This window comes from Doryrhamphus excisus, linkage group LG3 (genome assembly GCF_037039965.1).
Source record: "Doryrhamphus excisus strain RoL-2023G ecotype Guam linkage group LG3, RoL_Dexc_Guam_v1.1, whole genome shotgun sequence".
NCBI classification, from domain to species: Eukaryota; Metazoa; Chordata; class Actinopteri; order Syngnathiformes; family Syngnathidae; genus Doryrhamphus; species Doryrhamphus excisus.
The window spans coordinates 22602265-22674353 of record NC_136359.1 but is presented as its reverse complement, the minus strand read 5'-3'; the positions used below and the strand labels follow the sequence as shown (position 1 = coordinate 22674353).

General features: G+C 39.2%; 2 protein-coding genes across 2 annotated transcripts in view; both read right to left on the bottom strand.

Moving 5' to 3' along the window:
- Positions 1–10697, bottom strand: part of cdca2 (cell division cycle associated 2) — a 14030-nt gene extending 3333 nt beyond the window's left edge. Inside the window, exons 1-12 of the mRNA XM_058070054.2 lie at positions 10467–10697; positions 10168–10354; positions 9959–10095; positions 8569–8734; positions 6423–6577; positions 6107–6250; positions 4812–4941; positions 4320–4651; positions 3103–3154; positions 2928–3002; positions 2451–2554; positions 2280–2342 (exon numbers count right to left, since the gene is read on the bottom strand). Of these exons, the coding sequence (XP_057926037.2) occupies positions 2280–2342; positions 2451–2554; positions 2928–3002; positions 3103–3154; positions 4320–4651; positions 4812–4941; positions 6107–6250; positions 6423–6577; positions 8569–8734; positions 9959–10095; positions 10168–10354 (1545 nt within the window). The 5' untranslated portion in view covers positions 10467–10697. The remainder of the gene's footprint in view (positions 1–2279; positions 2343–2450; positions 2555–2927; positions 3003–3102; positions 3155–4319; positions 4652–4811; positions 4942–6106; positions 6251–6422; positions 6578–8568; positions 8735–9958; positions 10096–10167; positions 10355–10466) is intronic.
- A 9941-nt stretch (positions 10698–20638) lies between these two features.
- sema4c (sema domain, immunoglobulin domain (Ig), transmembrane domain (TM) and short cytoplasmic domain, (semaphorin) 4C) lies at positions 20639–70850 on the bottom strand. Its single transcript, XM_078789189.1, has 14 exons — positions 70130–70850; positions 49300–49454; positions 46060–46122; positions 43077–43175; positions 40175–40271; positions 39561–39680; positions 36378–36529; positions 32942–33117; positions 30192–30336; positions 29639–29852; positions 26013–26128; positions 24053–24210; positions 22630–22721; positions 20639–22443 (listed from the first exon to the last, which is right to left on the bottom strand). Exons 1-14 carry the CDS (start codon positions 70251–70253, stop codon positions 21533–21535), a joined length of 2622 nt encoding a protein of 873 aa, XP_078645315.1. The 5' UTR covers positions 70254–70850; the 3' UTR covers positions 20639–21532.
- Between the last annotated feature and the right edge of the window lie 1239 nt (positions 70851–72089).

Genomic DNA, 72089 nt, shown 5'->3' with positions numbered 1-72089 from the left:
GCTCCGTCCTCTCTCATGCAGACATAATGCTTTCATACTTTTTGTCCGGGTTGAGTGTGTGATGTATATATCTGCCGAAATGCTAAAGGGTTGTTTTCCCCCCCCGAGAGTGAGCTGTTTCGCCATCAACTTTTGATGAGTGAATAGTGATACGTCCATAAAAATGTATAATTTTTGCACATGGCTGGTTCCCAATACATCCAATACTTACTACACTTATATGCTAGGACTACTTTAAAAAGCCATAGCCATGGAATCAAACTATGGAATGGATTGAGTAAGGACCTCAAACAGTTGATGTTTGCTAAATACAAGGATGAAGAGTCTTGAACCAGTCATTGTACATGTACCCATTATGTTATTGTATGGTCATATCACCTTGTACTTTGGTACGTGACAAAAAAATTAAATAAAAGTAAAATAAAGTAAAAAAAAAAAAAACAAACTTAAATTATATTAAGAAAGCAGGAAGTGAACAAATGTAACAGTTACTGATTGTAAAAGTAACAGATGGAGGGGTAGGATTTAATAAGCTTTGCTTCTTCCTACTCCTTTTGGACATGTGGAACTGTGAACTGATTATGGGATGCACTCAATTGAAAAAAAAAAATTAAACTATGTTAGGAAAGCAGGAAGTGAACAAATGTAACAGTTACTGATTGTAAAAGTAACAGATGGAGGGGTAGGATTTAATAAGCTTTGCTTCTTCCTACTCCTTTTGGACATGTGGAACTGTGAACTGATTATGGGATGCACTCAATTGTAATCTGATGCATGTTCAAATGAAATAAAACCATTACTTCCAAACCCTCCTCCCACTTTGAAGCTTTCCTCCTATTTCAGATCAACATGTGAAAGTGACTTGTCATAATTAGATAAGTTTTATCTTCAGAATACCCCTCCAACAATATGTCTTACACAGATGCATTTTCAAGGATAAAATGTATAGGTACTCAGCACTAATGAATGATAATGGAAGATGATGGATGAACAGATGCAGTCGGAGTCACTTGTAGAAGTTATGGTAAATGGTCTTTCACTTGTATGCAGCTTTTTCACCTCCAAAGCACTCAAAACACGCTTTGCAGGGTCAGCACATTTACCGACTGGGGGGGGGGGGTTCAGTATCTTCCCCAAGGACACGGCGACATGATAATGGGAGGACGGGGATTTCTATGCATCCGTGAGCGTACATAAATGGTAAGTGAATTGGATATGCTTACAGCAAAAGTTGCTTTTGCACTAAAAGTGTTATGTTATTTCTGCATGCGCCCAAGTGAAACCACATATTTTGCACACATTTCTGCATGTAGACGGCACTCGCTCACGTGCACACACAGCAGGTGGTTGTGACCCGTGCTTGCTACGGCACGCCTGCACAGATTGAGGTATCTTGTACCCGCTCAAAACGGAAAGTTGTCAGACTGCGTTCTTCTTCTTCTTCTGTTGTTTATTGGCGGTTGGCAAGCAGCTTTGGTGTGCATTAGCGCCATCTGTGGAACAGAATCTAAACCCTTCTATACGCCATTCACAAGTCCACTTTTATTCAAAATGAAAATACATATCTATATAAAACATGTGCCGAGCTTAATTATAAAATATTAGCAAGATTGAACTTTATCTTTTCCTGTTCCCGGGTGCGTTCTTTCAGCGAATGCTGAGATATGACGTAACACGCAGCTCCAGATGTTCTTCCATTAAAAAAAAAATGGAGGCGAGCAATCGGCACTGGACTGCTAAGGAAAGTTTGTTTTTGATTCAAACTAAATTCCAAGACCGGACGAAGGAAAAACTGGCAATACGGAGTTATTCCAACAAGTGAAAGAAAAAGTCCAGGAAGTCGGTATCACGTGATGTTGGTGTTTACGCTTTACTGGGCATGCCCCATTGGCTATTCTGGTTGATTATAGCGCCGCATGTAGACACGCCATTGGAATATTCCTTTCCATGTATACCATTGCTTTCGGAAAGGTCATTCTGAAAGAGAAAAACTCCTCATGTAAACGTGGCTTTTGTGATTGCCATTGAAAAGGCATTTATCGGCCAACCACGTGCTTTTCATGGAAATCGGCTGATACTGATCGGGCTTTGATCAATCAGCGCGTCCCTAATTATGGCCCCAAAAATCTGTACATTCGCAGGGCTGTGAATGTGCGGAGATTCCCTCAAATTATATTAAGATTTTACTGGTCCGACCCACATGACATCCAATTGTACGTGGCCCCCGAACTAAAATGAACAAATGGAAGATGTTATGACACAGTCAGCAGTTACAATACCTTTCTCTTCCGACTCCTGCGACCAGCGGGAAGTTCAATCGTGGATTCAGGATTCGCCATTTCCTGCGAAGGGAGATGAAGAAAAAAAATTGCTCTCATCCGCAGATTGCCCATAATCTAAGAATGTTACGGTAGATTATAACATTAACAACGTGATGAACATGGTCAGACCTTTTTCTTGTAGTTCCTCAATGTGACTGGGCCTTTTGTGACTTCTGCAGGTTGTTCTTCCTCGGACAAGGACATCAGTTCATTCAGCATACTAACCCGAGTGGCTGCATCAGTCCCAAGTTTTAAGAGGAAAAAAGATAACTTATATAAGTGATCTAATATGGATGCTCTTCAACACCAAGACATTCATTCATTTTTAATTTAAAAATGATACGTACATATGTTTAAAAACAGTTGATAAAATTATTCTAATGACGAATAAAATATTTGTCCAGAGGTCCCATAGAGTATATTCATAATTTAAAAACAGACCCCTTGAATTATTCAGGTTATTATAAATTCTTTTTTCCCCCTCACCAGCCCTCACTTGGTATGCATGAACGACAAAAAGCAGAATTTTACTTTTTTTGTAGTTGCTGAAAATGTATTAAAGTGAAAATAAACATGTGAAAGTGAATCAATACAAGTTCATTATACCTGTTATCGCCACTGGAGAAATAACTTCATCTTGGAATGCATTATTTAAATTCAGCTGGGGATTACTTTTCCATTCTGTAAAAAAAAAAAAAAAGTATTAAAAAAAAAAAAGTATGCATTCTGGATTTGACTGCAAACTGTAAGCATTGCCTGTCACTCCAATGCAATAACTTACCTGATTCACTTACAACTGTGGAGTCACTGTCTTCTATGGTAGGGAAAATGATCTAGAAGCAGACATACAAATGTGCAATATCAATAACCTAAACCAAATAGTGATGGACACAATTGTGCAAGGACAATGCATGCCTTTGATAAACCTTGCTGCCATAATGTACACACTATATCAGGGGTGACCAAACTAAATCCACCGAGGGCCACATACTGAAAAATGAAAGGATGCAAGGGCTATTTGGATACTTTAAACCAGGGGTCTCAAACATTGCGGCCCGCGAGCACTACTTTGAGGCCCCCGCCTTGATATGAAAGTTTAATGTTAGTGCGGCCCGCGCAAATTTGATATGGATGCTGTATGGTATCATGTACCCAGAAAAAATTATTACGTTTGATTCATGTTCATGTTAAAGGTTAAATAACTGTTAATAGTTATCCTCCCTATCCGTGTGGAAGTGGTAAGTTTTTTTGAAGGCTAATAACTTGAAGGCTACCGTTTAGGTCGCTAGCTCTCTAGTTTGCGAGTTAGCATGTGTCTCAAGACCCTGCAGTTGCGCAATATGTTGTAAATAAAAAGAGTATAAATGTGACTATAGTCGTGTTTTGTCATGTCTACAGGGCTCTAATAATGCTTTGTTCATTTTAATCTGAAAAAAATAATTTGTCTACCCACCAACTATATGTGGTTTCTTAAGTTTTTATTATTTGCCGATTTATTATTATTATTATTATATTTATTTATTACTGATTGATTTTCTTTATTCTTGATTTGTTCATTTATTTTTCATCTTATTTTGTGTAGAAAAATAAAAATTAAGATATTTGAGAACAGTGGAATGTTTTATCAGAGCTTTTATTGTAGAAAATCGGAACCAAAGCACTGAAAAAGTTTGTATATTTTTCTGTTTTTAATAAATGCGTTTTTTTTGGGGGGGGAAACCTGATGCGGCCCAGCCTTGCCCAGACCCTAGCTCCAGTGGCCCCCAGGTAAATTGAGTTTGAGACCCCTGCTCACATGTAGATTTTATATACATCATTATTATTATTATATAGTATTATTATTTCTGCTGTTTTTTTCATTTTCCAAATATTTCATAACCCAACATTAGTCGACCACACCCCCTGATATTCATTGTGTAAGATTTCCACAACGACCGTTTGCACTGTAACAGCTTCACCATATCATTTTCCAATGTTAACAAATGAGAGGTATCATACCTTTTTATTCTCTTCCACTCCATCTTCCTCTACAGACGTCATGCTGCATTTGCGAGGCATTGCAAGAACCGGGGAGGCGCCGAACCCAGTGTGACTGTCGAGGTCAGGCTGGTCTTGTGGGGAAGGGGTCTCATTCCTTTGAGGTGTTTTTAACGCAGAGCGCAACTTGAAGATGCCACTTGGTGTGGGGGCTCGACCTGGTGTACCCCCCTTCTGCAATGGGGTGCTGGGAGGTAGGTGCTTATCAAAAAACTCAGGGGACAGAGGACCTCCAAAATGCACCCGCCTCTTTTTCATTTTTGAAGCAGGCGTTACAGAAGAATCTTCCTCTCCTGTTCCGACAAGGAAAAAAAAAAGTCATTAACTGTACATTTCAATACTATACAAGTACAGTATTATGGTCTTCATAATGCATTCTCTCTGGACCTGAGTCTAAACTCAAATGAAAGATTTACTCTTGCATGACTAATTTGAGAGCAGCGGGTGTTTTACCTGCTGGCGTCCTCGCCAGTACAGATGGAGGGGATAAGATTTGCAAAGCAGAGGAAGTGTCATCCGGTGAGGCTGGAGTCAGGTCGTTTGGACATGCTTGGCTGGAGCCTTCAGGTCCAAAGACATTGTCCTAGTGACAGAGAATATGAATGTGAATATTGTCAAACTTTTTCCAAACGTTTAAGATTGGCGAAATTAAATTAGCATTAGGCCGAAAATGGCTCTCGAACCACCCATGAAAACACCAATTTTATTTGTACCTCAATTAAGCACATTATAATGGGACTGTCTGGACGCAGCTTTGAGAATAACACAGCATACCGGTTTAAATCCTTCTAATGATTATATCATCACACCGTGATACATTCCAAAAATATCATGTTACATGCTAAGGTCCATAACGCCCATCCCTAATTTAGACGCCCTTTTGATGTACTTTGTCAAACAAGCTTTGTCTGGTGTTATTCTGGGATTTTGGAGACTGACATAAAAAGCACGTATTGCACTTCTCAACACTGCTGTGGGCCCCTACCAACATCTAAAAGTAGGGATCGACCGATATGGTTTTTTGGGGGCCGATGCCGATTTTGCTTGGGCCGATATTTGTGGCCGATACTGCTTTTGATCCCTCAATTTACATGAAAAAAAATGACCATGATAACAAATATTACAGGTCTCATTTTTTAAACAAATATTAATTGAAATGTAAACACTGAACACAGTAGGATTCAGCTTTCTTAAACACACATTTAAACGGCATTATCAACTTTAAAAGGAATAAATATTCAATCATGTGCAAAACATTTCTGTCGTAGTTTAAATTTATCGAGCATCGATGTGATGACTGCTCTTCCGCAGCGTGACGAGCATCACCCCCCCCCCCCCGCCGCCGCCTCCACACACACACACAAACACAATTTAGTACGATATATAAAACATTTCTCTCATCATTAAAGTAGTTTGTGTTGTACACGATAAAGACCTCTCATAAGCAGACAATTCCTTCTGTGTGTGCATGCGTGCATGCTCGGAGAGAGCGCACACACATAACACGACATGCAATACAAGGAAAAAAACGCAAATATCGGCTCGATATATCGGTCGATCCTTAGCACCGCTTTGTTTCTGATAGGGCAAAGAAAATGAAGCAATTTTGCGTATTTCCACACATACAGTATTTTGTCAATTACATAATCATGCTTCATGGCCAATTAAGCAAATTAGACGACTACATCATTTTAGACCCCCCATCCCCAAATAAGACTGCAGCATTGTGATAAAACACATTTGCCAACCTGTCGCCGTGGCTCCAAGGACGTGCGTGGGTCATCTTCATCATGCAGGGGAAGGGAAAGCACAGGATGGGCCTCTTCACTCGCACTTGATGGCAGTCTCTCTTTGGTAACAATATCACTGCTTTCTTTCACTGCTTTATCCTTCTGCACAGGACAATAGGAAATATTTTCAATGCTTTCGATTCGATAATTGAATGGCACTAGCAGGAAATCAGTGAAAGGAATAGTACACAGTATCTTCCACTGACATGCAGTGTGTGACCAAGAAGGAGACACTGAGGGCAGTCAAGAATGTCTACGGTCAGAGTGATAGTACCTCCTTGTCGCAGTCGTTGGAGTGGAGGAGTGGAGCATGCTCTTCTCTAATCTTCACTTGACAGCCTTCCAGGGGGGCCACACGCCGCCTCTTATTGGGGGCAGGGGGCGTCACTGGAGGGTGGTTCTCTTTCCCTTCTTCCTGGCTTTTCTCGTCTGAGATTAAAAAAAAAAAAAATACATACATCAAACTGTATCGTCACAAAAAACACAACACATGAATATGTTGTAAATTAAATTACATTAAATAAAATTGATGTATGAATATAAGCACAAGTGGATAATGGCTGGCACTTTTGTTTCAACTTAAAAATGTAATAATTACGAAGAAAGACGGAAGTTTGTCAATTAGAAATACAAACATCTTATTTCTGTCAAACTCCTTACAATAAATAACCCCGCCTTATTCAAATATATTGGCCGATGCATCGGTCATCGGCTTACTTTCAGCCCTAATAACGGTTTCCCCCCCACTTACTATAGATAAAAACGTGTTTGTATCTGCGATTTTCTTGGTTAATTATACTTTTATAATTAATTATTATAAATTAATTATTAATTATAAAAATAAATAAAAAAATAATTATTATAGTTATAATTATTATAATAATTATTATAAATTAATTTTATAAAAAATTATACTTGGACTTATGTGCAATAAGATTCTTTCATCCAAGAGCAATACTACATTTTGTTAACTGAAATTCCACATTTTGTTACTGCAATTCTACATCTTGTTACTGTATAGGTTATTGTTTTTGACTGCAATTCTATATTTTGTTACTGCATATGCTATTGTTTTTGATGTACATCTATTTACACTTATTTTGTGTAATTATTTACGCTTTTATATGTTGTTATTCCTTGCTTTATTTTTATCCTTTTCCTTATTCTTATTTTTACCTTCTACAAAATGCACCGTGGAGTTGCACTCAAATTTCGTTGTATGCAATACAATGACAATAAAGGCGATTCTGATTCAGCGTTAACTGTGGACAAATGTGATTAATCACAATCAAATATTTTAATATATTACAGTAAAGTCTCGTTATATCGATATTCTCGGGAGTCGGAAAAAATACCGATATAACCGGACTATCCATATATCCGAACCTGCACCGAACTGCATTAAAAGTGGGCGGATCTTTGATATGGCATGTAATTTTCTCCTTGAGTTCATGGATTGCGTATCTAGCATGCTTTTGTACTACAATAAATTTTGTACTACAGTAAATAAAAATAAACTTACACTGTAGTGATTACCGGTTACCGGGACATAATTCACCCCGGAACTATCGATAGGGAAGGTGTTGCCACCCGGAGGGGTAGGCGCGAGGGACGGGTGTTTTCCGCTGTGTGTGCTGCACTCTGGTGGTGGAAGTGTGAAAAATAAAGTTGACTGGAAGCAGCCGTTCGCCGTGTTCTTTTTTTGGTATTGAAATCCTTAAGCAAAGATTGATTTAAGCTGCTTTTGTATCGATATAAGCAGACCAAATTGGCTGGCGGGAGATGAAAAGGGCATCCTAGTAACCGGATTATCATAATAACCGTGTATCGTACTAACGGAGCTAATTATATCATAAAAGACTAGAAATTTGCTGGGAAATGAAAATAGTATCGTAATAAGTAGTAATTAGTTTTAACCGATATCGATATAACGAGACTTTACTGTATATATATTTTATATGCATTATATATATTATATATATTTTAAATATTTTAATATTTTAGTATAAATACATCTCTGGTAGCTTTGTGGGCAACAACACGGTACGTAATAATTACAATGAAACCAAAGGCACATCATGTACGGAAATTAATACAATAAGAGGCCAAATGGACACATTAGCACATATTGCAAGATATTACGCATCAAGCAAAAATGCAAATAGAATATTTTAGAATGGCCCTGTATAGCAGATCATACTCATCTTTAATTGAACAAAACAAAAATAACCAAGTTCCCTTTCAGCACTGCATTGCTGGTGGGACAATGGAAAGACCCCATTAGATGTTGTCAGAGTTACTCTTGTTGTCACTGATTATTAATGCACCCTTTTTGAGTGTGGGGCTCCAGGCAGATGGAAACTCTCCTGAACGACCCTTGTTGACAAATGAAAATTTTAATCTTGTAGCAAGGTACTCACCAGACAGATAACCTCTTGTCTCTGAGCATCCTCCAGTGCTGTCGTCCTGCCTTGACATGGGTTCACAGACGTCATTCTCCTCCATGTTCATAAGGCTCTGGAAGGCAGCCATTTTCTGCTTCAGGTTGGATGCTCGCCGTGGAAGGAAGGGACTGCTTCTGATATTCTGGGAGTTCATAACACAACTACTTAATGTACGATATGTAAATGTTTGTTTTTTTCATTTTATCTTAATATTATCTGATCACGCAACATGATATTTAAAAGATATTTCATTTCTCATTTCAAAGCAAGTTAATTTTAAAAAATAAAAATATAATCATCAAATGCATTGGCAATTGCATAATATCATTAGGTTATACAGTTGTTCCTCGCCACATCATAGTTTGAACATCAACCCCTCGCGTTATTGCGTTTTTTTTAAATTCATGAATGAATACATAAAATGATGGCTGTCATTACGTGCTGTTATTAATCCAAAAATATGCATATTTAAGAAAATAGTAGGATTTTTTTCCGCCAAAATTTCCCATGACATCTGTTGCTATTTGTGAATGATGGGCAGAATTCCCCAAAAAGTGCAGTTCCCCTTTAAGACCACCTTTCAACATGTGAAACAGGCTTTTATATTCCAAGTTATTATAGTCGCTCCTCACTTTATTGCGTTTTGAACATGGCTCCCCAAACTTTATCACTGTTTTGTTTGAAGTAATTAATAAATTAATAGTTTTATAGTTGACTATGGGCTATATTATTAGTCAAAAAATAGTGAGAGAAAGTTCTCCCATTCTATGTGAAAGTGCTAAGTTCGTGGCTTATTTGTCTTTCCTCCCACTCTGTTTGAAACCCTTTCTTAAGTTTGGAATAAACAAATTGAAGGCTAACTAGTTAGCATGGTGTTTAAAGCGGCGACTGTAACTTGTGTCCCTGCAGGGCTGTGAAATATTTGTTTTTGTCCAAAAGGAGTAGGAAGAAGCAAAGCTTATTAAATCCTACCCCTCCATCTGGTACTTTTACAATCAGTAACTGTTACATTTGTTCACTTCCTGCTTTCTTAATATAGTTTAAGATTTTTTTTTTTGAAAATGCATTATTTTAGCTGTTTGAAGAGTAACTATATCAGCAAGTTTAAGTATTTGTGATTTTATAAACTGAATTAGGTCAAAAAAAAACAAATGCATACCCACGCGACCCTAGTTAGGATAAGTGTCACCCTCCTAAAATGAAATTAATTCACTTTTAATTCAGTATACGATTAGGTATTGCATTAATTTCCTTTGTCGCCTATAAAACAAAGCTAAGATGAATGTGTTCAAACGTTGGTTTGTGAGTTGAGTGTAACATTCCATCACAAACTGAAAATGTCTCTCAGCTGTGATTGGTTTCTTACCTGTGAAGATTGCCGGTTTATTGAATTCTTCATTTTCTGTTGTGCAATGAAGCGGATGAGTGAGTTTGTTTCCGGAGATCCTCTCACACCAACACTGGACTTTCGTCTTGCCTTGAGTTGTGCCAAACGTGACTTTTCTGGTTCAAGAGGGCAAATGGTGGTCAAAGTTGGATACGTCTAATATGATACAACTGAACCATGAAGCTCACCTTTGCGGTCTGATGGAGTTGGGGTGAAACTTTGGACAGAAATACCAAACTGTGAAGGTGTGAGAAAATTAGGATGGGTTGAATTCTGCCTTAAATCAGGAGCAGAACCCTCTTGTGATGAATGCAACAACATTTTCTCCTTCTGGTCTGTCTCCTTGGCATCAGTTGACGTCTGCTCAGTCGCCATCTGCATAAAACAATAACATAAAACAATTGGAAAATTTTGATGGGCATGCCACCCGTGCCGTAAACATGCTAGCATGAAGTTAAGAGGTGACTAAAACGTAGTAAATACTTACCTCCCAAATGTAAAAGACGGTTCGTGTCGGTAACAGTGGGTCGAGTTTGGATCCTGCTGCGATGTCTGCCTCAGAATATGACAACACTCCAAAAAAATCGCCTCATTTTGATATAAAATGTAAATACGTTTAGCAAAAATACAGAAAACGCGTATTTAAAAAATCACTAAAACTGGAAAATGTGTCCAATTCAGTAACACAAACTTAAACGTTTGTCAGCTTGAACAGGAAGTAGCGTAATATGAATAGTCCAATAACAACGCGACAATACACCGCGTGACCAGCAAACCCCGCCGCGGTTCCGGTTTTCTTAAAGGGAAACTGCACTTTTTTCATCCACAATCCTGATGTGAGTCATGAACACATACCGATTAAAACCCAGTTGAAAAAAATGGTAGAAAATGCATTTTGCACATTTGGGCCTTGATGAGGTTTTAAGTAGAGCTAAAATATACAAAAACAAGAATGGAGAGTCAGACAAAAAGCATTTATAACTTGAATAAATAAATAAATAAATAAATAAATAAATAAATAAATAAATAAATAAATAAATAAATAAATAAATAAATAAATAAATAAATAAATAAATAAATAAATAAATAAATAAATAAATAAATGCCGATAAAGCCAGGCCTTCAACATAAAATACACACAGGTTAAACAAAAATCTACATTAAAATACATTAATTAATTATACAAAAACACAACAACAAACTACAACAAAAGAAGTGTAAAGAAAATAAGCTAAAATGTTGACACTAATATCTAATAATAACATACACCTCCACACGGCCATCTTTAATATGAGACTAACCGTTCACGCTTGCTCATAAATACACACCTAATGATTATCTGCATGCTTCAGTTTTTTTGTTTTGTCTTGTTTTATGGAATAATTTATGGAATTTAATGAATTCAACGTTATTTTATGTTTTCATGCAATGGTTGTATGATGTGAGCTTCTTTTCTGTAAAGCACTTTGAATTACCTTGTGCACATATGGTGCTCTATAAATAAACTTGCTTTGTTTAATAAATAAAACCTTGCAGGAGGGAATCAGTGTTTCCAACTTAGCGATTTTGTTGCTATATTTAGTGAGTATTCAGACCCCTAGTGAAAAATCTAGTGACTTTTTTCGGTCTTATTAGTCCTTTTTAGAGAACCCCCCCTTTTAAAATCACACATAGGAAGCTCTGTCTTGTTTGTGACATTAAAAAACAGCAAACACAATAAAGTTCTTATATTTCTAAATATATTTGTTTTGCTTTTCATGTTTTTGCTTACTTTTTGTTTCCCACAAGGTCAATAAAAATTCTTTACTAATTACAGCAATTGGACCACAAATAGACTGCAGTCTTTTGGGATCAACTGTTATATCATCTCATGAAGTATATTATGCAAATAAGCGTAGTCAGTGTACAGCTTGGAAAGCAGTACAGATTCACAATCCTGTGAAAATAACCTGATCGCCGTGGAGAAAAAATTTGTTCAGATTGTGTCCCAAGTGTCAATATTTAGTGTGAGTACCATTTTTTTTTTTAGCACTGCCTTAATCCTCTTGGGCATGGAATTCACCAGCTGCACAAATAGTGACTGAAATCCACTCACACAGGAAAATGAGTGAGTAGACAAGCAATAATTCACACTCATATTATATTCACACCTATGGACGATTTTGCTCCGCCAATTAACCAACCAAATAGCCGCCAATTGGAAGGAAAAAAACAGAGATGCCCAAGTGGGGAATCGAACCCGGGTTGCAGCTGTGTGGGCTGCGGGCTAAAATGCTAAAGCTACTTACCATTGAGAAACTTCGGACTGTCCAGTCTCATGTGAAACATGAACATATATTTTTTTCCCTTTTCCATGCATTTGAACACAAGTTAATTTCAGCTAGCTCACAATGCTGTACTTAGGATACACATATTACATATTATATTACACAACTTTTTAGCCGCTTCTTCTTCGCTGGTGTGAAAGTACCTCCTTGTCACTCCTAATCAAGCGGAGAAATGGAGTATGCTCTTCTCTAATCTTCTCATGACAGCCTTCCAGAGGGCCCACATGGCACCGCTTGCTGGGTGTAGGTGGCATTGCTGTAGGGTGGTTCTCTTCCCGGTTGCTCTCATCTGAGACAACAAATGAAGAGCTTGCAACCAAAAGGCGCTAAATCCATTTTGACTGATTTCGAGAAAATCAATGATTTTTAATTACGCACATATCAATCTATTTGGTCATCAAGTCTATATTGCAAATGAAAGAGCTATCAATATAGGTCATAAAAATGCATGCTATAAAAATCCTGCACACACCATGTATTTTATATATTTTTTTTAATTAATTTTTTTTTTCGGATTTAGCGCCTTTTGGCTGAAATTATGGATTTAGCGCCGTTTGGCTGAAATAAATTTGAAGTCACCTTTAACTTCTTCAATGGCATTGTTGTCAAAGAATATAAGGTGCTTTAATGTGATATGCTAATAAAATAATTACAACACAGAAGCCATTCTCAACATACAATACAAAATCATTATTATTAATTAAATTAATAAAAATTTTATTAAAAGCAGTGCTCATATTTGACTGCACCATGAAGGTGACAGTGACAAAAATCATCTCATTACAAACTCTTTACATTGTATGTTTTTTAGTACAAGTAAAATAATGTTTCTCATGAAAGTTGGAGGTGTCAAGGTAGAGACATGCCTTTTATGGCGTAAATAAAACTTCCATGTTACAGAATACTGTAAAAACACAATTTGTGTTCTCCTGAATTGCATAAGATACTGTAACTATCATACGTGTACTTAATGTACACAAACAAAACAGGATGCGCACTGATACTGGCTTTCTGTATGTGCAGTGCCAATTGTATTCTTCTCTCTGATTGGTCAGATTATCAATAGATGGGAAACTTGGGCCAATCATAATAAAGAATAAAGAAAGGGATTTAGCTCCTTTTGGTTGAAATCTGAAATGGAAATAGCGCCTTTTGGTTGAAAGCATAAATTTCATATCACGTTTTTCCATATTTTTTAAAATGATTTCAAGACCAAAATATGTGATTTGGATACACATGACAGAGGTCTATTAAACTCGTGAAAAACATGCAACTTAGTGAAAATTGGATTTAGCGCCTTTTGGTTGCAAGCGCTTCAAATACATCCTTCAAAAAGGCACGTTATATATTGGCACTACATAGACTTTGCTTTGGTGCCACAGCACACTAATGTTTGTATTTTCTTTCACAACTTAAGTGATGCAGTAATCATGCATTAACAAGTACATTGCTGATGACATGTAATACTAACAGTACAGTATATTACTGTATTTAGATTTCTGAAAACATTCCCGAAATGTCTTTTCTTGCATTGATTTCACACAGTCTTGGAGCTTATGCTACTTCGGTCAACAACAGCAGAATGGATACAGTGATACCACTTACAATGCCTGCTCTCCTTGGGATGGCTGTGTCTTCCAGCACATGACGTGTCCTCCAGTCCTCAGGTAAAAAATGCTGATAACAAACAACATTTGGACGAGGGTGAGCGAGGAGGAAGTAATGGCTGTCATGAGTGCAGCATGAGTGTTTATTTACAAATTGGATGTTAGTGCAAACTGAGGTGAACAGCACTATGGTAATGGTAATGGTTTTATTTCATTTGAACATGCATCAGATTACAATTGAATGCATCACATAATCAGTTCACAGTTCCACATGTCCAAAAGGAGTAGGAAGAAGCAAAGCTTATTAAATCCTACCCCTCCATCTGGCACTTTTACAATCAGTAACTGTTACATTTGTTCACTTCCTGCTTTCCTAATATAATTTAAGTTGTTTTTTTTTTTACTTTATTTTACTTTTATTTAGCTGAAAGCAAAAAGTAAAGATAGTGTTCTATTGACTTACCCTCGGGCTGCATGGTGGTGGAGTGTTTTTCATATTTCTCCTCTCTTGTAGAGAAGTATTGGATGACATTTTTAATTGGTTATTTTTAGCCTTATGCATTATTTTAGCTGTTTGAAGATGAACTATATCAGCAAGTTGAAGTATTTGTGATTTTAGAAATAAGGAGTTAGTATGTTCTCTGTAGGCGGCATTATGAATTATCCTTACTGACCTTTTTTGCAGTACATTCAGCAAGTGAAGCCCATATTTCCACACAATAAGTAAGATATAGAGCAATAAAGAGTGTGCACTATGAACTGACTTTCACACTTTTATCCAGTTTTTAACCCAAAATGTGACACAGCAGCCTAATGAGACAATGGAAAGACCCCCATTAGATGATGTCAAAAAGACGTTGACACTTAATTCGTCAACTTTTTGTGTGGCGTTCCAAACTAACGGAAAGCCTACCGACTTACACGTGTTGACAAATGAAACTTTTCATCTCTAGCCAGCGATTTACCCCTACAAATAATCCATTGTTGTCCTCCCTTGGCATCGGATCACAGACTCATTCTCCTCCACATCCATCAGACTCTTGAAGAGCAGAGGAAGGAAAGTTCAGATTGAAAAAAAACAAACAAATATTCTCAGTGCTGCAACTGAATAAAAACTAAACTACTTTTTAAATGACTGAAGTGGCATTTCGGGAAAGGAAACAAGTCACACAAGCCCACACGTGATATACTTTACCATGAAATTACTCTTCATTTCTCACAAATAAAAAAACATTTGGCATGGGTGAGGCTGTTTACAAGCAAACCATCTGGATATCGTAGCTCTTTACATGAAACTCTCAGCTACAAATCTGTGAAACCCACCATCGTGTTTACACGGATCTTATCAATGTTGGCAATGGGCTGCCCAAGTTGTGGGAATTATCACAATCTGGTGTTTTGATCATAACAATGTTGTTTTGCTAGGTGGCTTTTAAAGACATAAAATCACTACCTGGATCATTTGCTTGCTCTGAATATGTTACATCACATTTATTACCTGGTTGGTTTTTAATCGACGTCTTCAGAATAAAGGCTGGACACAAAGTTAACAGTCAATGTTGGGAAAAAAACAAGGTTAGGAAAAAAAAATGTGGTGCATGATAAAGTTTCTGATCAGCTTGCCTAAAACCGGCGCTGATAAAGATTATAACAGAGAAATAATCACAGGTAAATCCTTGTAAATCCTTAAGACTTACATTTATTCAACAAGCGTCTGTTTTTCTTTTTCTCTCTTTTTTCCCTTTGAATGATATTCATGAGATAAGATAAGCCGATGAGAATACTTTGTATCGCATGCCAAAGCTGCTTACATTAAATAGTGGTTGCTGTGATTGTTTACTGCATTGAAATGTGCCTGACACTCTGAAAACCCTACCATTTTTTTCTCTCTTTTTTCCCTTTGAATGATATTCATGAGATAAGATAAGCCAATGAGAATACATATGTGCTTTGTATCGCATGCCACAGCTGCTTACATTAAATATTGGTTGCTGCGATTGTTTACTGCATCGAAATGTGCCTGACACTCTGAAAAACCTACCTTTCTTTTTCTCTCTTTTTTCCCTTTGAATGATATTCATAAGATAAGACAAGCCGATGAGAATACGTATGTGCTTTGTATCGCATGCCACAGCTGTTTGTGGTTGGCTGAGAGATGTTAAGTCGTTAGTTAGCATCATACTTTAAGCTACCGTCAGGTTGAGTTTCCATTATGTGTGACGTCTTTCATCTGACATTAGACATGATGGGACAATTAATACAAAAATGTACATGTTGGTTCAGACGCTTACATTAAATAGTGGTTGCTGTGATTGTTTACTGCATTGAAATGTGCCTGACACTCTGAAAAACCTACCATTTTTTTCTCTCTTTTTTCCCTTTAAATTATATTCATAAGATAAGCCGATGAGAATACGTATGTGTTTTGTATCGCATGCCACAGCTGCTTACATTAAATAGTGGTTGCTGCGATTGTTTACTGCATTGAAATGTGCCTGACACTCTGAAAAACCGACCTTTCTTTTTCTCTTTTTTCCCTTTGAATGATATTCATAAGATAAGATAAGCCGATGAGAATACGTATGTGCTTTGTATCGCATGCCACAGCTGTTTGTGGTTGGCTGAGAAATGTTAAGTCATTAGTTAGCATCATACTCTAAGCTACCGTCAGGTTGAGTTTCCATTATGTGTGACGTCTTTCATCTGACATTAGACGTGATGGGACAATTAATACAAAAATGTAACTGCTGGTTCAGACGCTTACATTAAATAGTGGTTGCTGTGATTGTTTACTGCATTGAAATGTGCCTGACACTCAGAAAAACCTACCTTTCTTTTTCGCTCTTTTTTCCCTTTGAATGATATTCATAAGATAAGCCGATGAGAATACGCATGTGCTTTGTATCGCATGCCACAGCTGTTTGTGGTTGGCTGAGAGATGTTAAGTCGTTAGTTAGCATCATACTCTAAGCTACCGTCAGGTTGAGTTTCCATTATGTGTGACGTCTTTCATCTGACATTAGACGTGATGGGACAATTAATACAAAAATGTACAGTGAAGAAAATAAGTATTTGAACACCCTGCTATTTTGCTATTTCTCCCACTTAGAAATCATGGAGGGGTCTGAAATTTTCATCGTAGGTGCATGTCCACTGTGAGAGAGATAAACTAAAAAGAAAAATCCAGAAATCACAATGCATGATTTTTTAACAATTTATTTGTGTGATACAGCTGCAAATAAGTATTTGAACACCTGTGTATCATCTAGAATTCTGACCCTGAAAGACCTGTTAGTCTGCCCATTAGAAGTCCACCTGCACTCCATGTATCATCCTGAATCAGATGCACCTGTTTGAGGTCGTTAGCTGCATAAAGACACCTGTCCACCCCATACAATCAGTAAGACTTTAACTTGTAACATGGCGAAGACCAAAGAGCTGTCCAAAGACACCAGAGACAAAATTGTACACCTCCACAAGGCTGGAAAGGGCTACGGAGCAATTACCAAGCAGCTTGGTGAAAAAAGGTCCACTGTTGGAGCTATCATTAGAAAATGGAAGAAGCTAAACATGACGGTCAATCTCAATCGGAGTGGAGCCCCATGCAAGATATCACCTCGTGGGGTCTCAATGATTCTAAGAAAGGTGAGGAATCAGCCCAGAACTACACGACAGGACTTGGTCAATGACCTGAAAAGAGCTGGGACCACCGTTTCCAAGGTTACTGTAGGTAATACACTAAGACGTCATGATGTGAAATCATGCATGGCACGAAAGGTTCCCCTGCTTAAACCAGCACATGTCAAGGCCCGTCTTAAGTTTGCATATGACCATTTGGATGATACAGAGGAGTCATGGGAGAAAGTTTTATGGTCAGATGAGACCAAAATAGAACTTTTTGGTCATAATTCCAATAAGCGTGTTTGGAGGAAGAAGAATGAAGAGTACAATCCGAAGAACACCATCCCTACTGTGAAGCATGGGGGTGGTAGCATCATGCTTTGGGGGTGTTTTTCTGCACATGGGACAGGACGAGTGCACTGCATTAAAGAGAGGATGACTGGGGCCGTGTATTGTGAGATTTTGGGGAACAACCTCCTTCCCTCTGTCAGAGCATTGAAGATGGGTCGTGGCTGGGTCTTCCAACACGACAACGACCCGAAGCACACAGCCAGGAAAACCAAGGAGTGGCTCCGTAAGAAGCATATCAAGGTTCTAGCATGGCCCAGCCAGTCTCCAGACCTGAACCCAATCGAAAATCTTTGGAGGGAGCTCAAACTCCGTGTTTCTCAGCGACAGCCCAGAAACCTGACTGATCTAGAGAAGATCTGTGTGGAGGAGTGGGCCAAGATCCCTCCTGCAGTGTGTGCAAACCTGGTGAAAAACTACAGGAAACGTTTGACCTCTGTAATAGCAAACAAAGGCTACTGTACCAAATATTAACATTCATTTTCTCAGGTGTTCAAATACTTATTTGCAGCTGTATCACACAAATAAATTGTTAAAAAATCATGCATTGTGATTTCTGGATTTTTCTTTTTAGTTTATCTCTCTCACAGTGGACATGCACCTACGATGAAAATTTCAGACCCCTCCATGATTTCTAAGTGGGAGAAATAGCAAAATAGCAGGGTGTTCAAATACTTATTTTCTTCACTGTACATGCTGGTTCAGACGCTTACATTAAATAGTGGTTGCTGTGATTGTTTACTGCATTGAAATGTGCCTGGCACTCTGAAAAACCTACCTGTTCCTTTTCTTTAGGGGGGCTGTTTTGTCACGAAATTTTCACTACGCCAAACTGAAAATGTGGACACCTCCCTTGGTGCCCATCTGAACGCAGTCCAGTCTACCAAATTGGCGCTGGGCGGTATGATCACTGCCCAAATTAGAGCCCATTATAACCATTCCATTATCATCAGCCACTAATTCATTCATTTTGTATTTCCTCACTAAGGTTGAAGGGCTAAGCAGGAGCCTATCCCAGCTAACTTTGAGCGAGAGGCGGGGTACACCCTAGACTTGCCGTGACCAATCGCAGGGCACATATACAGTAATACATATACAGACAACCATTCACACTCACACCTCAAGAGTTGCCAATTAACGTAACATGGAGAAAACCCACTCACAAATGCAAACTCGACAACACACAGAAATGACCAACCAAGATTCGATTCCACATGATCCAGATCTCCTCCTAGCTGGTCTCCTAGCTGTGAGGTCTAAGCGCTAACCACTCGATCACCGTGCAGCCCTGACAACATTATCATTTGCATTATTTTAGAGGTGCAACCAGTAGCATAGTCCTAATTTACAACAACAACCAAAGAAAACCCCACACACTGCTCAAGTAGATCATTTTTATTTGTGTATATATGTATATACACACATATAAAAAATAAGGGCCTATGTACAGTGATAATAAATATCAACATGTTTGTACAAGAAATAAGTTACTTAACATTACTTTAAGAACAAACATAAAAGATCAATAAGATATTCAAAACCGATGTCAACACAAAATGAAAAAAAAAGCTCGATAAAACAGCACAATTTAAAGCCTTGAACGATGGAGGTTGTGACCAACAAATGTGAAAGCATCAAATCATTGCACAGAAGTTACATCACACATGCATTTCGCCCCAAACATAGGACCTACAGTTCTTTTGTTAGCTGTATTTTTTATTTTTTTTTGCAAACTGCTGAGAAAGTAAAGCCTTATAATGGAAGAAAAAACTAAAAAAAAAAAAAAAAAGACATGACCAAGTACCAGTGTATTAATGTGTATTAATGTGTTTTACCTTCATTGTCAGGATAATTATAATCCTATGAAGTGCACACATATTTTCCACTGAATTACTTTATAGAACAAATGACACTGAATAGTTTTGGTACATCAATCTTGAAGATTGAAGAAATTAAATTAAGGAGATCACTGACATGTAAACAGGACACAAGAACTCCATTACTCACTTTTTTTTTTTTTTTTTTGCTGTAGATAAAATATGCACAAAGTGGACGGACAGCTGAGTTTTTAATATTTATCTGAATCAGAAAAAAAAAAATTGTCAAATTAAATAATAACTTCTGCAGTCTATTTTGGCTTATCCAAAAAGTAAACATTGAACGCAGCCATGATATGAAATCCTGTACAACTTCATATTTAAAATTCCAAAAATGCTCAATCAAAAAGTATGTATTTGTACAATGATAATGAAATATGTACTGTTGGTCATGCAACATTAGAGTGTTGGAAGTACCTCATTAACGATATACTCCAAACATTTTCTAAGCCACAGTGGGTTATTAACACATTTTTTTTCTCTTTTGTTTTCTTCTTGTGTTGCTCTCCGGAGTCCATTCCCACACATCCCGAAAATAAAAACCACCCTGTTTGGATGAAACGTAGAGAGAAAAAACGACCAAACAAAGCATCCAATACAATCCATTTAACACGACGTGAAACGCCACCTTTTTTCATCTGCACCCTGTCAGCATGGGAGCGAGACCCAGTCAGTTGGCGCAGTCCTTCACGTATTCCTTCGTATTCCATGTCGGCAAAACACAATATAAGCGAGGACTCATGAAAGTCCTGTCACAAAAAAACTAGTCCGGGATTGTTGACATTCAAAGCATTAAGCGTGGCAGTTTTCCCTCTTTGCGGTGCAAGGTCATCAAACATAAGACATAAAGTCTTATTTTAAAAAAAAAAAAAACAAAAAAACATCTAAAGCAGTCTCAACAGCGAGGGTTCAACTACATTCTCCATGCTTGTTGTCTTTGCTGTCAAATTCCACTTCGGAATGAAATGAAAGCGTGCATCTTTTGTCTTATTGCTCAATGCAATTCCGAGGAAAATATACAAAAGAGTTCAAAAAAAAAAAAAAAAAAAAAAAGTGTGTGGCGTCTCATGCACAGTCGAAGGTGCTTTCGAAGGTCACCGTGCAGGGTGCAGTTCGGAATGTAAGGATTTCAGTCACTTGACAAGAATACGAACGCTGAAGTGGTGCTCGAGAAATAATACCAAACAATATCGAGAAATGACTTTTTTCGGAAAAAAAAAAAAAAACGCTCATCATCACAACAAACTCGGGATTCTCACAGAAGAGTTGGAATAAAAAAAGCACGGCATTCTTTTTTCCACGTATGAGCTCCTCCTACAAAAGTATGATTGTTGTCTTGCTTCAGCATTAATTCGTCTTCTCTTGGCTCGCTTAATACAAAAAAAAAAGGAAGACGCGCTTCCTGTTTTAAGTGCAGTAAAATCGGGAAAAAAGTCTCATTTTGTTATTGGAATTTGTCATGTGGTTATCATGCCTACGGTGCATTCAATCACAGTTTGGACAAATGGCCATCGCACAGTGGAAGCAGAGAAATTCCAAGGCTTATATTTATCGGAGTGCATGTTAGCGAACAACGGGTGTCGGAGTCTATATTTAACATGCTATAAAAGTCTACAGTGAAGCCAGACAGGCAATCGGCAGGGCGAGCGAAAGAGCGCGCGGCGGGGAGTGGGTGACAACGTGTCACTCGAAAGACAGAGCAGGCATCCTCCAAAGGAGCGAGGTAGTTTGGTTGTTTTTGTTTTTCTCCACCTCAAAAGAAAACAACAAAGCCTACACCGATGACTCCTCTGGATTCGCATCGGGGAGAACGCTCCTCTGCTGCAGGGTGCGCCTCAGCTCCTCCTTGAAGGGGCTTGAATAGTCGTTCCCGCTCATGCCGAGGCCGCTCAGCCCGCCGCCGCCGCCGCCGCCGCCACCAGCGCAAGCCCCGCTAGCCCTCTCCTCCCCGGCTGTGCTCAGGTTCAGCCGGATGTAGCCGTTGCTACCGGAACCCCGGATGTTGGTGAGACTGAGACGGCTGGGGGAGTGGATGGGCTGGCCCGGAATGGCGCTGGGTGACGCCGTGCTGCCGACGCTATTGGGCCCGAGAGCGTGACCAGGGACAATTTTAAGCGAGCCGTCTGAGTAGTAATAATTTGCGCCCGTTTCCCAGAAACGGTCCTCGTCGGTGGGCATTTTGCTGGGCACAAAAGTAGGCGGTTCCTTCGGTAAAGTGATCGGATAGACCAGGGTACTTTCAAGGGGTTTCATATCAGCCCCCTTTCCAAGAGCTAGTTTCAGTCTCCTGCGTAAATAAAGCGCTGCCACCAGGAGCAGCAAACACGCCGCGCCGAGCGTGATGACCAGCACCCAGAAAAGCCCCATACGACTATCCGGAGCCCGGGCCTCCATAAAAACGGGTGCGCTTGCAACTACAGCCACCTGGTAGCGCTCCGTTTGAAACTTCACACCCTGCTCCTCGGAATAGCAGATATAACGCCCGGCTTGGATCTGACCAGCTTCCGGCACGACAAGAGCTTTAAGCGTCTGGTCGAATCGTGGCCCTCCGGCTTCGGGGTCACCCAGAAGGAGCTCACGGTCATTGACGACCCAGAAGGGCTGAGCGAGGTTGGAGATCAGCTGGCAGGGAAGCACCATATCCGACCCCACCACCACTGTGATGTTCCGAAGGCGAGAGTGCTCTACAGAGACACGGGAAAGTCAGGAGAGAAGGTTTTAATTTCATCCATAATTATTCAAATTCATATTCTACACCAGGAAGCTCTCATCCACTTAAATCAATGTATTCAGCTACAAGTACAGTACATGCATGCACTGACATTCAACTACCACATGGGGTCGCTGCTGAGGCATACTCCTTCACTCACCGGGGCTCGGGATGGAGACGGGCTTATCAAACTTGGCTTTTCCTCGGCTGAACCTTTCCAGCATGAGGTCTTGTGACAGGGAGGATGTGGACCTGGAGCAAAAACAGTTCCCATTGCTAAAGTGCACTATAGACAACGTAGGATCAGTTATGTGTATGGGGAATCACATGCATACTGTATATACTACATTTATAGATATTAGAACCACATCTTTACTATGATATGCAGTATTATTTATTGCTGTTTATTGCTATAATGTCAATTCATAAATAAAACTCTTTTATTCAGCATTAGGTTGATATAGGGGTGTCCAAAGTGTGGCCCGCCTGGGTGCCTTTTGCACTCTGTTTTTTTTTTTTTTTTAAAAGAATACAATAATTAAACAGGAAAAAAGTCCCAACAAAAAATTGAAGAAAAGAGTGGTAATTGTATGGAAAAAAATTGTAATATTAACAGAAATATTAATTACATTTTTTTTGAGAGAAAATAATAATTTCTCAACAATAAAGACATAATATTTTGAGAATAAATTAACAATAAAACAAAAAAATAAATTAAAATATCACAAGAAAAAAAACAAAGTTATTGCTATAATGTCAATTCATAAATACAATTCTTTTATTCAGCATTAGTTTGATACATGGGTGTCCAAAGTGTGGCCCGCCCAGGTGCCATTTGCACTCTGAGGTTTTTTTTTTTTGTTTTTTTTTAAAAGAATACAATACTTAAACAGGAAAAAAATCTTAACAAAAAATTGATGAAAAAAGTGGTAATTGTATGGAAAAAAAGTTGTAATGTTAACAGAATTATTCATTAAATTTTTTTTTGAGAGAAAGTAATAATTTCTCAACAATAAAGCCATAATATTTTCAGAATAAATTAACAATAAAACAAAAAAAAAGTTAAAATATCACGAGGAAAAAAAAAGTTATTACTATAATGTCAATTCATAAATAAAACCCAGGTGCCATTTGCACTTTGTGGTTGTTTTTTTTTTTTTTTTTTTTTTTTTTTTAAAGAATACAATACTTAAACAGGAAAAAAAATCCAAACAAAAAATTTAAGAAAAGAGTGGTAATTGTATGGAAAAAAAGTTGTAATATTAACAGAAATATTAATTTAAAAAATTGTTTGAGAGAAAATAATAATTTCTCAACAATAAAGCCATAATATAAATGAACAATAATAGAATAAATAAACAATAAAATAAAAAAATAATAAATAATAAATTAACAATAAAACAACAAAAAAAGTTAAAATATCATGAGAAAAAAAAAAGAATAAAGTTAGGAAAAAGTAATATTGCCAGAATATAATTCAAATATTTTGGTATAGTAGTGGAGTCATTATGTCACCTATAACCAAAAATTCAGGCTACGTTTGCTGATAAGTATGCTGTAAAAAAGTGCCTTAATATTCGTACCCTCGATGGAGGTCAATGCGCACACAGGCTCGGCCCTCACTGTCCCAAGCACAGTAGGGGTCTCGGGCGAGCAGACAGTCTGGCTGAGACTGATAGCGGCTGCAGTTGGCTAAAGGCAACTGGAGAACTTCTGATCTGGAGCCGATGTACACGTACTTCTGATGAGAGACAATGAGACAGAAAAAAATACCAGTCCATCAGAGACGAATGATGAATAGGGAGAAGAAAGATAAACATACAGAGAGACACAGAGAGAGAGAGAGAGAGACTCATTTCAGGGGTGGAGAAGATAATGGGATAATCGCTCTCAATTACAATAACATTTAGCCCACGACCCTCTTTTCCAATCCAATCTGGGTTGCACTTGTTTCACGAAAGCTGCAATAAAATGAGATAAACAGTAGGCTTGTCCACTAAACGACACATTGATATGGCGGAGGGGGGGTGGGGTTGCCCTGTGCACATGACAGGGCAAAGCAAAATGGAGACAATACAAGTGACACAGGATGAATTCTCTCCATTGTGGTGAAAGATTGTAATTACTGCTACTGTGAAGATGGTTTCGGATTATTGATGAAATAACAAAACAATTGCAGAGCAATGGCGTCGAGCTTGTCAAAGCATCTATGATTGTTAATGTCAGGCAGTTAAAAAAAAAGTGGACTGATTCTGTAATTGAGTACAATGATGAAAATGATCATAAATGGACAATTCATTAGGTATATTTTAGTACCTGCACAAAAACATATACACATACATATACGTACATATGCATATACATATACGTAATATTTTGGTGATCGTATTCCCAGCTTTTTTTTTGGAGAGGAGGGGGGATTCTGCATAAAAATAAAAAAAATTTTTTTTTCATCAAGCATTGAGATTTCGCACTTTGTTTGGCGGTCCTTGAACGCACCATAATTGTAGCTCCTATTAATGATTGTCTTACATCATCCTTAATTTGTGGTGAATTGCCTTTTATAATTTAAAAGAGGGCTGCACGGCGGACGAGTGGTTAGCGCGCAGACCAGGGTTCAATTCCACACTCGGCCATCTCTGTGTGGAATTTGCATGTTCTCCCCGTGCATGCGTGGGTTTTCTCCGGGTACTCCGGTTTCCTCCCACATTCCAAAAACATGCTATGTTAATTGGCGAGTCCAAATTGTCCATACGTATGAATGTGAGTGTGAATGGTTGTTTGTCTATATGTGCCCTGTGATTGGCTGGCGACCAGTCCAGTGTGTACCCCTGGGATAGGCTCCAGCACCCCCACAACCCTTGTGAGGAAAAGCGATAGAAAATGAATGAATTTAAAAGAGGGCTGCACGGCGGTCGAGTGGTTAGCACACAGACCTCACAGCTAGGAGACCAGGGTTCAATTCCACCCTCGGCCATCTCTGTGTGGAGTTTGCATGTTCTCCCCGTGCATGCGTGGGTTTTTTCCGGGTACTCCGGTTTCCTCCCACATTCCAAAAACATGCTAGGTTAATTAGCGACTCCAAATTGTCCATAGGTATGAATGTGAGTGTGAATGGTTGTTTGTCTATATGTGCCCTGTGATTGGCTGGGATAATTTTTAATTTTAAAATAATTTTTAATTTGAGGACTTAAACCTGGAATGTCTAGTGACTAAACAATCGCAATTGAAGGGTTCTGGAGTTGATCTCATTCAACAGTTGTTATAGTCACTTTTATTGCAAATGTTGAACCTAAAGCAAAGGAGAACGTCAACGTCAAGCGTGCAGGATGTTTTGGACGGGGAGTAAAAAAAAGTTATTTTTATAAGCGTATCAACAGTATTGGTCCCAGATAGTAACCCCCATGGGGGTCCTACTGTATAAATCTATGCTGATTGCTCAAATACGTCTAAGTCTGCTTGGACTATGGGTGATACCATATCTTTTTTTAGACATACAGTAGCTTTCTAAACATATCTAAACATCCACACAGTGTATTTTACCTTGGAGTGGGAAATGGTCAGGCTGTCTATGGGCTGGGCGGTCTCAAACAGCTGGATTTCTTCTATCACATGGGCTTCAGAGCCCAGGATCACCACCCTCTGCATCCAGCCCTGAGCTGTAAAAGGAGTAGTAAATGCAATGAGTATTATGAATCAGTACACTTTCAATGAGGTACTATGAGGTACAAGCTGTATTTTAAAGAATTTGTTACAGGCACTGCAGCAGGCACATGACCACGCCCCCATCTTGTTGGCTCCCTCTCTCACTTTTCTCATCAGCTCTTGCTATGTTGCAGCTCATAGCTAATCAAGCCCGCAAGCCCAATTGGCACAATGAGCCCTCGTCTGCCAAGGGCCCTGTTGAGTTTGTGCTGTGAAGCACAACGAGTGGGAATGACTGCACTTGGCATCGGAAAAACATGCATTGCAAGGTGTGTGTGTGTGTGTGTGTGTGTGCGTACTAATGCAAGTGTGCTCATCTGTTTCCTTATGTGTGTGTGTGTGTGTTGCCAGCAGAGATGCCCCGAGTCCGCTGCTTCTCCACAGTCACACGGCATAGTCACTTTACCACCACCAGTGATCGGAATGGTAAGTAGTCGCTCTCCACTCATTCATGAGACAGGCTGCATTCAAAGTCACACTACCCAGAATTTGTTATCTCAGTCGCTCGTGATTAAGATACATAAACGTACATATGCATATACATAATATTTTGGTGATCGTATTCCCAGCTTTTTTTTTTTGAGGGGGGGGTCTGCATAAAAAAAAAAAATTATGCTTCAGTGTTTTATTTCATCAAGCATTGAGATTTCGCATTTTTTTGGCGGTCCTTGAATGCACCATAATTGTAGCTCCGATTAATGATTGTCTTACATGATCATTAATTGGTGGTGAATTACCTTTTATAATTTAAAAGAGGGCTGCACAGCGGTCACAGTGGTTAGCACGCAGACCTCACAGCTAGGAGACCAGGGTTCAATTCCACCCTCGGGCCATCTCTGTGTGGAGTTTGCATGTTCTCCCCGTGCATGCGTGGGTTTTCCCACATTCCAAAAACATGCTAGGTTAATTGGCGACTCCAAATTGTCCATAGGTATGAATGTGAGTGTGAACGGTTGTTTGTCTATATGTGCCCTGTGATTGGCCGGCCACCAGTCCAGGGTGTACCCCGCCTCTCGCCTGAAGACAGATGGGATAGGCTCCAGCACCCCCCTGCGCGACCCTCGTGAGGATAAGCGGTAGAAAATGAATTAATGAATTTAAAAGAGGGCGGCACGGCGGTCGAGTGGTTAGCACGCAGACCTCACAGCTAGGAGACCCGAGTTCAATCCCACCCTCGGCCATCTCTGTGTGGAATTTTTCATGTTCTCCCCCGTGCATGCGTGGGTTTTCTCCGGGTACTCCGGTTTCCTCCCACATTCCAAAAACATGCTAGGTTAATTAGCGACTCCAAATTGTCCATAGGTATGAATGTGAGTGTGAATGGTTGTTTGTCTATATGTGCCCTGTGATTGGCTGGCGACCAGTCCAGGGTGTACCCCGCCTCTCGCCTGAAGACAGCTGGGATAGGCTCCAGCACCCCCCTGCGCGACCCTCGTGAGGAAAAGCGGTACCTACCCAGAATTTGTTATCTCAGTCGCTCATGATTAAGATAGTGAAGGATTTTTTAAAAATCTCAACAACAACAGGAAACCTTCACATGGGTCAGATTGGCCACTGACGAGGGATATTAATTATGTTGCACATACGCTGACATTTCCTTTGATGCATGAAGATGAATCTCGGCATGCAAATCAAGCACTTAATTGAAACCCAGCAGAAATGTGGCCATATGGTGTGTTGTTTTCTGCCACCTTGCCTGATGCTAGTACCTGTCTTAGTCTACTGCCGCAGGCACTTTATGTTCATCTCTTTAACAAATACTACCTGCTGCTCATTTAAATAAGGTACTCTCTCGCTTGTATGATGAGGGAACCAGTGCGCCCCTGTATGTGCAGGTCCTCCTTGGTTACATATGTGCTCCTAAAAATTAATAAAAAATGTTGACTTGGGTCCAATAAACATGAGACTTGCGGCCCACGCCATAAAAAATATAGTGTGTGCCGCTCAGCAACACAAAAGTAAAATAACATCGCTTATTAGTTCACTTTTTGCACATATCTCCCAAGCTTCTGTGGTCCAAACTGCTCGACTGTCATGACCGTTATTAAGGATAAGTCTTTGCTCATTTGCATACTAACCATGATTGGATGTTTACTGATAAGTTGCAGTGTCTGTCATGTGTCAGTGTTCACTTCAATAATTATTTGGGCGGGGACAAGCTAATTCCCCCTTTCCGCTTGCGTTGCCCCCCTTGCCCTAGCGTAAAGCCGGACCTGATCTTTACTCTTAACGTGATTTGAAAAGAGGGCACACATGCAAGGAGAATGAGGAGAATGTATCATCAAAGGTTCTCCTACGACAGAGCATGAATGCAGGTGGATCACAATGGCTGGATTAGCCTGCTGCTGTGTTTAATGTGACTGTCAGGTTTATATAGTGACGCACGTTGTGGCCTCTGATGCACAGTCCAGTAGGCCCTACGCTTTCAAAGGTTTAAGAGGTGGTAATTTCATTGGTTAAAATTACACTAGGCTGTGTTAAACCTTCGCATGCCTTCTCTTTTCCCTCTATGCCACTTGCGCCGGTGGGAGGGATGGGGGTGTGGGTGCGCTGCGCTGCGCCGGACTGCGATGCTCACAAAAATTGTAAAGTGTGCTGGCCACACCTAACCCTAACCCTAACCCTAACCCTAACCCTAACCCTAACCCCTAACCCTAACCCTAACCCTAACCCTGGCCTCTGATGCACAGTCCAGTGGGCCCTTTGCATTTAAAGGTTTAAGAGGTGGTAATTTGATTGGTTAAGATTACACTCGGCTGTGTTAAACCTTCTCATGCCTTCTCTCCTCCCTCTATGCCACTTGCACCGGTGGGAGGGATGGGGGTGTGGGTGCGCTGCGCTGCGCCGGACTGCGACGCTCACAAAAATTGTAAAGTGTGCTGGCCACACCCTGGCCTCTGATGCACAGTCCAGTGGGCCCTTCGCATTTAAAGGTTTAAGAGGTGGTCATTTGATAGGTTAAGATTACACACGGATGTGTTAAACCTTCTCATGCTTTCTCTCCTCCCTCTCACAAAAATTGTAAAGTGTGCTGGCCACACCCTGGCCTCTGATGCACAGTCCAGTGGGCCCTTCGCATTTAAAGGTTTAAGAGGTGGTCATTTGATAGGTTAAGATTACACACGGATGTGTTAAACCTTCTCATGCTTTCTCTCCTCCCTCTCACAAAAATTGTAAAGTGTGCTGTCCACACCCTGGCATCTGATGCACAGTCCAGTGGGCCCTTTGCATTTAAAGGTTTAAGAGGTGGTCATTTGATAGGTTAAGATTACACACGGATGTGTTAAACCTCCTCATGCTTCTCTCCTCCCTCTATGCCACTTGCACCGGTGGGAGGGATGGGGGTGTGGGTGCGCTGCGCTGCGCTGCGCCGGACTGCGACGCTCACAAAAATTGCACAAAAAGTGTGCTGGGCACACACCTAAAAATATCATACAATATTCTGTTTTGATTAATTATTGTACCTGTGCCAATGAAGAGAACGTTGTATGCTCTTTGGTCCAGACCGGTAACCCGATCCACCACCAGCCTTGTGAAGTTGGCACCCTTGGTGAGAAGTAGAGGGCGAGCCAGTGCTTTGTCCTCCATCAGCGGGTGCTTCTTGGCAAAGTTGAGTGTTGCATCGGGTAACTGCAGAGAGCTGTTGTAGCCACTCTCCCTGTCTGAGTTCGTTATACACTGGAGCACAGACAGAAGAAGCAAGAGAGCCAAGGGAGAAGAGAAGTAGATAAGAGGGAGGAGAAAGATGTCAAGAGGGAAAGTCACCAGAGGCCGGAGTGACCATGAAGAAAAGAGAAGCAGAGGAGAAAGCATTTTAGCATGCCCTTCGTCCTTTTTGCTTGTTCTTTTTACTCACCTCCCCCTGCCATTAAAGCACTTTCTGTGCAGGTCTTGTCATGCTGCATCATTACACTAATAGCTTTTCATGCTGTTTCCACCATCACTGCATCACCACATCTCACCTCCCTTTCAATATTCCCTTCAATAATAACTATATGTGACGTTCATGTTTCTTACCGATCCAGGCCGTGGGTTCGGGACGGGTCCAGTGTAGCGTCCCCACCTCTGGGATGACTCCCTGTATTCCTTGTAGGATCCTTCAAACACCTTCTTCACATCACTGATCTGGTACTGACACACGGCCGACACGTCCACGTCACCCCTGAAACATTACCAGGCAAGGCGAGGAGTTAGTGATGTGCGGCGGCGTAAAAAGGAGAGAGACGGATTAGCTGTCATCCCCGTTGTGGGGGAAAATGTGACGTTTCACCTGCTGTGCTGCAGCACATCCAGCAAGCCATAGAAAGACCAGGGGTACGTACTGCATAAAAACACACTAACGCTAATTGGCTTAAGGAATAACTCTTTATGTGCCGTGAATTAGCTTGACATTTACACACTTGCACAACATGAACCAAAAGGAGTTCATCAAACCTCACTCATGCTGCACCAAAACAGAACACAAGTGTACTGGCATTAAACGGTACATAAACAAATGCATTCTAATACACATGCAAAACATACTATTATATAATAATTTGTTACCCACAAGACATTCTGGGAACATTTCTGTTAGGGACGTATGGAACACTGGTCTCCTAGCTGTGAGGTCTACGTGCTAACCACTCGGTGAGTTTAAAAGCAGAAAAAGGCAGTTTTAATGATTTAAATTTATTATATATTTATTATAATCTGCACTTGTTTTGGTCTACTGCCCCCCTGTTGTTTCTTCTTTATCCTGCAACGGACTCCTGCCTTGTTCCCCTGGTCTGCACACCTGTTGCCCATCGCCTTTTTGCCTTCATATACCACTCCACTTCCATTGTCCCTCTGTCAGATGGTGATGTGTTTAAAAGCAGAAAAAGGCAGTTTTAATTATTTAAATTTATTTAAAAAATGAATCGGGGGGAGGGGGGGGTGCAAATACTCAATCCCAAATAATCAGAATATCTTTGCACACTATCTGTCATAATCTGCACTTGTTTTGGTCTGCTGCCCCCCTGTTGTTTCTTCTTTATCCTGCAACAGACTCCTGCCTTGTTCCCCTGGTCTGCACACCTGTTGCCCATCGCCTTTTTGCCTTCATATACCACTCCACTTCCATTGTCCCCCTGTCAGATGGTTTACCTTGTCATGCCTCGTCATTTTTACTCCTGACCTTTTGTTTCTCTGCCTTGTAACTTGTACTTTTGCTGCCTGCTGTCTGTAAGTAGTTGAGCCACTTTGTAGATCCTTATTTGCTACTTTGTACGCTTTTTGTTTGTACTTTTAGCTTCCCGTTGACCTTCTGTCACTGGTGTCTTTTGTTGTACTTTGTGTTTCCTTTTTACTGCATTTGCCTCGGTCTCTGCTCTGGGGTCGTCAACACCTGGCACGAGTGCCACCCAGTGTAACACTATCTTTAAATAAGTATACTTTGTTTAAAGTCAGCAGGAATAGTTGCCAGGTTGAAACATTTTAATTTCTGCTGTGACAGAATTATCTCGTTGTTATGCACAGAACCATGTTTGGTAATAATTCAAGTGGCGTTTATGTGACGTAAGTGCAGTTCCTGTTGTTAAAAGACAGCTCCTGGGTTCAATATGATGGAGTCAAGGTCTTAGCATGCCAAAACGCGAACAGATTTCTTCAGATCACGGCTTAAACTGTAAGTCATTGTTTATATAATCCAATTATCTTAATGTTATCTCTATCAAAGTGAGGGGACTTGACAGAATCCCCAGTAAGTCACAGGGAAAAAAAAAGATTAATCTTCTTTTCAATGGTAGTAGGAACTGAATGAAGAAACAAAGCTTTAAGTTCAAAGCTGGTTCACTTTGCAATGTGATGATATATCAATGAGGAATAGTGTCCATTCAAAGAGCAGTGCCTCCAGAGAGGGACCGGACCGTCCCAGCTTTCCTTAAAGGAGGGAATGCCCTTGCACCATATTTCCCTTTGTTAACAAATGAGTCATTAACACAGCGAGGTACAAAAATGACTCCTCGAATCTCCTCTCAGCTATCACAAGTGAAAGGATGAACACTTTTGAACATTTGGACAGGTGCATTTTAAAGGTTAACTGAGGATTAACTTAAATTCACTTGTAAAAGTAATAGGGAATTTTAGGTTTATCCTGAAATTTCACTTTTTCTGAGGAGTGTATGTAAAAAAATAAAATAAAATAAATGACTAATAAAATAAAAATAAAATAAATGATAAATAAATAAATGATTAATATTTAATAATACATTGTTAATTATTATTTTTTTAATTAATTTATTTTATAATTAATAATTTATTTTTTAATAATATATTGTTAATAAATGATAAATTAATGATAATAAAATAAAATAAATGAATAAATAAAAATAAAATAAATGAAATAAATTACATTCATTTTCTACCACTTTTCCTCACAAGGGTCGCGGGGGGTGCTGGAGCCTATCCCAGCTGTCTTCGGGCGTGAGGCGGGGTACACCCTGGACTGGTGGCCAGCCAATCACAGGGCACATATAGACAGACAACCATTCACACTCACATTCATACCTATGGACAATTTGGAGTCGCCAATTAACCTAGCATGTTTTTGGAATGTGGGAAGAAACCGGAGTACCTGGAGAAAACCCACGCATGCACGGGGAGAACATGCAAACTCCACACAGAGATGGCCCGAGGGTGGAATTGAACCCTGGTCTCCTAGATGTGAGGTCTGCGCGCTAACCACTCGTTCACCGTGCCACAAAAACAAACAAATGTATCTTATTTATATTGATCTCTCCACTTACCACTGAGCATGGAAGATGCCAAAAAAAGTAGTACCCCTCCAGTCCTGTCCCGACAGTGTAAAAACAGCCCGAAGGTTGTTGAAGGAGACGTGACGTTCAGGGAGGGAACAGTCCAGACGGGCTTTTTGGAAGGTGGTCCATTTTTTCTGCAGTGTCCGGGTACCGCCGAGGTCACCCTGAAGACGAAACGTTTCAAGTCAGTTCCAGTCAGAACTTCGACAAGCAATTTATGAGAGTTAAATGTGTTCACTGTATAACCAAGACTGAACTATGGCATTGCTACTATGGATTATAATACAGTAATATGGGAGTGACAGTGTGCAAGGCGCACATGAAGTGCTTTATGCACACCTTGCAATCCAACCTACCTGGGTGTTCCCCAAGTCACCAAGTGTTGTTTTTCCATCTGTGTTAAACAGCTGCTTAATACTTGTTGATGTCCAAACAGAAGCTGTGGTAATTTTACATTTGATCAACTTTAAGGTTTGTCAGATCAACCCACACAGATATTCGGACTTGTCTGCACCCTTAATCACTGAGTGGTTCTATTGCTAGCATGTTTTTGGAATGTGGGAGGAAATCGGACTACCCGGAGAAAACCCACGCATGCACGGGGAGAACATGCAAACTCCACACAGAGATGGCTGAGGGTGGAATTGAACCCTGGTCTCCTAGTTGTGAGGTCTACGTGCTAACCACTCGGTGAATATCTTTTCACACCATCTGTCATAGTCTGCACTTTTAGTTTTCGTCTGCTGCCCCCTGTTGTTTCTTCTTTATCCTGCAGCGGACTCCTGCCTTGTTCCCCTGGTCTGCACACCTGTTGCCCATCGCCATTTGGCGTACCCGGAGAAAACGCACACACGGGAAGAACATGCAAACGCCACACAGAGATGCCCGAGCGGGGAATCGAACCCGAGTCTCCTTTGCCATGTGGCATGCACGCTAACCACTCAAACACCATGCAGCCTGCGTCGTGACACCAGGGTTCAATCCCACTCTCGGCCATCTCTGTGTGGAGTTTGCATGTTCTCCTTGTGCATGCGTGCATTTTCTCCGGGTTTCCTCCCACATTCCAAAAACATGCTAGGTTAATTGGCGACTCCAAATTGTCCATAGGTATGAATGTGAGTGTGAATGGTTGTTTGTGATTGGCTGGCAACCAGTCCAGGATGTACTCTGCCTCTCTCCAACAGCATCAAATCAAATGCAGTATGGTTAAACATACAAATTACCCCTAGCCCTGACCCACCATCACCACAAATAGATTGCAGTCCTGCGGGAAAACTGTCAAAATATTGAGTAATTATTTAGTTACACTATAAACGCAACCATCACATCATTATTTGGATTTATTATGGTACAGCACATTTAAAAGGGCCCTCGTGCCTGATATGTCATTGTTTTCCCCAGTGATTGTTTTGAAAAAAAGCAATAATGTCAGTGTTCATATTCTAACAGTTAGATGTAGACATTGTGATACAGCAGCAAAAGCAATATCAACAGGATGCGCTGAATTATTCATTACTCCTGTGCTCATCATGTGTGGGCATCTGTTTCTAATTTCATTCAAAGGGCTTTATTGTTCTTCTTTGAGCAGACATTAAAGGGGCATAACAGTGTGCTTAATTACACGCGTTCTCACAGTTAACACTTTGTCTCTATTTTGTTCACTTTAAAGGTTACGCAGATTATATGCTTGCATACATAACGGTTGACTAAAAGGTCGCTGAAACTTCTGTCTCGTCTTTGAACATCTTTCCGCAAATGACCTTGTTAAATTTAATTCAAGTCGGAGTACATGTTTGAAATTTGTATTGTCGGAATCCTAAGTGGGTTTCGAATAGAGGATAAGGGAATCTTAAAGAACCAAATTATAGAATGAGAACCAGATTGTTTATTCCTGACAACAATACCTAATACAGACGTCCGGGCTTATCTGCAGTCCCTGTATACCTACAAGTAAGCGGGTCTTATTACAGCGCAGCTGCAAAAAAAGCACCCTTCCTTTCCCTGCCCGGTCATGGGTATGCTGGAGCCTATCCCAGCTGTCTTTGAGCGAGAGGCAGGGTACACCCTGGACGGGTGGCCAGCCAATCACAGGGCACATATAGACAAACAACCACTCACACTCACATTCATACCTATGGACAATTTAGAGTCGCTAATTAACCTAGCATGTTTTTGGAATGTGGGAGGAAACCGGAGTACCCGGAGAAAACCCACACACAGGAAGAACATGCAAACTCCACACAGAGATGCTCGAGCGGGGAATCGAACCCGGGTCTCCTTTGCCATGTGACCTGCACGCTAACCACTCGACACCATGCAGCCCGCATCGTGGCAAATTTAAATAGAAGTAATCAACAAAGGTGAAGAATCCACTGAGCAGGAGTGAGCTCAGACTTCTGTCTCGTCTTTGAACATCTTTCTGCAAATGACCTTGTTAAATTTAATTCAAGTCGGAGTACATGTTTGAAATTCATATTGTAGAAATCCTAAGTGGATTTCGAATAGAGGATAAGGGAATCTTAAAGAACAAAATTATAGAATGAGAACCAGATTGTTTATTCCTGACAACAATACCTAATACAGGTGTCTGGGCTTATCTGCAGTCCCTGTATTCCTACAAGTCAGCGGGTCTTATTACAGCTGCAAAAAAGCACCCTTCCTTTCCCTGCCCGGTCTTTTATACACTCAAGATTGTGTAAGAGCCTGGAGTCCTGGACCACTCAGCTTTCGACACTGCCCTTGCTTGAACCGCTTCTTTCCTGGGCTTATCTGCAGTCCCTGTATGCCTACAAGTAAGCGTGTCTTATTACAGCGCAGCAGCAAAAAAGCACCCTTCCTTTCCCTGCCCGGTCTTTTATACACTCAAGATTGTGTAAGAGGCTGGAGTCCTGGACCACTCAGCTTTCGTCACTGCCCTTGCTTGAACTGCTTCTTTCCTGGGCTTATCTGCAGTCCCTGTATGCCTACAAGTAAGCGGGTCCTATTGCAGCGCAGCAGCAAAAAAAGCACCCTTCCTTTCCCTGCCTGGTCTTTTATACACTCAAGATTGTGTAAGAAGCTGGAGTCCTGGACCAATCAGCTTTTTTTTGTCACTGCCCTCGCTTGAACCGCTTCTTTCATGGTGTTTCTGCTTCAGTTTGTTCGCAGGGGCATCAAGGCGTCTGGAGCATTCTGCTTTTCTTTTGTTGCAAAGCAAGCTATCATATGCGTACCCGATGTTTCCACCTTAACTGTCAGTTTGTCACGTTAGTCCTTTTTTGTGTAGGTGCGTGTATAAGTATCTTTTGTCTGTATTTGTTTGTTTTAGCTTTCATCTTTAGCTAGCAAAATTGAGCAAAATACCTTCAGTATCATTAAAAGTATCACATTCTGACATCACTTTCGATGTGTGACAGTCGGGGGCGCCTTGTTCCTTTTAAGTTACCTTGCAAACTCGAGCCACTCTCGCCACAGTGACCTCGGTGTCACAGTCCAGTTCCAGCGCTCGCTCGCTGAAGAAGAAGTAGATTTTGTCGTCGTCTCCTTCTTTGCTGCCGCTTGCTTCTCGAACCAAGGCTGAACCCACAAAGTCTGGTTCTGCACCCACACACACACACACACACACACACACAAAAAAATCTCAGTCTATAACTTTTGATGTTTTTTCCCTATTATTGAAAAAGTATCCTTTCTCTCTTTCTCTATGCAGTCTTTTTTTTCAATTCTTTCTTCATCTTAATACATTCCATTACCAGGCTACAGTGCCGCAGCCATTATTTTCAACATTTGGCTCTAAAGAAGCACATTAGGCCAGCATGGGACACTAAAAACACGATGATGAAACCCCAGCTAATTTAATGCTTTTAGGGAAGATCTTAGCCTCATTTGTATGCCCCCCCCCATTTCCGTCTCACTGATTGCCTTTACCTATTCCTCTTTTAGCTCATAGGCAAATTTTAATCATCAATTACTTCTAAGTATAACAATAAGTTACAGTGTCCAAGTGCTGTGCTTCGGTTCTTGAACTAATTTCTCTTTTTGTTCTATTGCATGTTTCTTTAATTAAAAGTTGCAGGAAAAAATGGCAGTTTTATTGTTCATAGTCTAGTTTCCCCTTTTTTTCATGATAATTGACCTTATTTTACATAATTACTTGATTCATTTGAGACAATTGAACAGTTGTATAATTATTATAAAACTTTGAGGATGTATGACAGCATTTGCCTAACAGCTGTAAATAAATAACTTCTTTTTTTTTCTTTGGGCTTTTCTTTTCAGGGGTCGCCACATCAAATTAATCTCCTCCTCACACAAACTACCCTCATGTCCTCCATAAACCTCTAAACGCAGCATCCTTCTACCAAGGATCCCAACATCTCTACATGTAATGTTACTCCGATGTACTCGTTCCTGATCCTATCCATCCTGGTCACTCCCAATGAGAACCTCGGCATCCTTATCTCTGCTACCTCCAGTTCTGCTTCCTGTCTTTTCCTCAGTGGGACTGTCTCTAGGCCAAACAACATGGCTGGTCTGGTCTCACCACAGTTTTGTTTACCTTTCCTTTCATTTTAGCTTAAATTCTTCTATCACACATTTAAGCATTTTAATCCATCCATCCAATTGCTACCCAATGCAGGCGGCTACAGCCAATGCTGTCCTTCCAATCTTTTCTGGGGCAGGCACCAAAACTGGATTATTACTGGATAATGCGGTAGCCTACCCGGGGTCATTGAGAGGTGAAGAAGAAACTTTCCTCCTTTAATCAAACAGTCAGCTAGCTAATTCTGCAGAGCCAAACCTTTTCACAAAGAAGATGACGAAAGGAAAATAATATATGGACCACCGGCACCAGAAGTCCCATTAATGGGAAGACAAATTCAAATTATTATTGAGTATGACAATGTTAATAAATAGAACAAATTCACAGATTTATTATATTCTAATGTTGTTGGTCTTGCTTAAAAATTCACACGCATTTATTTGCATTTAATGTTATTATATGTCTCTAACGAAAATACTTATACAGTAATCCCACAGTAATCACACTGTGAATTTTGTGTCTTCACTTTGATAATGCTTTTTCAAAAGTATATTCATTGATAAATCGTGTTGTTTTGTGTGACAATCGCTTCGCCACTCAGCTCTCTTAACACTTTTATCGCAACACGCACAAGCACCGGTCTTTTAAATGTCTTATTTTCTCTTTTTTATGTCCACTATATTGGGTAGTAAAAATGTAAAGATGATTACAGGAGCTTTATTTCATTTGAGGGCTCTAATAATGTTTAAAAAAAAAAACATACCATATTTTCTGGACTATAAGTCGCTCCGGAGTATAAGTCGCGCAAGACCAAAAATGCATAATTAGTTAGAAAACAACATACATAAGTCGCTCCGGAATATAAGTCGCACAAGGCCAAAAATGCAAAATTAGGTAGAAAAAAAACATACATAAGTCGCACTGGAGTATAAGTTGCATTTTTTGCGGGTAATTTATTTTACAAACTACCGTATTTTCTGGACTATAAGTTGCTCCGGAGTATAAGTCGCACAAGACCAAAAATGCATAATTAGTTAGAAAACAACATACATAAGTCGCTCCGGAATATAAGTCGCACAAGGCCAAAAATGCATAATTAAGTAAAAAAAAAAACACACATAAGTCGCACTGGAGTATAAGTCGCATTTTTTGCGGGTAATTTATTTTACAAACTACCGTATTTTCTGGACTATAAGTTGCTCCGGAGTATAAGTCGCACAAGGCCAAAAATGCATAATTAGGTAGAAAAAAAACATACATAAGTCGCACTGGAGTATAAGTTGCATTTTTTGCGGGTAATTTATTTTACAAACTACCGTATTTTCTGGACTAAACAGATACATTTTCCGGACAGTGACACGCTGAATCGTGAACGTGCGGGTATCCACTATAAATAAATATTTTAATGTCATAGTAATTTAGTTACTGTCCGTTCTTAGCTGTTTTGGATGAAGAGTCTTGAACCAGTCATGATGTGCTATATATATCACTATATTGACACTTACTATGGTACCCATTATGGCATTGGATGCTCATATCACCTCCTACTTTGACAAAAAATTAAATAAAAGTAAAATAAAGTAAAAAAAAAAAATTATATTAGGAAAGCAGGAAGTGAACAAATGTAACAGTTACTGATTGTAAGACAAACTATACACTATACACTATATGGACAGTTACTATGGTACCCATTATGTCATTGTATATCACCTCGGACTTCGGTATGGGACTAAAAATTACAAAATAAAAAAAAAACAAACAAAAAAAACAAAACCTTAAACTGTATTATGGAAAGCAGGAAGTGAACAAATGTAACAATTACTGATTATAAAAGTACCAGATGGAGAGGTAGGATTTAATAAGCTTTGCTTCTTCCTACTCCTTTTGGACATGTGGAACTGTGAACTGATTATGTGATGCATTCAATTGTAATCTGATGCATGTTCAAATGAAATAAAACCATTACCATTACCATAGTTTTTTTTTTTTCTCTCAGTGCTGTTAATTCTATAAAAAGTTATTCCACCACCATTTCACTACCAATATTTCTCTGAGCATTTTCAGTCTTTCTCCTAATTGACTTACCGTTGAGCCAGGCAGGCAAGTATTCCGTCTTCATGCTGTAGTGCTGCTGGCCCAGGTTTCTTTGTATGACTGGCTCCGTTCCCAAGAAGTTGTTGAGCGTAGCTGAGTAGAGCTCCTTATCTGGCCCGACAAAAAAAAACAAAAAACTTTGGTTTTATTTAAACTCAAGCTAAAATAACGAAGGTCAACGGTTAATTCGGGGAGCACAAAAACGGAAACCAGGTCTGTAGGTTCAATTAAAGTATGTCGTCTGAATCATATGGTTAAATTGGACTCCTGGACACTCTGCATGGCAACAAAACAGATGTGAAAAAAAACCTGCAGGAGTCATTTGTGGAGATTAGGATTTATGCTCCGTGCCTACGGTAGAGCTTTAAATCACGTTGCTCTTCAAGTTGAAATGCAGCTGAGATGGAACAAGAAGGGCATTTTTACACAGTGTAACCAATTTCAACACAAATTGTCAGTATTACAAAAACATTTTTTTAATTTACTCAACCTTTACTTTAATTTTCTTTCACTAGGTAAGTCATTTACAATGACAGTGGGGTCAAAACAGCATATGGAGGGAGGTGTTCGATGCTATTAATACACACACACAGGGAATTACTCACCAACTATTAGGCCTGTGTGGCCCTTGGCAGGGTCATACGGACATTTGCCCTTCCCGTCTTCCAGGGTAGTGGGGCTGAGAGTGAAATAATCTGCATTCTACACACACACACACACACACACACACACCAAGTGATAAGCATGGATAGTTAATGGTTTTATGATCAGATTTTTATGCTGCCGATTCTGAAACCGATTATCCATGAGTGAAATCGGAGTACTATTGGCCAGTGGTGCTAAATAAGGGGGAAAAGTTAAGGAAATTCCAAGATCACCTGACGCTGATGTCCCTTTTTTCAGGCGCACTTTAAACATCAGACCACATCAAATATGTAATCTAATTTTAAAGTTTTGTTGTTGTTTTTTTTTATTTTTACTAAATAAGACATCCGACTTCCAAGTCATGTTGCCAGTTTGTATGTTAAAAGTTGAAATACTAAGAAAGCAACCGGCGGGCCGGATTCAAATGCTCGGTGGACCGCATGTGGCCCCCCGGGCTGTAGTTTGCCCACCCGTGATCCAATCCGATGAAGTAAAATATTTTTGCGGTTATTTGCTTTCGACTTCTGAAACTGTTTTAATAATAATACGTGAAAAGACAAAAAGGTAATTTGCATTTAAAAGGAACAATTAATCGATGATTAATCGATTATCCAATTAATGACAAGTACTTTTTTGAATTTATAAATGTAAATATTCACTAATTTCAGCCTGTTTTCTGATATGTTGCAGACCAAACCACTGACTGTGTTTGGTTCATATTGATTTGGTCAGTCTAGAGCCTAACTGGTTACTCGATTAATTTAAAAGCTTCAGATTAATCAACTATGAAAATAATTTCTAGTTGTAGCCCTAAAGCTGTTCATCTGACTTCCAAGTCATGTTGCCAGTTTGTATGTTAAAAGTTGAAATACTAAGAAAGCAACCAGCGGGCCCCGGATTCAAATGCTCGGTGGACCGCATGTGGCCCCCCGGGCTGTAGTTTGCCCACCCGTGATCCAATCCGATGAAGTAAAATATTTTTGCGGTTATTTGCTTTCGACTTCTGAAACTGTTTTAATAATAATACGTGAAAAGACAAAAAGGTAATTTGCATTTAAAAGGAACAATTAATCAATGATTAATCGATTATCCAATTAATGACAAGTACTTTTTTGAATTTATAAATGTAAATATTCACTAATTTCAGCCTGTTTTCTGATATGTTGCAGACCAAACCACTGACTGTGTTTGGTTCATATTGATTTGGTCAGTCTAGAGCCTAACTGGTTACTCGATTAATTTAAAAGCTTCAGATTAATCAACTATGAAAATAATTTCTAGTTGTAGCCCTAAAGCTGTTCATCTGACTTCCAAGTCATGTTGCCAGTTTGTATGTTAAAAGTTGAAATACTAAGAAAGCAACCAGCGGGCCCCGGATTCAAATGCTCGGTGGACCGCATGTGGCCCCCCGGGCTGTAGTTTGCCCACCCGTGATCCAATCCGATGAAGTAAAATATTTTTGCGGTTATTTGCTTTCGACTTCTGAAACTGTTTTAATAATAATACGTGAAAAGACAAAAAGGTAATTTGCATTTAAAAGGAACAATTAATCAATGATTAATCGATTATCCAATTAATGACAAGTACTTTTTCTAATTTATAAATGTAAATATTCACTAATTTCAGCCTGTTTTCTGATATGTTGCAGACCAAACCACTGACTGTGTTTGGTTCATATTGATTTGGTCAGTCTAGAGCCTCACTGATTACTCGATTAATTTAAAAGCTTCAGATTAATCAACTATGAAAATAATTTCTAGTTGTAGCCCTAAAGCTGTTCATCCGACTTCCAAGTCATGTTGCCAGTTTGTATGTTAAAAGTTGAAATACTAAGAAAGCAACTGGCGGACCGGATTCAAATGCTTGGTGGACCGCATGTGGGCCCCCGGGCTGTAGTTTGCCCAGCCCTGATCTAGTCCGAAACTTTGTAAGATCCGGATGTTTTTAAACTTTAATTCTGAAGCTGTTTTTTCCCCCAGATAATACGTTAGGCATGGGCAACGTGAAAAGACAAAAAGGTAATTTGCATTTAAATGGAACAATTAATCAATGATTAATCGATTATCCAAATAATGACAAGTCCTTTTTTTAATTTAAAAAATGTAAATATTCTTGTAAAATATTTTTGCAGTTATTTGCTTTCGACTTCTGACTGTCACGCACATACGTGGTCATTTGCATTTAAATGGAACAATTAATCAATGATTAATCGATTATCCAAATAATGACAAGTATTTTTTTAATTGTAAAAATGTAAATATTCTTGTAAAATATTTTTGCAGTTATTTGCTTTCGACTTCTGACTGTCATGCACATACGTGGTCATTTGCATTTAAATGGAACAATTAATCAATGATTAATCGATTATCCAATTAATGACAAGTACTTTTTTAAAATTTAAAAAATGTAAATATTCTTGTAAAATATTTTTGCAGTTATTTGCTTTCGACTTCTGATTGTCACGCACATACGTGGTCATTTGCATTTAAATGGAACAATTAATCAATGATTAATCGATTATCCAATTAATGACAAGTACTTTTTTTTAATTAAAAAAATGTAAATATTCTTGTAAAATATTTTCGCAGTTATTTGCTTTCGACGTCTGACTGTCACGCACATACGTGGAAGTGTCGATGTGATGATCACATCATGGGCCTTGAAAACTTGCCATAATTCGAATCCTTACAATACATAACATGCTACGCTAGCAAGATATTTTACACTTGATCTGTGGCCGACTGGAGCATCCCTAGAAATAATGCCAGAAAGCAATCATATTTACATTCACATATGAATCTTGACAAATACTCTATGTATATTATTTGAGTGTAGATTGACACCTCTGATTGACACACTTACCACATAGGTGCATTTGGGTTGAAATGCATAGGTGCCACACGTGTAGAGGTGTGTGTGGTTGTAGCTTTGTAGAAAACGGATGTAGTTGAAGCACTCAGTCTGTGAAGGAGAGAGAAGGAATTGTTAAAACAGAAAATAGCTCAGACTAAAAAAAAAAAAACAAAATTATTTATGTAGCACATTTCCAACAGTTAACTGGCCAAAGTGCTGTACATCAGCCAATAAAACACAAAACACACATGCAGAATAAAAGTAAAAATAAAAACAGAGCACAGAATAATGACACTAATAAAAAAGGCAAAATAATAAATGAATAATAAACTTACTTACTTAAACACTTGCTTGTTTACATCATTTAAAACAAAAAGCAAATGCAACCTTCCTCATAACACAGTAATATAATATGCTTATACATATCCCATACATGTATGTGGCCGTTTTTTTTAATTGACCAGTGGAAAATTCTAAAAATATAATTTTACGAAAAAACAATAAAAAAACTCACACGCATAACAAAAATCAGGAGTAATTTTCCAAGAATCAAAATATCAAAATAGAGTCAAAATATTAAGATATGACATATAATGAAAACATATAATGGGAAAAGTCATAATATTATAAGATGAAGATTTCAAAGAAAGTTGAAATATTTGTAAAATCATAAAAAAACTGAAATGGAAATATGAACTTTATTCTGACTTTATTCTTTTAGTTAAAAAAAATAAAGTCAAAATATTAAGACAAAAAAATTCTAACAAGAATTTTTTATATGTACTTTATTTTGACTTTATTCTTTTATAAAAATAAAGTCAAAATATTAAGACAAAAAAATTCTAACGAGAATTTTTTATATGTACTTTATTTTGACTTTATTCTTTTATAAAAATAAAGTCAAAATATTAAGACAAAAAAAATTCTAACGAGAATTTTTTTTTACGAATAGTTTAAAAACACCCTGACCAAATATTTTAAAGGGGATTTTTTTTTTTTTTGTGCATTTCACATATATGACAAAGCTGAAATGCTATTGCATTCTTCGGTTTTAAGTTTACGGTCTTGTGGATTTTCGATGAAAAGAATACAAAAGTTTGCTGAAGTTTGCTAATCAAGTTTGCTGACTTTATTCTTTTATTTTAAAACAATAAAGTCAAAATATTAAGACAAATTTTTTTTTACATGTACTTTATTTTGTACTATGTACTTGTATTATGTACTATATTCTTTTATTTAAAAAAATAAAGTCAAAATGTTAAGAAAAAAATTCTAAGAATTAAAAATTTTTTTTTTTAATTAAAAAAAAATTCCAAAAAGATTTTTTTTTACAAATAGTTTAAAAACACCCTGACCAAATATTGTAAGGGGGAAAAAATAATACATTTTGTGCATTTCACGTATATGACAAAGTTGAAATGCCATTGCATTCTTCGGTTTTAAGTTTATGGTCTTGTGGATTTTCGATGAAAAGAATACAAAAGTTTGCTGAATCCCAAAAATGCGGATCCACTGTATTACCGTATTGACAGTAACAGAATAAATTAAGAATTGTTGACTTTGTAAAGAGAATATTTGACATTAAATAATGTTTACTATTGAAAAAGGTTTCCTTTAATGAATGTGTGTGTCATGTGTAAGCCAGCAGTGTGTGTGTGTGTTTTTTTTTTTTTTTTTACAAAGCTCTTTGGGAGGAATGGGTAACAGATGCTTCCATGTGTAGAACAGCTATGACTCAGTGCATCGAGTTAATGTTGCCATTACAGCAGCAACACCATATCCGCATCTCGCTGCTGGAGTCGGAACATTTACATGATTTTTAAATTCACTTTTACAGCTTTTGCAATCAGTTGGGATAATCAGGAGGAAAATATATCTGGCATCTGCGATGGCGTCGCATTAAATGTATGAATATCACGGTGCACTGTGTAAACAGTATACCTGAAGAACATAAAAAGGACGCAATCCTCGTAAACAAATGTACAGATAATGCTATTCTTTTAAGTGAAATCGATAACGTTTGAGCCAAAAGCAGCACAAATTCTCGACAACTGTAAAATTTTGCCACTGTCTGTGACTATTACAGAAGGACGGAGCTAAATAAATTCTAAATAAAACACTAACCAGGATAAATGACCCCCAGTACCAAAACCGACTTGGAAAAAAAAATTGATTTAGAAATGGAAAACTTTGTAAGATCTGGATGTTTTTAAACTTTAATTCTGAAACTGTTTTTTCCCAGATAATACATTAGGCATGGGCAACGTGAAAAGACAAAAAGGTTGCATTTGCATTTAAATTGAACAATTAATCAATGATGAATCAATTATCCAATTAATGACAACTACTTTGGAGTTCAATTAATGCTTTTTTTAATCAAAAAATGTAAATATTCTCTAATTTCAGCCTGTTTTCTGATATGTTGCAGACCAAACCACTGACTGTGTTTGCTTCATATTGATTTGCTCAGTTTAGAGCCTAACTGATTACTCGATTAATTGAAACAAGCTTCAGATTAATCGACTAGGAAAATAATTTATAGCTGTAGCCCTAAAGCTGTTCATTAGATGACCAAAAGTAAAAAAAAAAATCCCATTAAAAAATCAAAATATGTGCTAAAAACTATGATTAATTAACTGTGATTAATTAACTGTGATATTCTCTGTGAAGACATTATTGCAGTATTTCCCATACATTAATTATTATGCTTTAAAAAAAGAAAAACAAACAAACCAGTGAACACATTATAATGGGACTATATATATGTGCGGGGTACACCCTGGACTGGTCGCCAGCCAATCACAGGGCACATATAGACAAACAACCATTCACACTCACATTCATACCTATGGACAATTTGGAGTTGCTAATTAACCTAGCATGTTTTTGGAATGTGGGAGGAAACCGGAGTACCCGGATAAAACCCACGCATGCACGTTGATAGTGAGCTGTTATCATTTCACTACAGTAGTGCCATTGAGCAATAACCTACCTGGTTGCTTTTCCCCTTGATGAAACACTCCCGCTTCTTATCCATTGGTGCTTGCCAGTCAATCTGCAAACAAAAATTGCAATTAAACAAATTGCTGTACAGCATATTGTCTGTATGTTGAAAAAAAACCAAAACAGTGACATAACCTATAATCATATTTTTTCCAAAAATTGATCCTACATAAATTAGTGTTTTACATGTTGACTCTCAAAATCAGAGTGATAGGCAGATGGCAGCGGAACTTTTGAATGTTGGCTCCTTTCCTTGACATTCCACGCTTGGGGTGGGGGGGGGGTGATAACAGGTGGTCTTATCTTACTGCAAGATTCATAAAGCATAAACAGCCTGTGCTCATATGTGTGTGTGTGTGTGTGTGTGTGTGTGCACACGTCGCTGTGTGAGTATCTAATAAGTTCTCATTACAGTAAATCAGATAACAATCCCCCAAACGACTGACTGCAGGCTGTTCATGATGCCATCACACACCTTCTGTATTTGTATTGATCACAATATAGGCCAATTACTCAGGGAGCAAAGCCAACCCGGATTGGGCCCCCCCACCCCCGGCCCCAGCTCCATAATTTCTCTGAATACATTGGTGTGAAAAAGTGTCTGCAAACACAACTGAACACTATAATTTTTTTATTAGGAATTATTAGGAATTTTGGCCTACTCAACATGGCAGAATTTTTGTAATTTAGCTTTTTTTTTCATTTTGTTTTTCTTCAGCCATTCAGAGGTGGACTTGCTGGTGTGTTTTGGATTATTGTCCTGCTGCAGAACCCAAGATGGCTTCATCTTGAGGTCATGAACAGATGGCCACACATTCGACTTCAGGATTTGTTAGAAGACGTTCATGTTTCCATTTATCACAGCAAGTGATTCTGGTTCTCAAGCTGCAAAACAGCCCCAGACCGTCACACTACCACCACCATATTTTACTGTTGTGATTATGTTCTTTTTCTGAAATGCGGACAGATGCAATGGGGCAATTAGGGATCATAAAGATGTTTTCTGGTAAAATTAATAGGGTTAATGTTTTTTTTTCAGCAGGCTACTTTTGCTAACTAAGGCCTGCAGTTCTTTAGATGTTTTTGTGGGGTCTTTTGCGATGTCTTGGATGAGTTATAGCTGCGATCTTGGGGTGATTGTGGTTAGCCTGCCACTCCTAGGAAGGTTTAGCATTGTTCCATGTTTTCGCCATTTGTGGATAATGGCTCTCACTGTGGTTTGCTAGAGTACCAAAGCTTTAAACATGTTTTTATAACCTTTTCCGACTTTTTGACTGATAGATTTCACTTGTTCACATGCCATGTAGGTTTATAGTAAAAAGTTTCATTTCAAAATAGTTTTTCATGTTGAGTTGTCATATTTAAATTTGTCTGATGAGCTGAAACATTTAAATGTGAAAAACACTTTTTCATACCACTGTATGTGAGTGTATATACTGTATCCCTTAAATAACTGCAACACAACAAGATGTGATATTAAGTATGAGCAATCGGCAGCCAAAAGCAGCACAAATTCTCTACAAATTCAAAAAATGTTGCCACTGTCTGTGACTATTACAGAAGGATGGAGCTAAATATATTCTGAATAAAACACTACCCAGGATAAATGACCCCCAGTACCAAAAAAAATTGATTTAGAAATGGGAAAACTTTGTAAGATCTGGATGTTTTTAAACTTTAATTCTGAAACTGTTTTTTCCCAGATAATACATTAGGCATGGGCAACGTGAAAAGACAAAAAGGTCAATATTTGCATTTAAATTGAACAATTAATCAATGATGAATCGATTATCCAATTAATGACAACTACTTTGGAGTTCAATTAATGCTTTTTTTAATTAAAAAATGTAAATATTCTCTAATTTCAGCCTGTTCTCTGATATGTTGCAGACCAAACCACTGACTGTGTTTGCTTCATATTGATTTGCTCAGTCTAGAGCAGGGGTGGGCAAACTACGGCCCGGGGGCCACATCCGGTCCGCCAAGTGTTTGAATACGGCCCGCCCAATCTTTCCAAAGTATTTCATTTAAACTCAACATACAACCTGGCATCATGGCCTGAGCCAACCTTTTGGTGGTTTTATCAATTTCGTTTTTTGACATGGTCTGTTGTTTACAAAGTGTTCCTGAAAAAAGGGACACAAGCACATAATAATAATAATAATAATAATAATTATTATTATTATTAGATTATTATAATTATTATTAGAACTACTATGATTATTATAATTATATCAATGCTAATTATTATATTAATTATATATAATATTATTGTTATATTTGCACATTTTACATAATAATAATATAATAATTATTATTTTCATTTTATTGTAATTATTATAATATTTTATTATTTTTAAAATATTTAAATATAAATATAAAATAATAAATAATAATAGCAGATTGCATGACAATTTTACAGATACAATAATACCAGGTGGACTGTTACGTGTAAAATATATAGTCTGCCCCCCCCCGTAAATTTTGTCATATCAATGCGGCCCGCGAGTCAAAAAGTTTGCCCACCCCTGGTCTAGAGCCTAACTGATTACTCGATTAATTGAAACAAGCTTCAGATTAATCGACTAGGAAAATAATTTATAGTTGTAGCCCTAAAGCTGTTCATTAGATGACCAAAAGTAAAAAAAAAATCAAAATATGTGCTAAAAACTGTGATTAATTAACTGTGATTAATTAACTGTGATAATCTCTGTGAAGACATTATTGCAGTATTTTGCATACATTCATTATTATGCAAATACACGAGCAACACCACAAATACTTTTGGAGCTTTAAAAAAGAAAAAGAAACAAACCAGTGAACACATTATAATGGGACTATATATGAAACATGAGATAATATCATAAAGAAAAAAGATAGAGCTCAGTTTTACACACTACACACTTTCCACTTTGTGTTCGTGCGGAGATCGACTCCTGCACCCTGACGAATGATTTGATGATGTGGTCCGCACACTAGCTTACACATGGCGGATGAATAGAAACACTACAAGCATATCCCACTAATCAGCCTTACTCAGCATTAAAACTCCATTCTAAGTACTTTTTCAGAGAAAGTTTGGTCTCTGCAAAATACTTTTTAGATGGGTAACTTTGGTGGAAAAACGGAAAGGTTTTTCAAAGAATAAATGAATAAAGTCCCAAGAACGCAGGAACTCTTACAAAAGCTTTTAAGCAGTTTGACTGTGTATGTGTTTTATTGTCGTTACCTGTGGCCTGAGCTGTCTGCTAATGTCATTGGGATCCAAAGCAAACAGCGCCTCGCGTGCGCCGACGTACAAAACTCTCTCGTGCTCCGACAAAGTCAGCAAGCTGTAGTTGAATACTCCCTGGATGCTGAACCTCGCCATGCTGTCCAACGTATCTGGATGAAGACACAAATATAGAATACAAGTTTTTGTACCTGTTTGTACACATATAAACAAAAATATATTATTTATCATCAAATGCTATAGGTTGGAAATGACGGCATTACATCATATAACTCAACACTTGTTCAATTGAGAGGGCGGAAGGGAACGTTTCACACAAATGTGTTCACATCCTTGCTTATTCACACCACCGATCCACCGCGCAAACCCTCAACATGGCCCCCCCAACTTGCTTTCATCCGGCTAAATACGCATTTCTTGCTTCTTATACAACACAAACGGACAGTAATTCTGCTTTTCAGCCAATATCATCCTACATCAACCAAGCCTACGTTCAACCTATGCAACAATAACCAGCTTTTTATATATAAAGAATCTAAAAAAATGCATAATAATAATAAAAATATTTTTTTTGTTTTAGCAACTTTCTATTCTGTACCCATTATTAGCACATAATGCGGAATTTTACTGATAACAAATACATATTTACAGTCGGTGAGTTCAGAAGAGAAGCTGCTTTGAAAGCCTTCCAAGATTGTATTTTTTTTTTTAGGCATTTTTATGGAAAAATCAGATAACTTTAAAAGATCTGTATGTCAGAAGTGAGATAAAGTCCTCCAATTTAGAAAGGCTGTGCAAATAAACAAGATGCAATTATGATTATTTTTCCCATTAGACCATGTTTTCCCTGACGACTGAAGCAAAACAAACCAGAAATAAAGACCACAGTAACAACAGAATAGTTGTATAATTAGAATATAGTAGAATATTTAATAAATTGATGACTTATATAGATGTACTGTATATGTATGTATGTAAAACTTGACATGAATTACTAACTATTAAGAAACTCTAAAGAAAGGGTCTCCAAAGTGTGTTCTCGGGGCCATTAGCAGCCTGTAGCACATCCCTCGTTAGGGTCGCAGGTGTATGCTGGAGCCTATCCCAGCTTTGGCTTTGAAAAGAGGCATGGTACACACTGGACTGGTTGCCAGGAAGTACCTGAAATACATTCTAAACAATAAAATATAGTAAAAAAAATCAAATAAAAATAGCAAAAATTGAAAAATAATTAATTGGAATAATAATTGGAAAAAAAAGTTGTAATCTAATGAGAAAAAGTCATATTTCTCCTGGAAAAATAATTGTAATATTGAGAAAAAAGGATTTTTTAAATTAAAATACACTATATTCTAATAAAAAAAAATAAAAAATAAAAAATAAAAAATAAAAAAAAAGTTTGGACACCCCTGCTCAACAGTAGTGTTGAGCATATTAATGTAGAGTACTATATTTCTGTGTAGAGCAGTGCTCCCAAATAGTGGGGTCGGCCCCTCTGGGGCGGTGGATCGCGATCATCTGTCAGGGGAGGCGTTAGCGACAGGGAAGACTTTCGATATAAGTACAGACCTCCAAAAAATGTATGAATTTGTCATACTCAGCATATAATCTTGCTCGTATTTCTCACTGTGCTCCATTTTGTTGGTTTCGGTTTCGAGTTCAGTTTGTACAGTACAGATAAACAAATACATATTATCAGTTTCTTAATATTATTTCAAATCCGGGGGATGCAAAAACATTTCTGACAGAAAATAATTGAGAACCACGGGTATTGAGTGGAGATTTGGAAGCATAATGGCAAGTGGAGAAAAACTCCAACAAAATGATACATGCAAAAATCGGGAGCCTGAATGGGTGTCAATCTGTAGGTATGATTAGGCTGCTTCATTATCTGGGAACCAGACGCAGAGGCTTCTTAATCTAATTGGCTATCGTTGAATAGCCTTAGAATTCATGCAAATTTTATCAGGTCTGCCAAACTGGGAGACAATTGTGTTGACAATAACATGAACAAATGCTGACAAAAACAATCTAAAAGAGATTACGAGTAAATCACAATACGCTTGTGCAACAGTCCCATCAGCAGAAAAAAAATGAAACTATATTCATATTTACTTGCATACAGATAAGTTAGCAAAGACATGGTGGAAACAAGGTAAAGAAAAAGAATCATCCTTAGTGGAAAACAGTGTCAATACCCAAAATGGGCAATACAAAAAGGTATAGAGCATGTCAGACAGAAAGAAAAACAAATAAAGTGAAATAATTCAACAACTGAAAAAAAAGATCATAGCCACGGTTACATTCCCATACATCAGGGGCATGCCCATAACACCATAAACCAGAACGAACCACCTGGGATGTGGTCCAAAAGAAGTTGGGACTGCGGATGGCGCCGTCGTCATCATCCGTATAAATCACCTGGCGACTCCAAATTGTCCATAGGTATGAATGTGAGTGTGAATGGTTGTTTGTCTATATGTGCCCTGTGATTGGGTAGTGACCAGTCCAGGGTGTACCCCGCCTCTCGTCTGAAGACAGCTGGGATAGGCTCCAGCACCCCCTGTGACCCTCGTGAGGATAAGTGGTAGAAAATAAATGAATTAATGTTAATGTAGGGCTGCACGGCGGTCGGGTGGTTAGCGCGCAGACCTCACAGGTAGGAGACCCGAGTTCAATCCCACTCTCGGAAATCTCTGTGTGGAGTTTGCATGTTCTCCCCATGTTGTGTCCGGGTACTCCGGTTTCCTACCACATTCCAAAAACATGCTAGGTTAATTGGCGACTCCAAATTGTAATTGAATAATTGAATGTGAGTGTGAATGGTTGTTTGTCTACATGTGCCCTGTGATTGGCTGGCGACCAGTCTCGCCCAAAGACAGCTGGGATAGGCTCCAGCACCCCCTGCGACCCTTGTGAGGATAAGCGGTAGAAAATGAATGAATTAATGTTAATGTAGGGGTGCACGGCGGTCAAGTGGTTAGCGCGCAGACCTCACAGCTAGGAGACCCGAGTTCAATCTCACCTTCTGCCATCTCTGTGTGGAGTTTACATGTTCCACCAGTCCAGGGTGTACTCGTTCCAAGACAGCTGGGATAGGCTGGGATAGGCTCCAGCTCCAAAAAGCGGTAGAAAATGAATGAATGAATGAATATGTGATCAGTATTAGTATTAGTATCGGACCACTTCACTCATGAAATATCTGGAACGGTATCGGCATGATAAAAAAAAACCCTGATCGGATCATTCCTAGTTTTGACTAATAATAGACAGTATTGAACCACAAAAAACAGCATGATATAGTCATGAAACGATTTTTGAAATTTTTTGAAAAAAAGACTGAAGCGCTGAAATTTGATTGACAAGTGTACCCGGTTTTCCTTTGTCACTTGATTACGGGGGTCACCACACTGTCTAGGGTAGGGTAATTACATTAAGCGGTATCTTCACATTAAGACAGAGCCACCCATCACTAAAAGGGGCCACTTTGTTGGTAGTTCGAATCAGTGGTTTGGTACCCCAGAGAACTGCTACACTGATGATTGTGTGTGTGTGTGTGTGTGTGTGTGTGTGTGTGTGATACAGCAGCAGATGTGTTCAAATCCCCCCAGAGGTAGCCGCCTCTCTACCGCTCTCTCTCTCTCTCGCTCATTTGTATGTCCCCTCCAATGTTTATATGCTGCTGCTCCTCAGATAATAAGCTAACTTCTCTACTTATCTGCCACTTCCTTTCGTTAAGCACTTTTCCTCTTTCTCATCGCTCTCCTCCCGAGCTTCCCTGTTTCGGATTTTCCTTACCCTTGTCCATAATATTTCACTGCCATCTTTGCACTAATGTCTTTAAAATGCATGTTTACATCAGAGCAGGATTAACAGTAGTGGCCCAAGATGACCTAAATACAACCATGAACCATTTTTGGTATTTGAGGACTCTAATATGAATTATATTGGATTTCTGTATATAGATATGATCATATAAAAGAGTGGAAAATATCAACTTATCATTTTTTAGCTTGGAAGGGGTCAATTCAGTTCAACACCAGAGCCACCGGCTAAGAGTTTGTGCGTGAGGGTGGAGCACTCGAGCCCTGGGTGAGTTTAGAAAGATGGCGATCTCCATGTTTAGTTGAGTAATAGCACTTTAGATTGCGGGAGAATAAGCAATTACCGCTTCAGAGATAAGGAACAAAATTTTAAACATGAAACAAGTAAGAGTGCTGAAGTTTTGTTTTTGGATGTTTTGTTGTGATGCGGTGCAGGGGAGTTGGTTTTAACGGTATTTGTGGTATCGTATATAGCTCTGATTAGCGGACATAAGATAGAATTTTAACATCTATATTAACATTCATTCATTCATTTTCTGGAGCCTATCCCAGCTGTCTTCGGGCGAGAGGCGGGTGGGTACCACCCTGGACTGGTGGCCAGCCAATCACAGGGCACATATAGACAAACAACCATTCACACTCACATTCATACCTATGGACAATTTGGAGTCGCTAATTAACCTAGCATGTTTTTGGAATGTGGGAGGAAACCGGAGTACCCGGAAAAAAACCCACACATGCACGGGGAGAACATGCAAACTCCACACAGAGATGTGGAATTGAACCCTGGTCTCCTAGCTGTGAGGTCTGTGCGCTAACCACTCGACCGCTGTGCCGCCCCCGATCACATATATACAGTGTCTAGATCTACTACTGCTTATATTAGGGGTCACCAAGGTTTTTTATTGTGAGAGATACTTTTACAAAATGAAAATGGAGCTACTCATTTTTGTAACATTTATTTTCATAGCTTATTTCAAGCCAAATGAAGCCAATATTAAAAAAAAACGACATAAAAAATGCCGGTATCCACAACTTGCCTTGCATTTATTTCTAGTCTCATATTATTAACTGAAAACCTGAATAAAAAGCACGTTTGGCCACCTCTGCCTGGCCCTTTCAGCCACATCCGCTGCCCACAACTTCCAAGTACAGCTGGTTAGGCAACAGACGATCACATCGCAAGCCTCGAAAACCCACCAGACCCTTCCAAGTGCTTACTGGTCATAAAAATACTTGATATCATTCAGCAATTCACATTTAAAATAAAAATAATTACATATAACTTGTGTAAATAGTTGTAGTTGTGTACAGATGTGTACTACAACTGAGTAGTAGTATGTCAGTGAATCCAAGTAAAGGCTCTAAAAATGTGATGCAACTTTATTGAGAACCAGTTATCGGTCTGCTGAGCGAGCCAAACTTTCAAATTCGAATTCCCTCAACAAAAACTGCTGTCTCTCATGGATTGTGATGTTTTCCTTCAAGGCAGCAGCTGAGAAGATGTATTTCAATTGGATAAAAAAGGGGCTCCATTTAAAAGATAAGAAAGCTCATTTTCATATGAACAGAAAGCAGAAGCTGCCTGAAGCTAGGAAATCAATCATATGGAATTTGTAGGGAACCAATCAGAAGCAAGAATTAGTAATGCAGCTTCGTCATCCGGGGTCCGGTTAAAAACAAATTCTTCTGAAACTTTGGGAGGCGGAAGAAGGAAAAAGGAGGATGCAAAAGAGCATCCACGTGTTGCAAAAAAAAAGTTCTACTTCAGACCTTTGACTTTGGGGATTGGCCTCCATCATCCTTCTCACTGTGCCCCCCCCCTCCCTGTTTGCTATAAATATATCCAACCCCTGCTTATAGCTTCCAACCGCCCAGCCACTCACACACCAACCTATGATTAAAGGCCTATTTTAAGGAGAGCTTTGAAGCAGTAACAAACATGGGGAGCAGAGGCAGACAGAGGCGGGAGAGACAGTGGAGTGTGGGACAGCGCCACCAGAATAAAGTCAAACCCTGTCTTACACATGGGAAAAAAAATACACACACAAAAAGGATGGAAGCCATTTCTCTGTTGCAAAGATGGAGAGCTAACAAGAAAGTCAGGTGGAAGACAGAATGAGAGCATGACGGGGGAAGCTAAACATGTTCTGACTTTTGTAAAAATAAAAGAAAAACCCAACCATACAATCTTACAATAAAGTGGCTTGAATTGAGGTTATTGTGTAAAGACTCAAAATATTATTTGTTGTTAAAAATCTAGAATATTCTTCCACTTATTTTTAATTCAAATCAAATCGGGCTGCACGGCGGATGAGTGGTTAGCGCGAAGACCTCACAGCGAGGAGACCCAAGTTCAATCCCACCCTTGCATGTTCTCCCTGTGCATGCGTGGGTTTTCTCCGGGTACTCCGGTTTCCTCCCACATTCCAAAAACATGCTAGGTTAATTGTTGACTCCAAATTGTCCATACAGTGAAGAAAATAAGTATTTGAACACCCTGCTATTTTGCTATTTCTCCCACTTAGAAATCATGGAGGGGTCTGAAATTTTCATCGTAGGTGCATGTCCACTGTGAGAGAGATAAACTAAAAAGAAAAATCCAGAAATCACAATGCATGATTTTTTAACAATTTATTTGTGTGATACAGCTGCAAATAAGTATTTGAACACCTGTGTATCATCTAGAATTCTGACCCTGAAAGACCTGTTAGTCTGCCCATTAGAAGTCCACCTGCACTCCATGTATCATCCTGAATCAGATGCACCTGTTTGAGGTCGTTAGCTGCATAAAGACACCTGTCCACCCCATACAATCAGTAAGACTTTAACTTGTAACATGGCGAAGACCAAAGAGCTGTCCAAAGACACCAGAGACAAAATTGTACACCTCCACAAGGCTGGAAAGGGCTACGGAGCAATTACCAAGCAGCTTGGTGAAAAAAGGTCCACTGTTGGAGCTATCATTAGAAAATGGAAGAAGCTAAACATGACGGTCAATCTCAATCGGAGTGGAGCCCCATGCAAGATATCACCTCGTGGGGTCTCAATGATTCTAAGAAAGGTGAGGAATCAGCCCAGAACTACACGACAGGACTTGGTCAATGACCTGAAAAGAGCTGGGACCACCGTTTCCAAGGTTACTGTAGGTAATACACTAAGACGTCATGATGTGAAATCATGCATGGCACGAAAGGTTCCCCTGCTTAAACCAGCACATGTCAAGGCCCGTCTTAAGTTTGCATATGACCATTTGGATGATACAGAGGAGTCATGGGAGAAAGTTTTATGGTCAGATGAGACCAAAATAGAACTTTTTGGTCATAATTCCAATAAGCGTGTTTGGAGGAAGAAGAATGAAGAGTACAATCCGAAGAACACCATCCCTACTGTGAAGCATGGGGGTGGTAGCATCATGCTTTGGGGGTGTTTTTCTGCACATGGGACAGGACGAGTGCACTGCATTAAAGAGAGGATGACTGGGGCCGTGTATTGTGAGATTTTGGGGAACAACCTCCTTCCCTCTGTCAGAGCATTGAAGATGGGTCGTGGCTGGGTCTTCCAACACGACAACGACCCGAAGCACACAGCCAGGAAAACCAAGGAGTGGCTCCGTAAGAAGCATATCAAGGTTCTAGCATGGCCCAGCCAGTCTCCAGACCTGAACCCAATCGAAAATCTTTGGAGGGAGCTCAAACTCCGTGTTTCTCAGCGACAGCCCAGAAACCTGACTGATCTAGAGAAGATCTGTGTGGAGGAGTGGGCCAAGATCCCTCCTGCAGTGTGTGCAAACCTGGTGAAAAACTACAGGAAACGTTTGACCTCTGTAATAGCAAACAAAGGCTACTGTACCAAATATTAACATTCATTTTCTCAGGTGTTCAAATACTTATTAGCAGCTGTATCACACAAATAAATTGTTAAAAAATCATGCATTGTGATTTCTGGATTTTTCTTTTTAGTTTATCTCTCTCACAGTGGACATGCACCTACGATGAAAATTTCAGACCCCTCCATGATTTCTAAGTGGGAGAAATAGCAAAATAGCAGGGTGTTCAAATACTTATTTTCTTCACTGTAGGTATGAATGTGAGTGTGAATGGTTGTTTGTCTATATGTGCCCTGTGATTGGCTGGCCACCAGTCCAGGGTGTTCCCCAGCCTCTCGCCCAAAGAGAGCTGGGATAGGCTCCAGCATCCCCCGCGACCCTCGTGAGGATAAGCGGTGAAAAATGAATGAATTAATCAAATCAACTTTATTTGTATAGCACTTTTCCTGCAAAGACATGCAACACAAAGTGCTTTACAGAATTAAAAACAATTACCACAATTAAAAGGAAAAACAAATACTAAGAAATACTAGACACACCGACACACACCCACCCACACATATACACAATCACACACAATCTACACACGGTAGGGAGACATGGCATGGCACTGAGGATCAAGGAAACGCCACCTTTGGGAGGAGCCGTAGACCGTGCCGACTCCCCCACATTAAAGGGAGGAACCCCCAGCCGGCCGGGTCGAAGGGACCCAAGAATGGCACCCTCTCAGCAGACCTGACACAGCCCCCAGTGTGGAGAACCCCCCCCTGAGGAAATACTGGAGTTAAAAGCTATAAGACTAAAAGCATAAAATAGGACTAAAAAAGATAAAAACATAAGAAAAGTTTAAAAATATTAGTTAAAAGCCTGATTAAAAAGGCGTGTCTTTAATCTTTTTTTTTTTTTTTAAATATCAACAGTCTCCGCAATCCTGAGGCTCTCCGGCAGGCTGTTCCACAGGTGGGGGCCATAGTGGCTAAATGCCGCCTCACCGTGGGTTTTCGTTCTGGGTTTTGGTATTGTTAAAAGGCCAGTGCCGGAGAAGGTGCAAGGCCGTTAAGACATTTTATAAAATTCTACTTAATAGCAGCATCATTGATAAAGTATTCTAACAGAAGAATGAAAAAAAAAAACATTTTGCGTGCAGTAAGTAATCCATTACTTTGTTCAGTTGTTCAGTCAAAAATTACCTGTAGGGCTGCGACTAATGATTATTTTCTTAGTCGATTAATCTGAAGATTGTTGTTTCGATTAACCGTGTAATGCTTAGGCCCGATATAAATCCTGAAGAAATCAATATTGTGGGTTTGGTTTTCTTTTGTTGTGCTCTTATTTTGTTATATGCATTTCCTGTTTAGCACGCTTTTGAGTTCTATTGACCGTTCTCTTGCTCGGGAGAGCAGATGTTCACGTGGGTTGTCACTCCTTCTCTTGAGTACACGTGATAACTAGCCTTGGAGACAGGAAGTTCTTGGGAAACAAAACTGTATTTGCCCGGACAGCCGCAGTGCCGTAGATTTCTGTGTCATACAAAATGCTGTGAAATTAATATGCTTTCACTTTAAGACGTATGGATGTCTAACTGTTGCCCCCCCCCTGCTTTGTACTCCCACCCTGCACTACAGTTTCAGCGCATAGAACCAACCAGCGGTACATCGTGTATCTGTAAAAAAGCCTTTTAACACTGCTGCAAGGAGGCGCTTTGCATATGAGCAGCCTTGGAGTGGCATTTTCACTTTAATCCACATTCCCACTCGGTCACACATCAGCTCCCCCCCCCGAGTCATTGTGACAAGAGAGAACACTCCAGGTCCTGACATCTGGTCCAGGCCGTTAATCTCCACTGACCAATCAGCTCGGGGGGCCCGGCCGGCCGGGCATGGGTGACACTCAACGCAGTGATGAATTTTCCCTTTCCTCCTTCCTCCTCCCACATCTGTCCTGCCAGTCACGCACAACCTTGCTGTGCCTCTTCTGCATTGCTCTCAACCACTCATTACTATAATTGGAGGCTTTGAGGAGAAGATATGGCAGAGACAGAATGCAGGGGAAAAAAAAAAGAAAGGTTGAAAGAGAGTTCTCTGGAGGTCAGAAGCCTGGCCCTTTTCCACCCTCTTCTGTCTCCATTTTTATCTCAGTGTTTCTCAATCATTCATTCATTTTCTACCGCTTTTTCCTCACGAGGGTCGCACGGGGTGCTGGAGCCTATCCCAGCTGTTTTGGGTGAGAGGTGGGGTACACCCTGGACTGGTCGCCAGCCAATCACAAGGCACATATAGACAAACAACCATTCACACTCACATTCATACCTATGGACAATTTGACGACAGGGTCACGGGTGTGTGCTGGAGCCTATCCCAGCTGACTTTAGGCATGATTGAAAATAGTAATCAAAAGAAACAGTTTTGAAATTAATTAATCATGATTAATCACCATTTTCCACTGTGTAATATACAGTGAAGAAAATAAGTATTTGAACACCCTGCTATTTTGCTATTTCTCCCACTTAGAAATCATGGAGGGGTCTGAAATTTTCATCGTAGGTGCATGTCCACTGTGAGAGAGATAAACTAAAAAGAAAAATCCAGAAATCACAATGCATGATTTTTTAACAATTTATTTGTGTGATACAGCTGCAAATAAGTATTTGAACACCTGTGTATCATCTAGAATTCTGACCCTGAAAGACCTGTTAGTCTGCCCATTAGAAGTCCACCTGCACTCCATGTATCATCCTGAATCAGATGCACCTGTTTGAGGTCGTTAGCTGCATAAAGACACCTGTCCACCCCATACAATCAGTAAGACTTTAACTTGTAACATGGCGAAGACCAAAGAGCTGTCCAAAGACACCAGAGACAAAATTGTACACCTCCACAAGGCTGGAAAGGGCTACGGAGCAATTACCAAGCAGCTTGGTGAAAAAAGGTCCACTGTTGGAGCTATCATTAGAAAATGGAAGAAGCTAAACATGACGGTCAATCTCAATCGGAGTGGAGCCCCATGCAAGATATCACCTCGTGGGGTCTCAATGATTCTAAGAAAGGTGAGGAATCAGCCCAGAACTACACGACAGGACTTGGTCAATGACCTGAAAAGAGCTGGGACCACCGTTTCCAAGGTTACTGTAGGTAATACACTAAGACGTCATGATGTGAAATCATGCATGGCACGAAAGGTTCCCCTGCTTAAACCAGCACATGTCAAGGCCCGTCTTAAGTTTGCATATGACCATTTGGATGATACAGAGGAGTCATGGGAGAAAGTTTTATGGTCAGATGAGACCAAAATAGAACTTTTTGGTCATAATTCCAATAAGCGTGTTTGGAGGAAGAAGAATGAAGAGTACAATCCGAAGAACACCATCCCTACTGTGAAGCATGGGGGTGGTAGCATCATGCTTTGGGGGTGTTTTTCTGCACATGGGACAGGACGAGTGCACTGCATTAAAGAGAGGATGACTGGGGCCGTGTATTGTGAGATTTTGGGGAACAACCTCCTTCCCTCTGTCAGAGCATTGAAGATGGGTCGTGGCTGGGTCTTCCAACACGACAACGACCCGAAGCACACAGCCAGGAAAACCAAGGAGTGGCTCCGTAAGAAGCATATCAAGGTTCTAGCATGGCCCAGCCAGTCTCCAGACCTGAACCCAATCGAAAATCTTTGGAGGGAGCTCAAACTCCGTGTTTCTCAGCGACAGCCCAGAAACCTGACTGATCTAGAGAAGATCTGTGTGGAGGAGTGGGCCAAGATCCCTCCTGCAGTGTGTGCAAACCTGGTGAAAAACTACAGGAAACGTTTGACCTCTGTAATAGCAAACAAAGGCTACTGTACCAAATATTAACATTCATTTTCTCAGGTGTTCAAATACTTATTTGCAGCTGTATCACACAAATAAATTGTTAAAAAATCATGCATTGTGATTTCTGGATTTTTCTTTTTAGTTTATCTCTCTCACAGTGGACATGCACCTACGATGAAAATTTCAGACCCCTCCATGATTTCTAAGTGGGAGAAATAGCAAAATAGCAGGGTGTTCAAATACTTATTTTCTTCACTGTATATCCATTGTTGTTGTATTTTATGGATAGGACACGACAGGGTCACGAGTGTGTGCTGGAGCCTATCCCAGCTGACTTTAGGCATGATTGAAAATAGTAATCAAAAGAAACAGTTTTCAAATTAATTAATCATGAATAATCACCATTTTCCAACGTGGCATATATATGCCCATTGTTGTTGTCTTTTATGGACAGGACACGACAGCGCCACGGGTGTGTGCTGGAGCCTATCCCAGCTGACATTAGGCATGATTAAAAATTTTTATCAAATGATTAATCACCATTTGCCACTGTGTGAAATATGCCCATTGTTGTATTTTATGAATGGGACATGACAGGGTCACAGGGGGTGCTGGAGCCTATCCCAGCTGACTTTGGGCGGGGTACACCTTGGACTGGTGGCCAGCCAATCACAGGGCATATATAGACAAACAACCATTCACACTCACATTCATACCTATGGACAATTTGGAGTCGCTAATTAACCTAGCATGTTTTTGGAATGTGGGAGGAAAGCGGAACCCACGCATGCACGGGGAGAACATGCAAACTCCAGGTTGGAATTGAACTCTGGTCTCCTAGCTGTGAGGTCTGCGCGTTAACCACTCGACCACTCGTGCCGCACCGTTTCTCAATCAATCTTTGTTTTTTTTTTTTTTTACTCAACAAAAAGTGTTTTTGGCTTACCGGGTTCATTTACTGCATCAGTGTGGCTCCATTTTCAAATAGGGCCTACATTGCTTTTGTTGCCTCTGTTCTTTGTTTAACCTCAGCTGCTGTATTTTGTCATAGTTTTGGCTTACTGGTCTTTGTCAGGGCTCGGGTATGCTATGTAATTGTTAGTGTGTGTGCGTGTGTGAGTCAGAACACAACAGGAAAACCAAAACGGGCAGCGTCTGAGGTCCGTGAAGATGACCCCCCCAATCATATTCCAACATATAAACACACTTTACTTGACTTTGGATATTCCCAAGTTGACTTAAAGTTCAGGCTGACTCATGGCAGGTGCAGTCAATGTAGTAAAAGTTCCTTTACAATCCAAACGCAACACGCATATTGAATGCATTTTAACGGAAAGAACCACCATGTACAGTAGTTCACATGTTAGGTAATGAACAGGGCTAATTGTTTATCAATTAATCTGTTGTTGTGTATTGGTCATGCCCGAGACGGACCAAATCAATATGGGCCAAAAACAGTTAGTGGTTTGGTTGACAACAAACCAGAAATGAGGCAAAAAATGTTGAATATAAAATTCCAGTAAAGCTCATGTGTAAATATGTTGTTGTCAAAAACACAAAGATAATAATAGGTCGTATTTCATGGATCACAAAGGAAATCCTAAAATATTCAGAGACTCAAATTACAGGATATTTACATTTTTAAATAGGGTTGTCAAATGATTAAAAATTGTAAACAAATGAATCAGTTTTCAAATTAATTAATCATGATTAATCACAACTTGCCACTGTGTGAAATCTGCCCGTTGTTGTATTTTATGAACAGGACATGGCAAGGTTGCAGGGATGTGCTGGAGCCTATCCCAGCTGACTTTAGGCATGATTAAAAATTGTAATCAAATGAATCAGTTTTCAAATTAATTAATCATTAATAATCACCATTTTCCACTGTGTGATATATGCCCATTGTTGTTGTATTTTATGGACAGGATGTGACAGGGTGTGTGCTGGAGCCTATCTCAGCTGAATTTAGGCATGATTAAAAATTGTAATCAAAAGAATTAGTTTTCAAATTAATTAGTCATGAACAATCACCATTTTCCACTGTGTGATATATGTCCATTGTTGTTTTATTTTATGGACAGGATGTGACAGGGTCACGGGTGTGTGCTGGAGCCTATCCCAGCTGATATTAGGCATGATTAATAATTGTAATCAAATGAATCAGTTTTCAAATTAATTAATCATGAATAATCACCATTTTCCACTGTGTGATATATGCCCATTGTTGTTGTATTTTATGGACAGGACGTGACAGGGTGTGTGCTGGAGCCTATCCCAGCTGACATTAGGCATGATTAAAAATTGTAATCAAAAGAATCAGTTTTCAAATTAATTAATCATGAATAATCACCATTTTACACTGTGTGATATATGCCCATTGTTGTTGTATTTTATGGACAGGACGTGACAGCGTGTGTGCTGGAGCCTATCCCAGCTGCCATAAGGCATGATTAAAAATTGTAATCAAATGAATCAGTTTTCAAATTAATTAATCATGAATAATCACCATTTTACACTGTGTGATATATGCCCATTGTTGTTGTATTTTATTGACATGATGTGACAGGGTGTGTGCTGGAGCCTATCCCAGCTGACATTAGGCATGATTAAAAATTGTAATCAAATGAATCAGTTTTCAAATTAATTAATTATGATTAATCGCCATTTGCCACTGTGTGAAATATGCCCATTGTTGTATTTTATGAATGGCACATGACAGGGTCACGGGGTGGGGGGGGTGCTGGAACCTATCCCAGCTGACATTATGCATGATTAAAAATTGTAATCAAATGATTCAATTTTCAAATTAATTAATCATGATTAATCACCATTTACCACTGTGTGAAATATGCAAACCCTACACAGAGATGCCCAAGCGGGGATTCGAACCCGGGTTTTAAAGCCCATTGTGGAGACAGGTCTGACAAATTCTATCCTGCTTGTATTTTATAGTAGTATATAGTATTTATTTTGTTTTTGTTTTAAAATGTGTAATTCAAACTAAGTAAATTTATGTTAAAGTCTGGCCTTCATGTTTTTTTTGAACTAGTTTGACTAGGCAGGAACTAACTAATATAATACTTTATATTTCCTTACTTCCAAAAAGTTGATTGTAAAATAGATAAAGCGCTCAAGAATGACCAGTTCACTTAATTATTATATATTACATTATTGCACAGCTGAAAATGTATGAACTCAGAAATTGACCCTGATAAAGAATAAGAGCAAAAACACCATAAACAAAAAGTTTTATAAAGAGAAGTTAATGAAAAGCATGAAATCTAATTTAGAGGCAGGATAGGCTTTGTGAGTTAAAAATGACAATATGAGAATAGCTTGGGAGGAAGAAATATGGTTGAAAATGTCAGAAACTGACTTTTAAAGGGTAAAAAAAGAAAGCACGGTTGTATAGTGTGGCGATGAGACACTCATAGCGGATGTTTGTCTTTCTCTGTGTCCTCATGTATGCCTTGTGTAATTGCAGGGAGGGGGCGGTGAGTGTTGGTAGTTGGTACGGGTGGGGGATGCTGGGGGGGTGTAAATATTACCTCTTTAGCCATCTCTGCTTCTACTCCGCCACCATCCACCCAACCCGCACTTACACACAAGGACAGACATGCACCCCTTCTGCTCTGCCCCGAGCTCCAAATCCCTCATACTGCCAGCCTAAGCAGTACACACATACAAACAAAGGGGGATTAGATAGACACAGACACACACACACACACACACACAAAAACACACAGAATGGATATTGCATGTCTGTGCAAAGATGCATCCTTAGATAGACGAACAGATAAAGCGGAAAAAAAACGAGTGTATGTGCTCCTTTCTGACAATCTAAAGCAACTTTTTGTCCTTTTAAGGCAGCATCTGACAACCCGCCCTCTTTTTTCCCCTCCACCTGTCTCACTTTCATGCTTTCTTGCCATTATATTTCCACTCTATCACCATCTGGCAAGCCCCAGTCTCCCCTCACTGCAGCTTTGTTTTTCCAATTTCATCGTGCTCCTTTCTCATCTTAAGCACAGCAAAAAAAAAAAAATAAAAAAAAAAATAAATCCATATAAGTCACACTAGAACCGGGCATATAAAGCTCATTTTTTCTTTGACCGAGTTGCAATGAGTAAGATAATCCCACTTGTTTCCAATGTAAATCAATTTGTGCTGAGAATTCTTTCTGCACTCGAGTGTCATATTGCATACAATAGGCGATGTGATAGGGGATGTGATCTGCCTTCACTCGGGTTTCAGGACTTGATTTCCAGTATGGGGGAGCATCCATACCTTCTACTTTGAATCACTTATTACAGAAGAAAGAAAGAAAAAGAAAGGATAGCAGCATGGGGGAGAGTTTTGGAGAATCACTTGCTTTCTGGCACATATAAGTGCTGACCGCAGAGCAGCAAAGATTTGGGTCAGTCTGACAAAACAGACCTGATTTGGTGCTCAGAGAATATGACTGAAAACTACTGAAGCCCCGATCCGTTGTTTCCTTCTGCAATTAAACGTCCTTACATCACCGTCAGCATTTGTTGCTTTACTGTTGTAGTTTATTCTTTCTAGGGATGTCTGATGATACTGAAAAATCTGATATTCAGAGGCTGAAATGACAGGATATTTACATTTTTAAATAGGGTTGTCAAATGATTAAAAGTTGTAATCAAATTAATCAGTTTTCAAATGAATTAATCATGATTAATCACTACTTGCCACTGTGTGAAATATGGATCACGAGTGTGTGCTGGAGCCTATCCCAGCTGACATTAGGCATGATTGAAAACTGTAATCAAATGAATCAGTTTTCAAATTAATTAATCATGAATAATCACAATTTTCCATTGTGTGATATATATGTCCATTGTTGTTGTATTTTATGGACAAGACATGACAGGGTCACAAGTGTGTGCTGGAGCCTATCCCAACTGACTTTAAGCATGATTGAAAATTGTAATCAAAAGAATCCGTTTTCAAATTAATCATTATTAATCACTACTTGCCACTGTGTGAAATCTGCCCGTTGTTGTATTTTATGAACAGGACATGACAAGGTTGCGGGGATGTGCTGGAGCCTATCTCAGCTGACTTTAGGCATGATTGAAAATTGTAATAAAAAGAATCAGTTTTCAAATTAATTAATCATGAATAATCACCATTTTCCACTGTGTGATATATGCCAACTGTTGCTGTATTTTATGGACAGGACATGACAGGGTCACAGGTGTGTGCTGGAGCCTATCCCATCTGACTTTAGGCATGATTGAAAATTGTAATCAAAAGAATCAGTTTTCAAATTAATTAATCATGAATAATCACCATTTTCCACTGTGTGATATATGCCCATTGTTGTTGAATTTTATGGACAGGACATGACAGGGTCACAAGTGTGTGCTGGAGCCTATCCCAGCTGACTTTAGGCATGATTGAAAATTGTAATCAAAAGAATCAGTTTTCAAATTAATTAATCATGAATAATCACCATTTTCCACTGTGTGATATATGCCCATTGTTGTTGTATTTTATGGACAAGACATGACAGGGTCACAGGTGTGTGCTGGAGCCTATCCCATCTGACTTTAGGCATGATTGAAAATTGTAATCAAAAGAATCAGTTTTCAAATTAATTAATCATGAATAATCACCATTTTCCACTTTGTGATATATGCCCACTGTTGTTGTATTTTATGAACAAGACATGACAGGGTCACAGGTGTGTGCTGGGGCCTATCCCAGCTGACTTTAGGCATGATTGAAAATTGTAATCAAAAGAATCAGTTTTCAAATTAATTAATCATGAATAATCACCATTTTCCACTGTGTGATATATGCCCATTGTTGTTGTATTTTATGGACAAGACATGACAGGGTCACGAGTGTGTGCTGGGGCCTATCCCAGCTGACTTTAGGCATGATTGAAAATTGTAATCAAAAGAATCAGTTTTCAAATTAATTAATCATGAATAATCACCATTTTTCACTGTGTGATATATACCCATTGTTGTATTTTATGGACAGGACACGACAGGGTCACGGGTGTGTGCTGGAGCCTATCCCAGCTGACTTTAGGCATGATTGAAAATTGTAATCAAAAGAATCAGTTTTCAAATTAATTAATCATGAATAATCACCATTTTCCACTGTGTGATATATGCCCACTGTTGCTGTATTTTATGGACAGGACATGACAGGGTCATGAGTGTGGCTGGAGCCTATCCCAACTGACTTTAGGCATGATTGAAAATTGTAATCAAAAGAATCAGTTTTCAAATTAATTAATCATGAATAATCACCATTTTCCACTGTGTGATATATGCCCATTGTTGTTGTATTTTATGGACAAGATATGACAGGGTCACGAGTGTGTGCTGGGGCCTATCCCAGCTGACTTTAGGCATGATTGAAAATTGTAATCAAAAGAATCAGTTTTCAAATTAATTAATCATGAATAATCACCATTTTCCACTTTGTGATATATGCCCACTGTTGTTGTATTTTATGGAGAAGACATGACAGGGTCACAGGTGTGTGCTGGGGCCTATCCCAGCTGACTTTAGGCATGATTGAAAATTGTAATCAAAAGAATCAGTTTTCAAATTAATTAATCATGAATAATCACCATTTTCCACTGTGTGATATATACCCATTGTTGTATTTTATGGACAAGACATGACAGGGTCACGGGTGTGTGCTGGGGCCTATCCCAGCTGACTTTAGGCATGATTGAAAATTGTAATCAAAAGAATCAGTTTTCAAATTAATTAATCATGAATAATCACCATTTTCCACTGGGTGATATATGCCCATTGTTGTTGTATTTTATTCACAGGACATGACAGGGTCACAAGTGTGTGCTGGAGCCTATCCCAGCTGACTTTAGGCATGATTGAAAATTGTAATCAAAATAATCAGTTTTCAAATTAATTCATCATGAATAATCACCATTTTCCACTGTGTGATATATACCCATTGTTGTATTTTATGGACAGGACACGACAGGGTCACGGGTGTGTGCTGGAGCCTATCCCAGCTGACTTTATCAGAGCTTTTCTTGTTGGAAATTGGAAACAAAGCGAAGTTTTTAAAAATTTTTTGTTTAAAAAAAAAAACATTTTTTTTTTGTTTTAAAAAAAAAAACATTTTTTTTTTTGTTTTAAAAAAAAAAAGCATTTTTTATTGGGAAAATCTGATGTTCCGAGAAAGTGAGTAGTTTGGATTGCTAGAGGAGTGAAACGCCTGCAGGGGAGAACAAGAGAAGGGGACAGAGAGGTGGACGATGACACTCGCATAAAGGAGATACTTTTGGAATATCTCCCACTCCCTCACTCACATCCGCCACATGCAGGCAATTCTCCTTCACAGCCGCAGAAATCGGAGCTCTCTGTGAAAACGTCATAGGAGTATTTCGAGGTCATTCAATAAGCATACAAAGCTAAAAAAAAAGGGGGGGGGGAAGGATAAAAGGTAAAAAGGCAAGAGAGCCTCTGAGATAGATAAATGAGATGAAAGGTGCAATACATGATACAGATAGGTTAGAAAAATAGTATTTCACTCATCCCCAAGTAAGAGAATGCAGCACTATCCCTTTGATGGATTAAAACAGGCACTATTTCTAAGCCCGCCTTGCAACAATTGGCATTGTTCAGTGAAGAAAGCCAGGCATGGCTGCAGCGGAAGACTAGAGATAAAAAGTGCAAATGCAGTTTAGCACCAGGATTAGACTGACGTAATATTTTACTGAGGGTCAACATCAGTCTTACCATGAATAATCTATTTCGGATATACAGTTGTCTCTTACCACTTTGAAATTCGTATTTGGTGGTTTCACTATCATGCTTTTTAAAAAAAATAAAAAAAATAAAATATAAAAATAAACAAAAATAAAAAAAAATTAATAAATGATGCTGTTTCATGGTTCAATGCGGAATATTATCAGTCTTTTTTTAAGCAAATGTTAAATTTATTTTGCCGAAATTAAAGGGGACTTGTTTTGCTTTTTCAACTTTTCAATAAATGTAGTTAGAATGTTTCATTCTCGTGTTAAACAATACCAAAGTTTCAGATAATAAGGTTTGCGCATTTGGAAGTGAACCTTGAAATAAGTTTGGGATGGCTCAAAACGCTCCGTTTCAAAAGGCGTGGCAAAACTGCCCCTTTGTGATGTCACAGAGGGGCGGAAATCCTTATATGGATCATAGTTACGAAGCACTTTGGGCGTGTGACCAATCACAGCGGAGTGGGCATGCATCAGGTGGGCTGTGCGTGGAATAAATTAAAACAGACCACTTTGGCAGGATGCACAAATGAAATGAAATACAGCTGGAATAGGTGCAGATTCTGGAAGATCTAAAAAGTTACTGAAGGTTATTGTGTGTAGCTGCTCTATAGGATACCACAATTGGGCGTGTGACCAATCACAGCGGAGTGGGCATACATGAGGCGGGCTGTGGGTGGACTAAATTAAAACAGACCACTTTGGCAGGATGCACAAATGACAGGAAATACAGCTGGAATAGGTGCAGATTCTGGAAAATCTAAAAAGTTACTGAAGGTTATTGTGTGTAGCTGCTCTATAGGATACCACAATTGGGCGTGTGACCAGTCACAGCGGAGTGGGCATGCACGAGGCGGGCTGTGGGTGGAATAAATTTAAAACAGACCACTTTGGTAGGATGCACAAATGACAGGAAATACAGCTGGAATAGGTGCAGATTCTGGAAAATCTAAAAAAGGGGACCTCTGGAAGGAATCAAAGGACAGAATGGCATGTGGGCAGATGTTCAAAGATGGTTTCTCAACTTTGACACAGATGACCTTCCTCTAACCATCTGTCTTACCTCCTTTCTCTTTGTATAATTTCCCAGTCTTCTACTACTCCTACTCAACGGGCGTGAACTGATTAGATTAGGCCTGCTCAGATGAGAGGAAAAACGCCTTCCGAGGCTACGTTCGCACTGCAGGGTGTGATTCCCATGTTCGACTTTTTTTTTGTTAAAATACAATCTTCTATGCGGGTCGTTCATGTCACGATAAAAATGCAACATTTGAACGCAAAGCATCCAGGAAGTGTTGCTTTATGGACGTAAACATTGTGAGGGCATGACTTTTGGCTATGGCGGTTTATGGCTATGGCGGAGTGTCAGAGTCTGGAGTCATGGAAAATTTGACTTGAAAAAAATATTTTTTTAAATCTTTATCCAAGTCTTGCATGACCAAACCCGCATTTAGATGACGTACAGGTTGGATTTATTGTACGCGACCTCACCGTCCAAATTGTAGTATCTGGGATAGATATCGGATTTATATCCACAATGAGTGGTAATAGTAATCGGTCACCATCAAAGTACCTACATCAAGTTTTAGCTCACTTACCCTGATACCGCACGGTTTTGCGTGGGATTGGGTTCCAGTTGAGACCTTGTGAAACTTCTAATCCAAATAGGAACACCAGGAGCAAGACCTTTACCCCACCCATTGCTCCGATGTGAACTCCCATTCGGCGAAAATGTTGCGATTGATGGCTTGCACTCTGACTCAGATGATGAAAAAGGAATCAGGAGAACAGAAGGGTTCCGGTGACCTGTTGAGAAAAGGGGAAAAAAAACATGTCAGTTTGAGGTTGCAATGTACTATTTTCATTGTCTTGGTTGTTTATTAGAAACTATTGTTGCATTTCAATTATGCAATTTTACTTAATTCTAACAAATGACCAGTTTTTGCTAAATGCACCTAAAATTGTTGGGCACAGAGTATTGAAAATCTTTGTTACATTTAACAAAATTCTTCTTCTTTGTCTTCGGCTTTTCCCATCAAGGGTCGCCGCAGCAAATCAATCTCCTCCATCTGTCTACCGTCATGTCCTCCTTCACTACGTCCATAAACGTGTCTCCTCTAGAAACGTCCCAATCATGTCAGTCTGGCTTCTCTGACTTTATCTCCAGGGCCCCTAACATGTAATGTCGCTCTGATGTACCGGTTCCTGATCCTATCCATCCTGGTCACTCTCAATGAGAACCTCAGCATCCTCATTTCTGCTACCTCCAGTTCTGCTTCATGTCTTTTCCTCAGTGGCACTGTCTGTCGACCAGGGGTCTCAAACTCGCGGGCCGCATTTGGCCCACGGGCCGCGAGTTTGAGACCCCAACCAATCCAAATCATTTCTGCTACCTCCAGTTGTGCTTCCTGTCTTTTCCTCAGTGGCACTGTCTCTAAACCAGGGGTCTCAAACTCGAGGCCCGGGGGCCAAATGCGGCCCGCGAGACGCTAGTTTGAGGCCCCCACTTTGATACCAAAAGTTTAATGTTGAAATGACAGCTTAAAGCTGTGTGCACACCGGACACAATTAACATGATTTTTGCCCCGCCCGTACTGTTACCCTACCCCTGTTACCCTGCCCTGTTTTGCTTTGGATTAGCAATGAAGCTAAAGGCTTATGACGCTTATGGGTACAAATAAATGCAGGAAATGATTTGGAATAAAACGGAAAATACACGTCAAGATAAAGCATCTCATCAAACATAAAGTTAAAGTTACGACGCTGCTACGATGTTAACGATGTTAGTACGATGCTAACTTGCTAATTGGGTCAAATTATTAAGTTTCATTAATGTTCATGTTAAAGGTTAAATAACTGTTAATACTGTACATTTGAATCTGAAAAAAATAATTTATAATAATTTTTATAAATAAAAAAAATATTTATTACTGATTGATTGATTTATTGTCTTTATTCTTAGTTTGTTTATTTATTTATTTTTATCTTATTTTGTGTATAGAAAAATAAAAATTAAGATATTTGAGAACAGTGGAATGTTTTATCAGATATTTTGGTGTGGAAAACCGGAACCAAAGTACTGAAAAAGTGTAGGGTATAGCAGAAGCAAAAGCATTGAAGATGTGTTTTTTTTATTGATTTATTTTCCAATTTTTAATAAATGCGTTTTTTTTTTTTTTTTTTGAAAACCTGATGCCCCCAGGTAAGTTTAAGACCCCTGCTCTAGACCAAACAACAATCATAGCTAAAAAACACAACAAAACACGACTGTAATGTCGCTCTGATGTACCGGTTCCTGATCCTATCTATCCTGGTCACTCTCAATGAGAACCTCAGCATCCTCATTTCTGCTACCTCCAGTTCTGCTTCATGTCTTTTCCTCAGTGGTACTGTCTCGAGACCAAACAACATCCATAGCTAAAAAAAACAACAAAACACGACTCATTAACGAGTAGCTGTGCCATTTTTGTTAATCATCTGAAAAATTTGCATCAATGCTCCATTGATTGAAAAATCTCCCCAGATTATGATGGCGTCTCCTCTACTGTGCCATACCTC

Coding starts and splice junctions, on each gene's coding strand:
- sema4c (XM_078789189.1), bottom strand. CDS start 70,253: ATGGGAGTTCACATCGGAGCAATGGGTGGGGTAAAGGTCTTGCTCCTG. Junction 36,530..39,560: donor CTTGCCTGCCTGGCTCAACG/GTAAGTCAATTA, acceptor GTGTGGGTGCAG/AACCAGACTTTGTGGGTTCA. Junction 26,129..29,638: donor CGTTCTCTTCATTGGCACAG/GTACAATAATTA, acceptor CTCCTTTTACAG/CTCAGGGCTGGATGCAGAGG.